Below are 72,089 nucleotides of genomic sequence, written 5' to 3'. Positions count from 1 at the left end.
CTTGGTATGTTTTTCGTGACAATAAATACGGAAAATTCTACCTAATTCTTTATTCACGCGCTCTGTTATGTTCGGTCCGGGATTTCGTATTGAAGTATGTACGATTCGTATGCCCATCCTATTTAAGTTGTTTTCCCATTTCTTCGATGTAAATTGGGATCCGTTGTCAGTTAACAAAGCATCTATTTGTATTGTTTTATTAAAATCCTCTACACAATTTAACACGGTCTTAGTACTTGCTATCCTCAATTTATATAATTTTACAAATCTACTGAATGAATCTTGGATCACGAAAATGAATCTAACCCCTCCTATTCCTCTCGGTAAAGGTCCGTATAAATCTGCCATAGCTAATTGTCCTACTTCTTTGGTAATTATGGATCTACTCGGCCCTACAGTTGGTCGAATTTCGCGCTTCGCCAGCTGACATAGGTGACACCCTCTCACTATGCGTTTTATATCTCGGTGCATGCCTGGCCAATAATACCTATCTCCCAAAGCTGTCCCTGTTTTAAAAACTCCTCCGTGTCCAATTTCTAAATGTATCATTTTTATTAGTTCTTCAGTCAACTCTTGTGGTACTGCTAACACCGTTTTGTTTAGTCCTGTTGTGTAATATAAAGTCTTGCCTATTTTTTTGTAATTTTTCAAATACCTATTAACATCTTTTGTCGGCGGCCCAAATTTTCCCTTGCGCAAATATCCGGAAATTTCTCCCAAAAATGTGTCTTGTTTTTGTAGTTCAGTTATATTTTCTAAGTGTTTTCGAATCTGTTGTCTACCTTTCACTGCAAAAGCTGCTATCTCTGGGCACGTGTTTTTCTCCTCCTGTACATTTTTTGCATCACAAGAATAACGAGATAAAATATCAGGCCCTATATTTTCCTTCCCTTTGACGTACTCTACAGTGAAGTTAAATTGATTTAAATACAAAATCCACCGTGTTAGTCGGCCACTGTACATCTTCCAGCTCTTTAAAAATGTCAATGCTTGATGATCCGTTCTAATTATTAAGTGTACTCCTCTTAAATATGTCTCAAATTTATGTAAGGCATATATTATCGCCCATAACTCTTGTTCTGACGTGGTCCATTTCAACTCCGGTCCTCTTAAAGCTTTGCTAATAAATCCAATAACGTGGTGATTCCCTTCCTCATCCAACTGATATAATTCTCCTCCTATGGCGAACCCCGAACTATCTGTCTGTAAATAATAAGTACTATTTGGGTCATGATGATGTAAAATAACTGTCTCTAAAAATAATGTTTTCACCCTCTCGAATGCGCGCTGTTCTGAGTCACCCCATCGCCAGGTTCTATTTTTCTGAAGTAAATCGCACAAAACCCGTGTTGTTTCCCCATATTTATTCGCGAATCTACGGTAATAATTACAAAGTCCAAGAAAGGCTCTAACTTGTTTTATTTTCTTGGGTACCGGAAAATTTTTTATGGCGTCAATCTTTTCCGGATCCATTTGAACTCCCAAAGGCGTTATAATATGTCCTAACATACGTACTTCTGTGAATAAAAATTGACATTTTTCGAGTTTACAGGTCATGTTTGCTTCCTTTAACCTCTCAAGCACTGCGTTTACATGTTCAAAATGATCTTCTTGACTACCACACGTATATATTATTAAATCATCTAAGTAATTAGCGCAGAATTCCCTCACCCCTGGTCCTAGAATTTTGTCCATTCCTCTTGAAAAACTCCCTACTGATGTTTTTAACCCCTGCGGTAATACCTTGTATACGTAAGATTTTCCATTGTATACAAACCCAGTATACTTGCGACTTTCTGGACTGATAGGTATTTGAAAGTAAGCTGAATTTAGATCTATTGTGGTTATGAATTTTACACCATGAAAACGCTGTATAATTTCTGAAGTTAATGGTGGTTTTTCTACTTCCGCCTGCATTCTGGTGTTTAAGGATCTAGCATCTAAGAGTATCCTAACCGTCCCATCTTTTTTCAAGGTAAATGTTAGAGGACTAGAAAACTGCGTGGCCTCTCTACTGATGATTCCTAATGACTCCAATTCTCTAATTTTTTCATCAATCTTATCTCTGTAAGCAAATGGTACTGGGTAGGATCGCTTAACGAAAGGCGTCTCGTCCGTCATTCTTATTTCGTGAGTGTACAAAGTAGTTAGACCCGGTTTGTCTATAAATACATTCTTATGTTTAATTAAAATCTTTTCTAACCCTTCTTTTCCTTTTGAATCTAAATTTAACTCGGACACAAAGGTCGTTATTCTACGCTCGAGGCACGCCGTATTATTTATTTCAGGGTTTACTTCAATACTAATTATTTTTCCACTTGTGAAATTTTGATTTCTAACCTCCTGTTTAGGTTTCCTATGAATTACGGTTGAATTTACTAACTCTATTTGCTTCCTCCCATTTCCTGTTTTTATTTTTAACTTTCTGTTTTCTCCACATCTAAATTCAGCTGTATATTCGTCTAACCAGTTGATACCCAATATAATTGGCCTAATTAACTTTGGTATTATTAAACACGGCGTATTTATTATAACATCTCCAAATCGCAATGGTACTAGAACCAACCTAGATATTCTCTGACTTTTGTGTCCTATCGCTACTTTAATCTGTATAGTCGTTACAGGCATAATAGGATAAATTGTTTGATCATTTAAATAATTTTCATAAAACTCTTGAGAAACGCACGTGATTTGACTTCCGGTATCTATTAAACAGTGAACTTCCGTGTTATCTATCTGTGCTTTGGCTTCCGGTAATAACGGTAAAGTGCTACCCTTTTCTACTTCCTCATAATCTCTGTCTTCGAAAATGTTGTTGAACCCACTAATTTCCCTGCTTGTTTTCTCTTCGTTCACTTTCAATTGATTCCATTCATCCGTTATTTGTTGTAAAGAATTGACACATGCTTCCACATTTATTTCCGCTTCCGTTCTCGTTTCTTCCGCTCCATCTTTTCGTCTTCTCACATTCCTTTCTGCTTTTATTGGGGCAATCATACCTTGTTCATTTTTTCCCAGTCCTTTCATTGGATTCCACCCCCATTTCATCATAATCTTCAATGCAGTGTTGTGTTTTGGTGCCGGCGTCCCTCTCCCTGTGTGAGTCGTATTCATGAGGGCTAATGAATCAACCCTCGGCCGTTTCCCGAATTGTTTGCGATGACTAGCTCCTTGCCGCTTGTAGTTATTGTAGAACCTCCCTTTGAAGATGTCGTAGTTTCGGCGCACTTGCTGCAGCTAGCGCCTCCTTCCACACTCTCTATTGCGTGAATTCTCTTCTTTATAGCGTGGTAACGGTCACGGTATTTGTCCTTCTTGGCGAACTCCTCCCCACTCCTTTTCTTTGTATTCCGTTCTTCCGGTGTGCAAACCATTGTATCTAGTTTTCGAAGAAACTCAGCAGCGACAATCTCATCTCCTGACTGCCCTGAAAACCATAGCGATTGAACTTCTTTAGGGTAATGTCTCATAATTTCGTCAACTACGCCTAACGGTGCCTCTGTGATTTTTAATGCTTTCGCTAAATCCCAATAATTCGCGAAATGAGTGAGCATGGATATATCTCTCTTGGCATCATATACCCCTTCTGCAAGACGACGGCGAACCTCATTCTTCTTTATGTCTCCCCAATAGGTAGCTAAAAAATCTCTTTCGAAATCCAACATTGTTTCCCATCGCTTGTTGTATAGTTTGGCCCACGTTTTTGCTTCCCCTTTCAAATTCTCCCGCACGACAATTAATGGATCTGTACGTTTCACTTTTCTCGTGTATTCTTTTATATCTTCTAAGAAACTTATGGGGTTTTGATTTCCACCGGAAAATGAAGGTCGTTCTTGCTGCGGTAGCATTTCCACTACTTGGAGAACGTTTTTCGGCGCACTATCCTCTCCTGTCACCGCCACTGTTGTTGGTCTTCCTAATTGTTTCTCAAGTTCCTGCATTTTATCAACAAGCGGTGCTAAAGCTGCTTGAATTATTGTAGTAATATCTCCGATGTTCACTGCTGACGTCCCAGCTGTAGCATTTTCCTCGATTGCCGTCACTAAAGCTTCTGTTTGCCTCCCCATTCCACGTTTTCCCACCATTTTCTTAGCTCTTCCGAGTGTTACCGGCTTATGTATCTATATTTTTTCCTTACTAAGCGACAACCTTAATATTCCTATTTTAACTTCCTTAATTATTTATATATATGTTGCCTTTCTTATTCTATTTTTTTTTTTTTTCCCAATTTTCTCGTTTTTCTTATTTTTTTTGTTTTTTTTTTTTGTTTTTCTAGATTTTTTTCTGTGTTTTGTCACCTGGCTGTTCCTGTAAAATTTCAAGTTCGTTTATGATTTTCACATCACTCTCTTGTATACCCTCGTCTTGTTTGATATCCGAATATGTTCTAGCCTCCCCCTCTGACTGACCCATATTTTCAGGTGCCTTCAAATTCTCGACTTGTAACGAACTTTTTCGCGATCGTTTGAATATTTCTCTCAGTTCATCAACTATAGGAACTGTCTCGGTGCTTACCTTCGCGTCATCGATTTTTCTTTTCTCCGCCATATTTATTTATTGTTGAGTTCAAATCTATATTCAATTTGCAAAATTTGCAAATTCTATTATGATTTTTTGAAATACCTAACATGATTTTTATAATACCTATTTCAGATGTTTCCTCTAAATAGGTATATATATATACATATATATATCCCATCATAAACATTCGTCAACGACATTAAAATCTCGAGCCAACTCTGAATTGTTTTTTTTTTCTTTGAAATTGAAACTCGAATTCTCAACTAACACTTTGTCTTTTCAAAACAACGTTTATTTGTTTGGCCTATACTTGAATTCTTTATCGAATCCATTGACTGGGTTCTCTGTGTCTTAAAATATGTTTTAATAGTCAACTACCTGACCCGAATGTCAACAAAATTATCATGAGTAAATCTTACGTTATTTCAACTTACCCGTTTATATGGTAAATTATATTATGTAAGATTAATCTTACCTCACAAAACAAAACATCAAATGTTTCACCCTCATTAATGTCTCTGCCGATTATCGAGATTTGTGATCCTGACAACAAGTATCTACATTGGCGGCACGTAGCGCGACCATTTGAATCTAACACGTGGTCCTAATGAGTAACTATGATGTAATACAATTACACTTTTCTATTTTGATATTATTGTTATTATAGATCTATCTATCACATGATATGGGTGTAATATTTCCGCTATTTATTATGTTATAACATGATCCTAATAGATTACACCCCAACATATCAAAATAATTGTTTTTCTTTTGTTTTATAATGATATTGATGTTAATCAAAAAAAAAATATATATATATTTTTTTTTGTTAATCAATTGATATTAATCAATTTTATATTTTTCGTAATTATTATTTTTGCAAAACCAATGATATCTAGTAAGGTACATTGGATATTGCAAAACATTAAATCAATTTAATTTGTCTAAACTTTTCTATTCTTCTAATAAATCTGTCGAATGTCTAACGATGAAATAATAATTTCTTTTCCTGACTTTCTGAATAATTTGTTAAGTACCACGGCCCGCCGCTGGTCTGTTGTTTTCGGATAAGGAATAAAACAATAATTGTTTACGTTAATACTTCACGATATCCGAACGCAATGTTTATGTTATCTCGTTTTTGGGTCATTGTTTATTTAATCTCGACGTTTGTTATTTAATTTTTGTTCTTCAGAGTGATACGTATTATTTAACGATGTTTCCGACCTTTTTTTAAAACCATCGATGTGTTTACGCCCGATGTTTATCTTATCAATTTTTCGATGTTCTTTGCTGTCACAATAAGTTCGATGTTTTTCGGGTTCGTCTGTTTATTTAACTTGCTTTATATCAACATTCCGATTTGTTCGATGAACCCAAAACATAAACAATGTTTTTGTTTACGGAACGCATTCCTCTCGAGTGAATGACATCATTAACCTACTTCTTTCATATTGTTTATATTATCGTATGAAAGGTATTTTTATTGACTCTAAAGTTCACGGTCATTTGAATTAACACATTTTTTATTTATAAGGACACTTTTTGTATTATAAGATTTATTCGTTTACACTTTCTTTTTGGATTTATTGTTTGTTTACGTTAATCTATTATTATTTTTAAATTTTACTGTATATTTATGTAATGTCGCACTTTTCTGATGAAAATTTTTTTTTTCTAATTCTTTAATTAATTTCGTCCTATTTATTATTATTATTTTCTCCGTTTTTGCAATAGGTTGACCAATAACTTTGTTTTTTTCTCTCAAAACTTATAAAACCTGAACCTCCTGGACACGGCTATTCAGTTGTAATGTTTTCGCCTTTTCGCCATTCTTTTATTTGTTTCAAACAATATAGAATTTTCTTCTCTCTGGGCTATGACCGATGTTTAATTTTTTTTTTTCTAAGGCTTTGCATATGTGTTCGCAGGGATGGAAAATTCCTCCCCTACAACACATAAGCCTCCATGAAAATTGGACCCTCTTCTTTGATATCTACAGAAAGCTACTTAAAGCTCTCTTGTACTATATATCTTTATAGACATATGTACTTAACTAATTAATACGTTATTTACGATCTTGAACGCAAATATACCCGTATTTATATTGTAATTAAATTCCATCAAACGTTGTGTAATTTTTTTGATTTATGATATAGGATTTTAATTACTTTCATTTTTGTGGTAACCCTCTTGGTTCTGATCGAGGTGTTGAGTTCAAAGTTGAATTAGTCTTTCTATTGCAAACCTAGACTTAAATGAATTTTCTGAATGAGCTAACTTTCCTATTGTAATTATTCTGATTCCCTGCACCCTAACAAAATCGTAGTTAAACGCTGATAAAAGATATTATACATGTTTATTTGGACAGGTAATTTAATATAACTCAAATGGTTAATTGTTAGTAAATTTGATTTTGGTGAACTTTTGTGTCTGTGTGGCACCACTCCTTTATGATTCTGCTGCTATAAGGTACATGTAAAGATTGATTTAGTAGGTTAATGTAATTAGTTAATTGCATATTTGACAAACTCGGAATAGCCCATTTGCTGGCATAATTTGGCTCCAATCCTCCATCAAGTAAACGAGATGATCGGGAGTGGACTAGAAATTTGCACAATCCTTTGACACGGCTCCTTGATTGATACCTAAGTTATCGTGTCCCAAGAAGCCTTCCACGTCATCATGTACTGCATTCAAGTTTCCCCCCGGGTCCCGATACCCCCAAATTCCGACCCCTCCTTGGACTACAATTTACTTAGGGCGAACCGGTTTCGTCCTATATACAATCATATACTCACGGTTGGTGTGGACTTACGGGTCGTGAATCCTCATTCCACGTTTAAGAGAAGATGCGATAGTGGTCTATTAGACCTAAAATGCAAGCTGTATGCAGGTCCGCATCCTCCAGTAAACAGTACATACGAATAAATATATGTATACATACAGTTTGGGAAAGGTTTATAACTCGCAATACGAGGCTATCTACCTCGCATCCCGAGCTCGGATCTCGCGCCAAGAACTCTGCGAAGCTCTAGGTCTGGTAACCGAATATATACGTACTAATAAGGTGATACTAATAAATACTAGTAGAATAAGGTCATATTTGATAGTTTGTTTTGGAGAGCTATCGAACTCCAAGCTTTTGTTTGTTTGGTTTTGACGTTTTTATTTAAGAGAATCGTCATCTCTATTTGGTTTGGTTAATGGTCTTGTTGTAGGAGCGACCACTGCCTCCTATTGATGAACTGTATTTGTTTTAAATTTTACCTCCAGGGTTCAACATTAATTTTTGTTCATCCTATCCCGTGATTTTCCAATTGTTTCAAGTGGTTGATTGCCACATTAGAGAGTACTCGACCCTCAAATATCTCAGGCAACTGATGGGGTTTTGTATGAGCACCCAATCAATAAAATTCAAATGTTTCGTATAATTATTCGATATAAATCTGGCTAACCCGTGATTTTTCAATTGTCGATTGTGAATGATAAGTATTTGTGAACACGCATCTTCCAGCTGTTTCGGGTAACCAATAAAAACTGTGCGATTATCTAATCAATGGTATTCAAATGTTTCATGTAATTTTTTGATATAAATCTGGCTAACCCGTGATTTCTCAATTGTCGTTTGTGATTGATAAGTATTTGAGAACACGCATCTTCCAGCTGTTTCGGGTAATTAATAAAATCCTTTGTGACTAACTAATTATGGCCAAGGTCGTTTCCAAACTATGCGGTTGACCCAATTCTCCAGTGATCCTTTGTTTTGTAAACAAATAATATAAACATCTCCTGACACACTAACCTAAATGTGAGATTTGTTTATTTTAAAATTCCTTAGAAGTCATTTGTGCCTCTTTACTGATTCAGTTATGATACCGTTTATTGTGCATAGTTAATTTAAATATTTTTAATTCCTTTATTGAAGTTAAACTATTTATTTCATTTTCCGAATTTAGTAAATTTACTAGGTTAAATGAAGAATAAATATAAATATATATTTAAGTACACATATCTCTATTGTCAAAATATGTTAAAAAAGAGTACATATATTAATAAATAAATATAAAATATATGATTCTACATGGTCTTGAATATTAATAAATACATATTTTCTTTTTCAATAATATAGATATGTCCTCGGGTAGGTATTAAAATCGCTACCATTTCGATGTTTCGATTAATAAATAAAATACATATATATAATTACATTACTCATATATATATTCTTTATATACAATATTTTACTTTACTTCTATATAGATAAATATATATACAAATATACAATATACATATATTAATGTGTAATTCTTTGTTTTGTTGTTTTAATTTAATATTCAATTGATATACTTCCACTTCACAGTCCTTCTGTGTCTCCTGGGACCTGAAAATTATTTATAAAAGGAAAACTCACCCACGTCAAGGTATTTCCGGTCGGGTAGTACACAACAACCTTGATGAAGAAATCCTACCTAATTAATTGTATTTTTCAACTAATTTCAAAATAAATCTTTTCGACTATTTATTCCTATTTAATATTTTATTCTCGCTTGAATCGTATAAATTAGCTGATATTTAATTTTTCTTCCGAACGAAATCCTAATTCAGAAAACCCGTTGATTTAATAACACTTTTCTAGTTTAGACTTTTGAATGATAGCTGTTTCAAATTCTTTTTCGAAATGATAGACTGATGATTAAAATTCCGGTTAAAACGACAAACACTTTTAACACTGTCGCTATACGCACGATGGATTTTAATTGAACAATTTATTAATTCTAAATTTCTTTTTATATAAATTGATAAGAAAATTTATTCCAAATTGTGCAAACTTTTAATTTACTCGACTATTAATAAATTAAATATTTTCTAACTGTTAATTTTAGAACAAAGATTTAAACGTTTATTATTATCGAATCCTTTTTTTTTTGTCTTTGTGTTTCTTTTAACCTAAGATGAAGTATTTATTACTATTATTATTATTTTTTAACCAAATTGACGTTAAATTATAATCTATTTTTAAATATCAATACGCGATCACGTTCACTTTAGATTAACGATAACAAACTCTTAAATTTGATTTGAATGTTTTCACTTTGAATGAAATAATTATTTTTAAATTTTTAATTAATTCACAATTCACTTTTTGCACTTCACTTAACACTTTTAAGCACTGAGTTTAAATTATATTTATTTTCACTGTTTAACCAAATTAAACTGATTTAACAAAACTTCACTGGTGGGGTTTTCAGAATTTAGAAACTGAATTTAAGACTTTTTACAAAACTTTCTAAGTCCAGGTACTTGTTCAGAATTTAACACTTAGATTATTTCACTAGAATTTTACCAATAGACGTAGTACTGCCATGTAACAACTTTTCAAACCCTCGGCGCGACTGACCTCCTGACTGATGAGTTCCATCTTTTATACCCCTCTCAGGTTCCAAAAGACGTATCTGAATTTCTCTTGATGCTTAATTCTATCTCCTATCAACTCGTAAATCCGAACATCCCTCTCATCAATATCGATTCTGCTTCCATAAGATGTTCTGCTTTCCGGCTCTGGGCGGTAGTTAGTTTTTATCTCACAAATCTAAGTCGATAGGGTCCGAATCGGGTAAATCTGCGTTAATCGCCCAAGCTCCCTTTGTCCTCTGTTCATACAAAATGTAGTTAAGATCTCATGATTTTGTGTTCCTTTTTTTTCTCAATTCGCGATAGGTCCATCCTCAATAACATATATATAAATCTCAATTTTATGCATCTCGTGCGAAATTGTTTAAATCCATGCTGAAATCTTTACTACGCATTTTTGAATTTCGATTCGTCTAAATTCTACTCAATTTTATTGTCCCTTATATGGGCTTTTCCATTTTCACCAGTACTTTCTCTCTTAATGCCGCAGATTTGAATTTTTCCTTATCTTCTTGGATTTTCTTTTATCCGCGACGTTTTCTTGCACAATTTCTTCTTTTTTTTCTTATGTTATTTCTCATAACTCTATAATTAATTATTTTCCAAGTCGTATTTATTTATTTCACGGATAAATTTGAATTGTATCACTTTTCTCCACTTGGATTATTCTTTATCTTCATTCTTTACCCTTTTTTTTATCTTTTCTCCACTTTTCCCGACGTGTGTGGTCTCCAGGAAAATTTCATACTTCATCTATTATTAATTAATATATAGTTTTCCACACTTCCATGGGAGATATACCTAATTAGACTCTGGGATATCTGTCATTTTTATTGCCTGATCCAATCTCCGCCCCATCCTCCATCCCTCACTTACAAGATTTCACATAAATTATATGTCTGGACACCTGTTTACGTTTAAAATTTTGGTACCAGACTCGTAAATTTAGTTTAATTTCAAACCTATTAATGTTAATCTCTTTTGACTAATCTAAATACTTCCATAAGGTCCACGTTAAAGTTAATCGCTTTTCTAATCGTTTATTACCTTAACGTAAATAAAAATCATGTTCGGATTTCGATTGTTTACCCTTCAAAATATACATGAGACCGCCAACCTTTTATCTTGTTTCGAACCCTTCGTAATATTGGGTAACTCTAATATATATCTAACCTAATAATCATGAAAATGTCTACTTTTCCTGAATCTAATCTATCGATATATGTTTAATTTTACTGTCTTCTTCTAATACTCAATTTTCATTTTCCTAGAACCTTCGTAGCAGTCCAAAATCTTTGTATTATCCTTCCATTCGGTCGCCGCACTTTTCTAAAATGTCTATTTTTTTTGCGAGATTTTCATTCAAAATTGATTTACCAATATGTCCGTTTCATCTTAAATTGATAACGATTAATTTCCATTGTTTCCAAAACTCTCACCTCTCTTTAGTACGATTTTATCGAACATGACACCCTCCTTCTATCATAAATAATTGTACTACAGTTGAAAATTCTGCCAGTGATTTTCCTTCGCTTTTCCCGTCCTTTTTTATACTATCACGTTTATAGTTTTTCCATTGCATTTTCGTGTGTGTGTTTTTCAACTTGTAAAATCTTCAAAGCACTCGATTTCAATGGTTCGCCATCACCTAAATGCCTCAGTTATTGTAAACATTTCCAGGAGTTTGTCACCTTGAAAGTCGACGTTGACCCTAAAGTGCGTTCACCTCTAATTTCTGTGGGAAAGAAGAAGCCATTAATTATCTTTTTTTATTGCCCGATCCAAAGTTTATTCCTTTGTCCGTCGTAGACACACCTCCCTCCGCTCACTGATTGGTTACTCAAAATTTTATAGCTCTTTGTTCAGATCTATTGGTTGACAAAATTCAATTTTTATTTATAGGCCTAGGAAAGGGGAAGTACCAGTCGTCCTAGACGATTTTACGACATCTCTGCTCTCGTCCCGGAACCTTGATTTAATTTCAACTATTACAGGAGTCTTCTGCAAGCAAGCTGGATCAATTCTTTCTCCGCCAGATGTCGTTAGCATGTCCGTTTTCATAAATAATTTGCATATTTTCTTGCAGCTATGGTTTATCTGTTTTTCTTTCACTGTGATTTAAAGCCTTTCATCACATGTTGCTAACCGAGTTATATTATTAAAACATTTTATATTTATGTAATATTATAAGTTTTTTGCTAGAAATATGAATTGCAATCATTGTAATTGAGTATGTGATAATATAATCCCGGTAAGAACAGAGACGAGCCAGGTTTGAATTCCACTTGCCACCTTTTTATATTTGTTTGTGTTTCATATATTTTGTAGAGTTGTTGATATTATCTTCAGTCAAATGTTTAAGTATAAATATCAACTCCCCTAAGTTTTTATCTCTATGTTAAGTCTTTGTCTCTATGTTCCTGCTGTATTTTTCTTCGCTTTTTAAACTGTTTCCCTAATAATTTCCATAAAAAAGGAATAATGGAGAAATATAATTGTACTTAAACTTATAACTTTAACTTATGTCCAAAATTAAACACTTCCTTTGCACAAAATTACTATACATACCAAGGAAGAACCTTTTTTAATCAACTCCCTGAGTTAATTAGAATCATAAACGACAAAAGCAAAGCTTTGAGGCTCAAAGCTTTGAGGTTCAACAATATTATGTACACTCCTCTTCCAACCACAAGCCAATGCTTCTCTGGAAGAGTAGTTTTAAATATTTTCATTGTATTTGTAAACCTTATTACTTATATGTACTTTTTCCTTTAATAAATAATAATAAAAATAAATAATAATTACACTTGTTTATTTTTTTTCCGTGGTTTTAGTGCTGCTTTAATGTAAGATTATTATTTTTTTGTATAAGTCTATTCACCATAAAAAGAGTGCTTTGTGCTGTTAATAATACCGTCGCATAAACCTTTACAAATAGAAGAAAGGGACCTGCTTATTCTAGACAGCGGAAACTTCCTTGGCTTACATATTGATAAACATCTGACATTTAAACAACACGTAGACAAATACCTTGGCTTACATATTGATAAACATCTGACATTTAAACAACACGTAGACAAATACCTTGGCTTACATATTGATAAACATCTGACATTTAAACAACACGTAGACAAATACCTTGGCTTACATATTGATAAACATCTGACATTTAAACAACACGTAGACAAATACCTTGGCTTACATATTGATAAACATCTGACATTTAAACAACACGTAGACAAATACCTTGGCTTACATATTGATAAACATCTGACATTTAAACAACACGTAGACAAATACCTTGGCTTACATATTGATAAACATCTGACATTTAAACAACACGTAGAAAAATTAAAAGCAAAAATCATCCCACTAATTAGTGTATTTGGTAGAATTGCCCATCTCCTACCAACGGAGGTAAAAAGGGGCTTATACTTTAGTTTAATCCAGTCCTATATAAATTATTTAATAGAAATATGGGGAAACACTTCCATTACATTCCTAAATGATTTACAAAAAATACAGAACAAAGTTATTAAAAAAACTTTTCTATTATTACCCGGACACTCCCACAAAAAAACAGTATCAGGAAATTAAACTTTTGAAAATAATAAAATTGTACGAATACAACATATGCCTCCTAATCTACAAAATCCAAAATGGACTTATACACACAAACACAACATTTAAACAAACGTCACAAGTACACGAACATTATACTAGGCAACATAACAAATTGTACACACATGCTGTAAGGACTGAAAGTGGCAAAATAGGCATTGGCCACGAGGGTGTACAAATATACAATCTCCTTCCAGATAATCTTAAAACGGAGAGTATAAATGTATTTAAAAAAAACTTTTAATGGTAAGTTATTAGAAAAATATTAGAAAACTACTTATTTAATGTTATATGTACTTATTTAAGTAAAGAAAGTGAAATTAAAAATTTATTTTAACTTAATAAATAAAAAAAGTAAAGTTATATGTTTTTTTTGTTATTTGTTTTTGGGGTGTTATGCCGTGTTGCGCTAACTCCTTTAGCCAATGTTTCGGACAGCATTGCAGTGTCCATCATCAGGGCAGATGTGTAGATGATGGACACTGTAATGCTGTCCGAAATGTTGTCTAAAGAAGGAGTTAGCGCAACACGGCATAACACCCCAAAAACAAATAACAAAAATACTTTTGGCCGTGAAAATCTTAAATCATATTTAAAGATATGGTTTATATTACTTTTCTGGATTATCTTCTGGGGAAAGGATAAATCATATACTGAAGTCACTCCAGTCTATGAACTTTTATAAAAATGAAGGGATATCAGATACGGAATACTAAGAAAGGGGAGACTGGTGGGTGATTTCAACATTTCCCTTAGTGTGCTAAAAAAATCCACGCGTTCCGGTGCTGTGTAGTCAATACACATCTCAAAATAAGCAATTTAATATCGGAAAAATATGAATACTCATAGCTAGTCGCTTATGTTTACTATATTTTATATCATAAGTGATAATAATTGTGATTTAATTGCTGAAAAATTGAAAAAACATCGGCAGATGCTAAAAACACGTGCAAGGAGTCCATATTATCATCACCTCTCTTTCACATGTTATTAAAAAATTACCTGCATCGAAAATACCGACGAAGAAAATTTGCTATGACCCTCTATTCAAACTGGTTTCCAAGGAAAACTGGTCCAATTTCTATAAACTCACCGACCCAAACATATCGTGCGAATTTCTTATCGACACCATACATAACCATTTGAAAAGTTCCACATCCAAAACTAACCACAAACAAAGTAGTCGCAAAATTAAACTTAAGCCTTGGATAACAAATGGCATCCTACACTGTATTCACAAGCGTAATAAACTTCACAAATTTTGTAAAAACAACCCCAATAATCACGAATCTCTCCTATTTTACAAACGATACAGAAATGCTTGTAAAAAAATAATCTTCAGAGCTAGAGACGAATATTATAGGAAACATATCAAGGAAGCTGCCAATGACAATAAACAAATCTGGAATATTGTCAAAGAGATTTGCTATACCAACAAAACTACCGCACTTATAAATAAAATAACCATTGCAGACCAAACACTAGATACAACAAATCATTCGCAAAAAATCGCAACTCATTTCATTAAATTCTTCTCCACAGTCAGAACGGAAAAAACGGAAAGACAGAATATAAAGTTGCTAATAATATATTGATTGATAATCTTTGTTATGATCCATTTAATCTCACTCCTACCACAGAACAAGAAATCACTGGAATTATTTCGTCGCTCAAAAACACACATTCAACTGGAATCGACAATATATCCACTAAATTGATCAAACACCTCAAACCAATCATCACTAAGCCCCTTGAACATATAATAAATCTATCTTTCAAACTGGCCTCTTCCCAAATTCTTTAAAACACTCAACAATTATTCCTATCTATAAATCAGGGGATAGATCATCAGTGAATAACTATGGACCAATATCGTTGCTGAGTCCGATATCAAAAATAATTTAAAACGGTAAAACGAAGGCTATACAAATATCTTGAAGACAATGACATTCTGTCAGGAAATCAATTTGGCTTCCGCAAAGGTCGTAGTGCCGCAGATGCAATTGCAAATTTTACAAAAGTAGTTTCTGATAACCTTGATAAAGGCCGCAAGCCCCTTGCTATTTTCTTGGATCTAGCCTTTGATACTGTCTCTCACCGCATACTTTTGAAGAAACTCCTTCAGGCAGGAATAAAAGGTACTCCCCTTAAATGGTTTGAGAACTATTTAACAAATAGGTCGCAATCGTCTCTTTTAAATTCTGCTAAAGAATATAGAAGTACAAGTTTACCAATCACGTACGGTGTGCCTCAAGGCAGTGTATTAGGCCCACTTCTCTTTCTAATATATATGAACACTAATATACATGTAACTTGGCAATTGATGGAACTATAATTTCTTTTGCTGATGATATGGTAATCATCTTTGAAGCTGAAAATTGGAACTCAAGTATGGAAAAAGCAAATAAGGGCCTAAATAAAGTAAAACATTGGTTAGACGACATCCTTCTGACTCTTGATATTTACAAAACAAAATACTTTCTCTTTTTTCCATACGCAAAGTCAATCCTCCTCACTGTCCTTATCTTATGATTCACGCACGCCCACAGAACCATATTACCCCTACGCCTCCCCTCAATAATTGCTCATGTACCAACCTAAAAAAATCCGACCAAATTAAACATCTAGGGGTTGTTATAGATGATCAACCACGTTGGGAGGATCATGTCAATTTCACAACAAAAAAACTCCGCAAATTGTGCTATATATTTTTCTCTCTCAGATCAATCCTCAACCTTCAAACAATGAGATGCATATATTTGGCACTTTTCCAATCAATAGCTATATGCGGTATCGTGGGATGGGAAGGCTGTTCATCTTCAATTATTTATCCCACGATCTTAATTCAAAAGCTGCTCTAAGGATTATATTAAAATGTCACCCATCAGACCCACTTTTAAAAAAATTCGCAATCCTAGACATTAGACAATTATACGTTAAGACAATTCTCATACACATAGGGAAAAATGATTTAACACTCAAAACTCGACAAAATATTTGCACCCGCTATTCATCACAACAAAAATGTAAAATTCTTCCAACAAAGACAGCCTTCGCCCAGCGACAGTTCTCTTATATAGCGCCTAAAATGTTCAACTTACTGAGTATTGATATTAAGACATCGAAAACTGATGATCTTTATGCCTTTAGTGTACAGAACTTGTTATTTGCTCAGGGAAGGAAATATTATAAAGAATGCCTTACATCTTAAAAGTGTTCTTATTTTTTCAAAAATTTTATCTCTAAATTAACTTTCAACAAAAACTTTATATTACGCTGATGCGATTATTCTTATTTTTATTTCTATTATCCCTAACATTATCTATTATTTTTATTTGTATCCTACCTTATTTTTATTTTTATCTTTATTTTTACAAGATTTACCTACTTTAACTCCTTTCCTGTATATGATCATCTACCTAATATTATATATTCAGAATTGGTTATTTATGAAGGGAAGGCACTATTTTAAAGAATTCCTGACATCATTAAATTAAGTTGATTTGCATTAATATTCTTTTTTTCATTTAAATTCTGTTTATAATTTCTTTTTTAAATAATTAACTAATTTATCTTTATTTTCATCTCTTTCTTATTTTCAGTTAAGGTATTACCTATTTTACAAATACATTACATTACACAAAATATGTATTAACAAATGAACATGTATTACATTAAAATTATACACAAATTTCGACTACCATAATACGGACATGTGTCTAGTATGGTAGTCGAAAAGCATGTAAAAAAACTGTATTGAAATATATTTTATGATTAAAGAAAAAAAAATGCATAGCTACGTCACGCAAATTATTGAAACCGGACAGAAGTTATGTGGAACCGGATTTAATGTAAACGACGAATAGACAAAAATAATACGTAGGTAATTGAGCAGTTACCAGCTGTCAAAGTATCTTCCGATATTTTTTTGAAATCTTTGAGAATTTGAAGTGAAATAGTAACAGAAAACTGTTCTAGTGAATTAATCCTAAATTGATACACAAGTTAGTGAATCCTAAATAAAAATAAACCCAATAGAACAAACTTTATCTGACAAATTCTAACTATCTTTGAATAGAATTTGTCAACACTATATTTTTCAGTATCCAATAAGTGCAAATGTAAAGTGAACAAAACAGTGGCTTTCCATAGCAATTAAATAATAATAATCAGCTGATTAGTTCAACATAAAGCAAAAGAATATCAGTTAAAAACTTTTATCAACTTAACCTAGAAATTGGCAATAACAATTTGGACAATTAATAGTGGATACAAAAAGTGATACTCAAAACAATCAATTTGACATTAAATCATCTGCGGTTTTACTCATCATACATAAAAATTAATAATTAAGTATAAAAATAAATCTCAAATGCAATAAATAATACTAAAGTTGATATTGATTATTTATTTATCTTATCACATCTATCGACCAACAGACGAAGCTTAATCTGCTGCCAAAAACACCATAAATAGTTGCTGCCAATAGATGTCACTCTAGCCCAAAATTGAAATTTTATAATATCCAAAATAAATAAAAATCATTTAAAAATGGCTCCCAAAAGTGATACAATGGAACAAAAATTAGAATGTTTCAAAGAACAATTGTTACTAACAATGAGTGACAGAATTGACCTTCAACTAAAAAATTTTCTAAAAAAAGATGTCAATAAAATATTCTTAGACATTAAAAAAGAAATTCAGGATATAGTTAAGAGCGTAGAATTCTGCTCTAACAAAATTGATGATTTCGAAAATGAATTAAAAAAAACCAATGAACATCAAAAAAAAAATGAATCGAAAATTGAAGAACTACAAAAAGAAATAAAAAATCTTAAACAGTCAGTAAACCATATCCAACAGAGCTCACTAGAAACATCCATTGAAATTCAAGGAATCACACTGAAAAAAAATGACGACATCAGAAAACCAGTAGAAATGCTGATGTCGACACTAGACTGTAGTGACCTCCTAAAAAATAACTCATTGGTGAATTACTATAACAACCCGGTGAAACAAATTATTACTATTCAATTTGATACAAAGGAAACGAAGGATAAGGTCATCAAACAAAAAAAAAATAAAGGAATCTTCACTCCCAAGGACATCAGGTACTCAGAATCAACTGAAAAAATATTCATAAATGATAAACTTACCCCAAAGAATAAACAACTTCTTTGGTTAACAAAATCTACCAAATCTTTGGGATATAAATACGTTTGGACGAAGGATGGAAATGTATTACTGAGAAAGAACGAAGAATCCCCTATAATAAGAATAAATGATGTTAACGACATTCCAACCCAATAATCATGTACCTACTAGAGTAAGAAATTTATATAATTAAATTTGAAAATGGATTACTATGACGATTTTTCGGTCCCAGACACTAAGGTTTATGAAAATATGACAGAACTAAATAACTACATAATTGAGGGAAATACAGATTTCAATTTAATAAATTTAAATATAAGAAGCATACGCAAACATTTTGATGATTTCTGTATTTTCCTCAATTCTCTAGATTTTCGTCCAAATGTAATCATACTTACCGAAACGCAAATGCGTGACTCAATACCCTACCACATCTCCGATTATGAGACTTACTCACTACCCTGTAAACATACTTCTCACGATGGTCTCTCAATATTTTACAGTTCAAATAAAATAACTAACGTAATAATTAATATCCCCAAATTTAAGTATTCTAATGCCATACATTTATCCTTCACACATAACAGTAAAACATACTCTATACTTGCTATATATCGCTCCCCTTCCTTAGACTCTAAATCCTTTATTACAGAACTTAAATATTTTATAAATGAAAATAATTGCAATCAATCCGATTTCTCATTTATTGTAGGTGATATAAACATCAACATTGATAATTCGATCCTAAACCCTATTGCAAACGAATATCTAAATGTAATATATAGCGAGGGTTATCTGTCTTACATAAATAAACCCACTAGATATGGCCATCACGCTGATTCTTGCCTCGATCATATATTACTCAAAACTAATAAAAATTTTATACCCAGATCAGCTGTCCTAAAATTCGATATCACAGACCACTACCCAACCTTTTTCGGTCACAGTAAATTAAATTTTCATCATACAACTAAAGAACAACAAGTGGAAAAAAATAAAATTAACTACCAAACACTAAACAATTCTCTAAAAAAAGAAACTTGGAACCAAGTTTTATCCAATGATGACCCAAATCAATCACTGAATACATTCTATTCAATATTAAATAATAATATCAAAAATAGTCTAGAATTAACACGAACACCTAAAAGAAAACATAAAAAAATTAAACCATGGATCACGCGTGGACTGATAATTGCAAGTCAACACAGGAACAAACTGTACAAAATTTACAAAAACCATGAGAATTACTGTATGGTAAAAGCTGTACCATCTAATGGAAATTTACGTCAGCAATACATAATCTATAGAAATTTTTTTAATATTCTTATGAAGAAATGTAAACAAGAATACTATGCAAACCAATTGCAAAAAGCTGATAATGATTCTAAAAAAACATGGCAAGTCATAAATGAAATAACGAATAGAACACACAAAATAAAAAGATTTCCCGAAAAAATTGTAACAGACGATAAAATAGTCATAACGGATGTAGGAAAAATCGCAAATAAATTCAATGATTTCTTTACAAACGTTGCCGCAGATTTAATAAATAATAATCCCTCATTTCAAAACAGTATACATAAATCAACCCAAATAGACATACCCACCCCCGAATATACTCCTAATTTATCTCAATTTAAACGGATAACTGAATCTGAAATTATAAAACACATTGACAATCTTAAAACAAATACAGCCAATGGTCCAGATGAATTAAGCTGTATCACAATCAAGTCTATTAAACAACACATTTCTATGCCCTTACAACACATTTTTAATTCCTGCCTTGAAAAAAACATTTTCCCAAATGCATTTAAACTCTCAATTATTGTACCCATACATAAATCTGGATCGATCTCTAAACTTGACAACTACAGACCAATATCGCTGATATCCCAACTTGCAAAGATATTAGAAAAAATCATAAAGATACAAGTACTAGAGTTTCTAGAATCTAATGCACTCTTGTCACCACACCAATATGGTTTCAGATCAGGTCTTAGTACTGATGATGCTTTATTTAATCTAACAAAAAAATTATACACCAATCTAGATTCGAATATGAAAAGTTTAACAATATTCTTAGACCTAAAAAAGGCTTTTGATACCGTCAATCATAATAAACTGCTTGGAAAACTTAATAATATGGGAATCAAAAACAATTGTCTGTCACTTTTAACAAATTATTTACTTGATCGCAGACAATCCACAAAAATTGGCGTAAATATTAGTAAACCAGCATCTATGAGACATGGGGTTCCACAAGGAACAGTTATAGGTCCGCTTTTGTTTCTAATTTATATTAATGACCTATGTAATATTAGTATTCCGGGAAAACTTTTCTCGTATGCTGATGATACTGCAATCACAGTTCATGGTAAATCCTGGGACGAGGTCTCTAAAAATGCAAATAAGTGCACAATGATTGTCAAAGAATGGCTCAATCAAAACCTTCTAACTCTGAACTGTGAAAAAACTATATATATTCCTTTTTATAATACCAAAAAAGCGGCACCCTTAACTCATCTAAGTATAAGGTTTCACAAAAATACTTGCAATCCTGTCTTATGCACTAACTGTACAGAAATGAAATCGGGGAATACAGTTAAATATTTAGGAATTATAATAGACAGCCAACTCAAATGGACAAATCATGTAGAAAAGCTTGTAAATAAACTTAGATATTTAACTTATATTTTTAAACGTTTAAATAACATAGTAGATATCAAAAGAATCAAATTGGTGTATCATGCATTGGTGCAATCATCAGTATCTTATGGAATAATTGCATGGGGGGGGATTTATAACACCCATATTAAGCCACTAGAAATAACACAAAAACTAATACTAAAAATAATGTTGCATAAAGATATGACCTACCCCTCCTTGCAATTATTCGAAGAGGCTAAATTGTTAGAGATAAGAAAAATTTACTGTACACAATGTTTAAAATATATATTTGCTCGAAATTTTCTTTTTATAAAAAATGAAAATCGGTCTAGTAATAGGGTAAATAATGTATTTAAAGTTCCACTGTGCAAAACAAGGCTTGCGCAAAGACATGCTTATTTTATTACACCAAAAATTTATAATGCACTCTATACCAATACAGAAATCAAATGTGAAAATATATCATCCTACAGGAAACATAAAAATGTAATAAAGTCTTGGATAAATACCATAGATATTAATATTTACCTGCTGTAACATCTGATCTTAATCTCTATTAACTTTTAACAAATCCTTATTAACTTTTATTTTTCATATTTAATCCCGTAAATACAGTAAATAATGATTTTACTATAAATATTTTCATTCTTTTCTTTTCAATTTTCTACAAAGATAAAATATGTATATTTAGAGTAATTTTAACTGAACTGCCTTAAAGAAACACAAGTATACCCACGAACTGGCGATGCCTATGTGGGATTTTTTTGCTATCATACATTTATGCATATTATTATTTTTATGTATATGCTGTTTATGAACTCGTGTGTGTGTACGTGTATTGTGTGTGTATGTTATGTATGGTGTGTAATACACTATATATGTATACATATGTGCATGTGTACATATACTTTTCTGTAATTCGCATTGTTTCTTTCTTTTTTTAATATGTATGTAAAAAACATAATTTGTATTTTAAAACCATGTATGTAACAAAAAAAAAAAATAAAAAAAATAAAAAAAAAAAAAAAAAAAAAAAAAAAAAAAATCTGCTGTTTATTACTTGCAGGTTTACCAGAAAGATTTTATCCAATGATATTGGCCTTCGAGCATAGTGGAATAACAATCAGTGCAGATGTAATAAAAACTAAATTAATCGACATGACAGGAAATGACGCCGAATCAGTTGGTGCATTCTCCGATAGAGCGCGCCAGCGTCGCAATGTTGTTGCCGGAAGTACACCGAATGTCAAAACTATAATGAAATCTATCAGATGTTATCGTTGTAAACAAGAAGAACATTTTAAAAATCAGTGTCCTGTTAGTGAATCAGAGCATAACATGAAGAAGTCTAATGCATTTTCTGTTGTTTTTTTTGATCGGAAACTTTAATAAAATTGACTGCTTTATAGATTCAGGTGCTTGTGTTCACATGACACCAAATGAAAACATTGTTTGTAATGCATCGAATAAAACGAGTATTAAGGAGATAATAGCAACTAATAAGATGGCTATATAGGAGAAGTTAATATTGTGGCGATTATCCCGAAATGTAAGTACGAAGTTATATTAAAAGATGTTTTGTGCGTACCTAAACTTACTACAAACTTGATCTCCTCTGTCAGTCAGTTAATTAAAAATTGCATTAAAGTAGACTTCAAAGGAAAATGCTGCTATATTTATAATAAACAGAAATAATTAGTTGCTATAGGAGATATGACAGATAGTGTTTATAAACTAAGAATGGAATACAAGTTAAAAGTTCCTGAAAGTATAATGTCTAATTTAGCGGTATCAGGCAATACTTGGCACCGCAGATTGGGTAATGTTAATAGTAATTACTTGAATAAAATGACCAGTGCTGTAGAAGGAACGAATCTTCGAGAAAAAGTTGATCTTGGCAAGACATAATGTACAGTTTGCTGTGAGGGAAAGCAGTGTCGTCTTCCATTCACAAATGCTGGTACAAGAAGCAAATAATTACTTCATTTAATCTATACTGATATAATGTGGAGCTTGGATCGCTTGCAGGTTCAAGATTCTTCATACTATTCATTGATGACTACAGTCGTATGATATTAGTATATTTCATCAAACACAAAAATGAAGTTAGATGTTTTGCAGAATTTAAAGCAAAAGTAGAGAAACAAACAAATAAGATGATAAAAATATTAAGAAGTGATAATGGTGGTGAATACTGCAGCAAAGAGTTTGATCATTATCTCAAGAAGGAAGGTATCACACACCAAAGAAGTAACCCATACACCCCAGAGCAGAATGTATTGTCAGAACGTAATAATCGAACAATTGTCGAAAAGGCTAGATGTTCATTGTTTGATGCGAATTTAGGTAAACAATTCTGGGCAGAGGCAAAAAATACAGCGGTTTATTTACAAAATCGTGCGGTACTTCATAGTTTAAATGAAAAAAACTCCACATGAGATCTGGACTGGATGTAAACTAGACATAAGTCGTTTAAGAATATTTGGTAGCAATGTTATGGCTCATGTTGCTAAAGAGAAGCGCCAAAAATGGGATAAAAAGTCTTAGAAGCAGATACTTGTGGGCTATCCAGATGACATAAAAGGTTACCGAATATACAACCCCAGAACTAAATATATCACAAAAAGTAGAGACGTCATTATCATGGAAGATGAATATAGCCCAGAGGTTATGACTCTTGTCCAGTGGGGGACACTATTTGCAAAGATAAATCAAATTCAGAAGATACAACCTTAGATGAGGATACACTCGAAGATGTATCAGATGATACTTACAATCCTGATACCTGCACTTCTGAATCTTACACTAGTGATTATGAAGATGCTGACAATTCACCAGAGCGGCGTGTTGGATCCAGCAGAATCAGTAGGAAGCCAGAACGGTATGGGATACTAAATATGTGTATTCCTGAGGGTGTGTTTAACCTTTCCCTTACTGTGCTAAAAAAATCCATGCGTTCCGGTGCTGTGTAGTCAATACGCATCACAAAATAAGCAATTTAATATCGGAAAAATATGAATATTCATAGCTAATCGCTTAAGTTTATTATATTTTATATCAAAAGTGATAATAATTGCAATTTAATTGCTGAAAACATGAAAAAACCATCGGCAGATGCTAAAATAACGTGTAGGGGTCCACATCTAACGACGGTCGCGACCGACTGGCTGGCGGCTAGCACACACACAGCTATACGGTCGTAGGTATCGATGGTCTAAATCAAAATACAACTGTGGACGTGTGGATTTCTCATTTTCCCGCATAGCGAACAAAAGCGGGACAACAATAGCTTGTCATTTCCTCTCACACTCTTTGCGTAGCAGTGTCATACGTTTGATTATATGGTTGGTGTATTTGTTTCCGATTTTTAACAAAAATATCGGATTTGAAATTGAATTTGAAAACTATGTAAAATTAAATTTTTTAATTAAGAGCATGAATGTATAACGGAGGAATAACTAAAATCTGAACCCAGAATTTATTATATTTTTAGAGTTATTAAAGTTTTAAGAAGCAATGTGTAGTAAATACACACCACAGATAAGGAAAGGTTTAGGATGCTAATAGACTATCTTTAGAAGAAGCATTACCTATAGGGAAATGAAAAAAAAATAGTGGTTAAGTGCAGTAAAAGAAGAACTTCAATGTTTTAAAGAAAATAATACTTGGGAGTAAGTGGATATGCCAAAGAATGGTAAAACTGTAGTGTAGTAATAATGTTCAATATCGTGCACGTTTAGTAGCCAAGGGCTACATGCAGAAGAAAAATGTGGACTATTCAGACATTTTCTCGCCGATTGTTAGACATTCAACTTTGAGATTTTTGTTCGCATTATCTGTCAAACTTGAATTAGATGTGACATATCTCTTAAGCCATTAATCATGTCATATTTTGAATAAAATAGTAACATCTTATCGCGGGGTTAGGCAATCTTACTTATTTTTTTTTAATTCACTTTTACAGCGTGAATACAATAAGACTTCCATGAATGCCTTATACATGCAAAGGTAAAATGGATCAAAACGGATCCATATGTCTCGTTTTTTGGCAATCTGGGAATTGTTAATTATTCGTAATTGTATGAACGAGATAAGGGAAGTGACAGTTATTTTGTGTTAAATAAAACACGGTCTTTGTTCAAGAAGACAGGATGAACTAACGTTTATTGAATATGTTATCGTACACACAGATGGCGTTAGTAGTATTTTGATAACTAAAATAACACCCCCACTTATCAAAATAACGTACACAATACCTATATTATAAAAGGAATATAAACATGTTAATTTTTTACATCCTGCAAACCCAGCAACTGCATAAAATGATAATGCTTGGTTTTAGCCAAACCCTTTGTAAATATATCTGCTGGCTTTTCAGCTGTTTCCAAATATTTCAGTTCTACAATTTTATCATTCACATATTCTATACAAAAGTGGTAACGTATGTCAATGTGCTTAGTTCTTTTATAGCTATTATTTGAAGAAAGCTTAAGTGAACCCTGATTTTATTAAGTAATGATATGGTGTATGACTCCTTAGTTATTTCTTTTAACAAATTACTTAAATAAATAGCTTCTCTACAAGCTTCGGCTACATCAATGTACTTAGCTTCAGTGCTCGAAAGAGCAACTGTTTTTTGCTTCTTTGCTTCCCAAGAAATAACACATCCAGCTAAACTATAACATAAACCCGTATAAGACCTGCGATCATTGATATTGCTTCCCCAATCTGCATCAACAAATCCTTCTAATTTTGGATTACCACATCTAGTATATTTAAATCCAAAATGTTTAGTTTTCTTAAGATATTTTAAAATTCGTTTAGCATATAACCAAGTTTCCTGGTTATAGCAATTGCTAAATTGACTCAGAAAACTTACTGCAAAAGCTATATCAGGTCTTGTTAACACCGCCAAATACATATTGATGTTACTACTGCATTCTTGAACGGGGACCCTGAGGAAACAATTTACATGGAATTACCAGAATGTTAATTAGATTCTCATAAAGTACTTAAATTAAATCGAGCAATCTTCAAGGGCCTGGTACAAGAAGGTCGATTATATATATATATATATAAGATTAATAGTGGCTAGTTTCAAGCGAGGCTATTTTGCGAATGAGTACGCATATGTTTTTGTAAGGAAAACTTTTGTGCAGTTGAATAATTACACACGGAACAAGAAAAAGGTTTTTTTCCACTGTGGGTCAGCATGTGCATCGTCAATGATCCCTTTCGAGAGCATGAATAATTACACACGGAACAAGCAAAAGGTTTTACTCCACTGTGCGTTATTATATGCCTCGTTAAGACTCCCCTTCGAGAGCAAGAATAACTGCAGTCAGAACATGAAAATGGTTTTTCTCCACTGTGAGTCTTCATGTGTTCCACCAAAGAGCTCTTTTTGGAACATTTATAGAAACAGTCAGAACATGAAAAAGTTTTTTCTCCACTGTGAGTCATCATGTGTAACACCAAAGAATTCTTTAGAGAACATGAATAGTAACAGTCGGAACATGAAAAAGGTTTTTCTCCACTGTGAGTCATCTTGTGTCTCGACAAATTACTCTTTGCAGAACATGAATAGCTACAGGCGGAACAAGAAAAAGGTTTGTTTCCACTGTGTCAGCATGTGTCTATTTAATGTATCTTTTCGAGAACATGTGTAGTTGCAGTCGGAACACGAAAAAGGTTTCTCTCCACTGTGAGTCAACATGTGTGTCTTCAAACTATTCTTGAGAGAACTTGAATAATTGCAGTCAGTACATGAAAAAGGTTTATCTCCACTGTGAGTCATCATATGTCTCGTAAAATGTCCACTATGAGAACATGAAAAATTGCAATCGGAGCATGAAAAAGGTTTTTTTCCACTGTACGTCAGCATGTGTCTATTTAAAGTTCCTTTTTGAGAACATGAATAACTACAGTCGGGTAAAAGGATTTTCTCCTGAATGGGTGCGCAAATGAAGCTCTAATATTGACTTTCGAGAACAGCAATAGAAACAATAGGTACAGGAGTATCTTTTTTTCACAGGAGGTGTTTTCGGATCTGTCAATAAGTCTGAAAAAAAATAATTTAAACTTAATAATTATTCAGTTAATTCATAGAACGTAAAAACTTAATACAATATAGGGCACGAAATCTTAATTCCAGACAAAATCGGTATTACCTGTTGTCTGGGTAATTTTTTCAAAGCGCTCGATGCATTCCCTTTTAACATCCTGGAGTTCTATGTCAATTTCCATAATAGGAATATACCCTTCATCTTTTTCTCGGGGTCCTTGTTCTGCCTTTATGGTAACAGGTTCCGTAATAATACTTCCTGAAAAAAACAAAAACCATTCCTTTATTGAACAGTGCCATCCCCGAGAGGGTACTATAAGAAAACGAAATGACTTCACTAGAAACTTTAAATTACAGATATAACGATTAGAGATAGCACTGAATAACCACTGAGAGACAGGAATTCGAATAGGGACATGATGAATTAGAGATAGTACTGATTAACCGCGGAGAGTCGGGAATTCGGATAGGGCGAGGGACATGGTAAATTAGAAACAGTCGCATAAATTAGAAATAGGAGCATCTGGGCCGAAGGCTTGGAATAAACTCCCTCCGGAACTAAGATCTCTAATATTGTGACAATAATTAAATATTATAATTTGAGGTTTTACTCTTTAAGTTATTCCAGAAAAATAAAATATTCATTCTAGACTTGCAGTTCGGTAGTTCTTATTCGAAGTATGATACAGTTAAATATGACCGAAGGAGATAGTGTCCCATTAGCTCACTTAGTAGAGCGGTGCCCCGGCAAGGCAAGGGTCCTGTGTTCGAATCCTAGATGTGACCTATCTTTTTCTGATTTTTCCGTTTCAAATATTCGTTTAGGAATCGCTTACATTCCAAATAAATAATTTCAAGTCGATTACATTTTTATTTCAGAAGTTTATTAGCAAAACCTAAAATGCTAGATTGCAAGTGGCATATACAAGTTTATAAATAAATCCTTATTAAATAAAAGGTTGAAATTTTCGACTCAAGGATCAAACGCAAGTTAGCACAATTATGTACTTAATTAAGCAACTATCGTTGCCGCCCGGTCCATGCTGACATTACAGACTTAATTAAATACCTCTTGTTACCGCCCGGTCCATGCTGACTAACTATCATGTAAAATAAGTTTAATTAAAGTTTCAAAAAGTATTATTGATTGACGGGACGAGATGAAAAAAATGCGCAAGTGAAGGGGTCATCACCAATACAATTGAAGGCAGGCTAGACGTTAAAGTAAATACTAAAATAACGACAAAAGGTGGCGCCGTGAACAAGCCGAATCATTGCCAAAACTCTGAAATCCACTTACTGGCTGTCGGAGTAGTCCCAGAATATTGCAAGCATTCCTTCTTTACATCCTGGAGGTCGATATCTATACCCGTATACGGCATCTCACCTCCACCCTCTTCCTGGGACTCTGGTTCCAACTTGATGGAAGCACTCTCTGGGTTAAGAAAATCCATGTCTCAGTTCATAATACCTATAATAACTTCAACAATTAGTCCAATTTGCGAGTGGCTACAAAAGAGCTTACATAGTTAGCATCAGTTTTCACTTATTTTAAACTTGCTGGTGTGTACCCGGCGTTCCTGGGGGTTATCCTTAAGAGATAGAAACAAACCATTCAGAACTCTTTTGTAGGTCTTTTTATGATATACAATTCTGTGATATATATTATTTTGATGTATCTCATAAGAATGAGACAGCATTAGCAATGTAAGCGCCCGAAAATATATTTTTTACGGCTTGATTACAAAACATCGATTTTTCTCTGCTTTCTATAAAAATATTGCGCATGTATTATGAATATAAACCTTCCGGGAGAAATTCTCTACATTAAAGTGGAAAGCCTATCAAAATCCATGACGTAGTTTAGAAGAACTAAGCGCACAAACAGACAGACACGGAAAGCGACTTTTCAAAGATACATATAATATGTACATTAAAAAACGAGTTCCTTTTTAGGGAAAGTGTAAAAATTGTATCTTCATTTTAATATTGCGTAATTCAAAGCGTTCAAATTTGTCTCACATTTTCCAACATTTCACGCTTCTTTTTACACTGCAGTAGTAAAGATATTTGATTTATTTTGATTCATGAATCTGACACAACGCGCCGTTAATTTTTTTTTTTTTTTTTTTTTTTTTTATTTATGCTTTAATATATTTGTTAAACAATGGTATAGTATATTGTCCTCCACGCTAGGAGTTCACCTGTGTTGTGGAGGACTTTTTCAATTGTAAAGTTATATAATTCTAAAACAATACAGTGGAGTTGGTTACACAGAGAAACATTAAAAATTAAAATATAAAATCGATTTTTCCATAGTTATAACAGTAGTTTTTCCATAGTTATTCCAAAAAAGTGAAATATAAAAAATTAAATATTAACAGGATTGTAGCCAGTTCCATATGTGTTTTTTGTATTCTGTAAGATTAGATGTTTTATATTGTGTTGGAAGTGAATTGAATAGTTTTATAGCCTGGAATCTGTAGTGTTTTTGTCCAAAGGATGTGTTGGTTTTTGGTATTAGTAGTTGGTGTGCATGTCTTGTTCTGGTATTGCGAGAAGTTTGTGAAGTTTTAAATGTGTTTAGGTTCTTGTAAAGGAAAGTAAGTATTTGTTTTGAATATAGTTTTTGAATCTTCACACTGGGAATTGTTTAAATATGGTTGAAGTGGGTGTTAGTATTGGTACTTTAAGTATTACTTTTATTAAGGTTTTCTGAGCTTTAAATAGTGTGTCTATGTATTTTTTACTGGCATAGCCCCAGGCAATAATGCCAGTAAAAATTAAATTTAAAGCGTTAGAGCTGCTGGGCTTTTTTTAATTCCGTTGAGATGACATGGGATTTTTAGGATCAAGGGAAAATGCGTTTTATTGACTACCGCGTTGAGTTGAGTTGAAAGTTTTAATAATAATAATAATAATTGTTGTTTATTCCTGAATGTGGGGAGGTGAGTGCAAACCCACACATTCCATTAATTATAACTACAATGTTATATACAGAGATGTTATATTTTGTAAGCATAAAATGGTGATTAAGAAATTAGGTGAGCGGAGTGAGAAGTAATTTGACATATTCTGGTAATAAACTGGCACCTAAAAGAAGTTAAGATCTTATTTAGTCAGTTAAACCTACTTACGCAAGTTGAAGCGCGGCGGGCAGCTCCAATGTGTTGAAGAAACGTTAGCAGAAAATTAAAAGTACTTAAATTTGGAAAAAAATTACGAATACGAATAAAAAGATTATTTTTATTAAAATAACCAAAACTATATAAAAATAAAACAAGAATTATACAGTTTTTACTTTATATAACTTAAATAACTAACCATTAAGCGGTGTCCCGCAATTTAAATAACCTACACTACATACAAATACAAAACTTGCATAGTTTTTGCTTTATATAACATAACTAACTACCACCACGCCGTATACCGCACAGGTAGGCAGAGATGATTGATTGCATAAATATACCACTCTCTAGATCGATATCTTCCGGCTTTTTGTATCCAACAGAATTATACAGTACTTAACCACAGATATACAAGCAGTACCTACCGTGCGGAGCAGAGCAGTAGACAAGGTAGAGGAAACTCAAGGCCATTTAAAAAAAGGTGCGACCATAGACAACATAATTGCTCTCAGCCTACTCTATTCATTCACTAGCCCAAAAAAACTATTATAAAAATAAAAATGTCCTTGAAGCAGAAAAATGTCGAAATGTTTTCCAAGGGCAAGGTTCATCTGACTAAGAAAATAAACTTTTACAGTGCATTTCCTTAAGATGAAACTTGTTAATCTGAGAAGTAGAAACCCAAAATGACAAGAAATTTGCAAAAACACTGAAGAAAATTTCCAAAACATCGACAGTACGACGAAAAATTCCGACATTTTTCAGCCTCATGAACTCATGGTTACATATGTTTAAAAATCTTTAATTTCACCAAAACAATAAGATAATACAGGATAACACAATAACATGATAATCAATAACATGAATAAGTTTATCGATATAATAAATAACATTTATACGTTGTGGAGGAAGACATAATGTCAAGTATGAAGCATTGTTCAAAAAACCGAACGAATAACCTAAAACTGTTAATTCACTTTAAACTTGAACTTACGTAGGTAGGTTGAATATAATATGTTTGTAACTCGCTAACACTATACTGGCTTATATTGTATTTTTATCACGAACAACTTTAACACGCAATATTTTCGACGGAAATGATAGTATTTCGGCAGAAAATGACAACCCGCGTGTATAAATAAACAACTGTCATTTTGTTTGAATGATTTGAAACTGTCAAACGTCAAAATTCCGTCATCTCTTTCTGTTACACGATTCATTATGGTAGAGAGCGAGAGATCAAACCAATCCTTCTGTTCTCACCAATGAGATCTGAGCTTTTAGCCATATTATTCGTTTTCTATAAGAATTTTGAGGTGGGCGTGGCGGTTTCAAATGAGTTTCGAGGCCAAAGCTTAGTTAAATGCCCCTGATTGATTGAATTTAAACATTCCTTCAGAAAAGCCGTCGAACAACAGAATAGCGGTTTGGAAGCTACTTAAACGTCAGATTGATGTAACCATAGACAAAAGACAAACTTATGTGGTTTTCTTAAGTGACCATATGACGGTACTTAATTACAACAATAATATATATATAACAAAATTATATCAAATAGAATAGAAAAAAGGATGTAAAAGAAGGAAAGAGATAAGAATGAGAAAAGGATTTCAATATAATAATAATTGAGAGATTATATTGTATTTTTAAGTATAAACGATTTTAATATGCAATTGATATGGTGTTTTTATTGAGCTTTTGAATTTTTTATAATTCGTTTCCAATCTTAAGTTAAGAGGTAATTGGTTTAACCATTTGACACCAAAATATTTTTAAAATTGTTGGGCTGTGGTGGTGTTACAGCGCGGGATGGTTATAGAGCCAAGAATACTTTGTCTATTGCTGTTCGGAAAAGTTATTAAGTTGTCATTGTCGAAACAATCTTTATGTATTTGAAAAAGAGTTATTTTTTAATAAATAATATGAATTGAAGGGACTTTAAATTCTTGAAATAATCTGATTGTGGGGTAATCATACGGTTTTTTCAAAATTATTTTTATAAATATTCTTTGGATGATTTCTAAAGGTAAGAGAGAAGTTTTGAATGCTCTACCCCAACCAACAATTCCATATTGTAATACAGATTGAATTAGTGAAAAATAGATGGTTCTTAATAATTTAAAATTTAGTATGTTTCGTATTCTAAGAAAAATGTACAATAATTTTTTTAACCTTTCTACTATTGAATTGATTTGTAATTTCCACTTTATGTTACTATCTATAATTACGCAGATATTTTACATTAGTTTTAACAGTAAGTACAGAGCAGTCAGGTTAACATAAATTTGAAATTCTATTACAATTTCTATGAGTGTATACTTATCTTTAAATTATCAGGGAATGCATTTTTATTAATGGTGAAAGGTATTATAAAAGTTTTTTCAGTATTAAGTGTTAAGAAATTTTTATCGAACCATTTTTTAGTATGTTTATGTCTTACTTTGCTGTTCTTTGGGTTTCATTCCAAGTTAATCCCTCAGTTAAAATTGCTGTGTCGTTGGCGTATGAAATAAGTTTAGACATAATTGTGAGTTTAAAAATATCGTTGACATAAATGATGAAAAGAATTGGACCTAGAACAGTTCCCTGCGGGATGCCAAAATTTGTGGTCTGCGAATCACTCAGAGAGCCATTTAACTTTGCATTGCTTATCCAGCGACAGGGGGCCGTTTATCGGTTGTGTAAACTTAAATTAACAATAATAATTTTAAATTTCCAAGGTATTTAAAATGGTCTTTACTTTTCTTCGTGGAAACAAGATACACTTTCCATTTTAGTTTCTGTTTTGCAATAAACTTTAATGTTTAAAAATCGTAATATTTTCATTTCAAACATGAAAAAAGATGAAAAAAACCTCGACACAAACATAATTGATTCAAAACAAAAAGAGAAATAAAAAAATATTAAAACACAGACCTATTGCTTATAATAAATTGCAAGATAACTTCATTTTATATCTCGTTCATACAACTACAAATGATTAAATATTAATAATTCCCAGAGGATGGCCAAAACACCAGACATTTTGGATCCATTTTGTCATCAATATTCTTTCGATTTTCGACTTCGATTTTTCAGAACTTTGTATTTAACCTTTGCATGCATAAAGAATTTATGGAAGTTTTATTATATTTAGGCGATAAATTTATTTATTTATTTATTGTTTAAAACATTTACAGAGTGTTAACAATCATTAAATTTTATATTATTTCGGTGGGAATGTGCACAGATATTAACACCCCAATTAAAAATGTTCACAGCATGCGTAAACAAGGTTTAGTCGATATTAGGCGGAGATGCTCGTAGTGAAAGAAAAAAATACAAATATAATAATAATTAAAAAGAAATATAAAACATGAATAAAATATTAAGTATGAAATATAAAATATAGTAAATGTACAGAGAAAGGATAAGGAAGAAAAGTAAAGAAAATAATAAAGCAATTATATCTCTCCATAACATATCATGGTAGAAGATGGTTGATTTGTTTTTTAAAATATGCGAGACTGTTTGCGAATAAATCTATAAGGTCGCATTCAACTGTATTGTACAGACGACACATTCTAGATAGTGGATTGAAATATCCAATATTGTTATTAAATATATCAGTATGGAATATATTTTGGCTCCTTAAATTATGTCTATTAGGGACCTTAATATGAATATTGCTCAGACAATTAGTGGTAAGAAGTTTATCATGAATAATTTTGAAGTGAAACTTCTTTACGCGCGTCATGCAATTTCGAGGACCGGAGTAAAACCGACTCATGACCGAAACGAAAATGCGGGTACCCCCACCACCGATTAAAGTTCATTTGATCTAGTCAAAGTTTTGAAGTAACATATAAATGCTTCTTAGCTCATCCCGACAACTGGCGTTGGTGGTGTAATGGTCAGCATAGTTGCCTTCCAAGCAGTTGATCCGAGTTCGATTCTCGGCCATCGCACATTATTTTTTTGTTTTTAACGCCTTTTTCATTCAATATCTTATTTTTTAGTAGGTCAGAACATTTTTTAAAAGAAAATAATATTGCAAAATAATAAAAACACTTATCTCACTGTGATAAAACATTACTCCGCTAGAGCGCGCTTTGCGTTATTGTGTTGGATTAAAATTATTATCTAATCCGTATATTATGATAATTGTATTACATTTATTTAATTAATTTATTTATTTTGATAATATGTAATAATTTACAGAAAAAAAAATTAAAACTATCTCCCTCTGATAAAATATCCGTTCGCTAGAGCGCACTACGCGATCTTGTGTGGGATTCTATTTCTGTACATTGTACATTATTTTTAAAAATATATTATATTTTGGGTGTGATGTAGGTAACATTATAAAACATAACAAGCTCTCATATTTTCAGAACCTACATAATATAATCAATTTATGCGGCTTTGCTTACAGTTGGTGCTCAGCGTGGTTGGCTTTCAATCAGTTAAGCGAGGTTCGATTCTCGGCTGTGGCATTTTTGAAGTGAAACCTTGTTGAGGTGGGGGAGCCGCTCACGAACGTTCTCTCTCTTCTCTTCTTTCCTCTCTCTCAGACACCAGCGAACTGCGCCACGCCAAGCATCAGCTGAAACTAGAAGTTTCACTTCTGTCTTGCGTAGGCTTGACACACCCACTTTTTTTATATAAACATTTTAAGACCGCAAATTTTCTTATTTTTTCTAATGTCGTAAATTTGAAGTTTAGTAGACGTTCTTCATAAGATTTGAGTGAGGCATTTAATCCAAGTTTATATGATAACAGTCTTAGGAATTTTTGTTGCACAGATTCAATACTTTTAGAATATTTTATATAATGTGGGTTCCAGATAACACTCCCATATTCCAATTTGCTTCTGACCAACGAGTTGTATAATGTTTTAATGGATTGGGGGTATTTAAATGGTTTCGATATTATATGAATGAATCCAATCATTTTCATTGATTTACTTATAATATCATTTATGTGTACATCAAACATAAACTTTGAATCAAGAGTGATTCCTAGATCTCTTATAGTGGTGACTGCATTTAATCGTACATTATTAATGGAATAAGCAAAATCCTTTCGTTTTCTGTTACGAGTAAATGTAATAATGTAACATTTTTCAATATTTTAAAAACATATCGTTTTGAATGCACCAGCTATTTAGTGTATAAAGGTCTTCTTGAAGCTTAACATGATCACAATCAGTGGAAATTTTGCGGTAAATCTTGAGATCATCGGCAAATAGAACAAAATCACAGCGTAACATGGGGCCAACGTCGTTAATAAAGATTAAGAAAAGCAGTGGGCCAAGATTGGACCCCTGGGGTACGCCTGATGTTACAATTATGGGAGGTGATTCGTACCCATTAATAAGTACTAATTGTGTTCTATTTTCTAAGTAAGACTTAAGCCATCTAAAAAGATCACCGTGAATACCTATTCGATCAAGCTTCTGTAGTAGAATAGAATGGTTAACTTTATCAAATGCCTTTTAAAAATCTGTGTAAATGGCATCTACTTGAGTTCTTTCATTGAAAGCATTACAAACATAATTACAAAAGTCAAGAAGATTTGAATTTGTAGATCTTTTGGGAACAAACCCATGTTGATTGATGCATAATTGGGGTTTAAAGTGTGAAAATACAGAAATATATATTATAGATTCAAAGACTTTCGCAAAACAAAATAAAATGCTGATTGGTCGGTAATTTTTCACAAAAAAATTTATAACCAGATTTATGTATTGGAACAATATGTGCATTTTTCCACAAGTCTGGGAAAGTTCCTGAAGATAATGATTTATTATATATTAAAAGAAGTGGGTTAATCAACGCGCTGGAACAACATCTTACAAACAAGGGAGGTATTTTATCAGGTCCTGGACCTTTGGATGTATCGATTTTTTCTAAACAAGATTTAATGGTTTCCTTGCTAACATTGATTTTTCTAAGATTAAATTGGTTGTTTTGTGAAACTTTTGGCATGGCAGTATATAACAAGAGATTAGATTTAGTATAAACGGATGCGAAATAATTAGAGAAAAGATTGGCAATGTGTTGTCCATTATCTGCAGATATAGAATCCAGGTGCATTAATTTAGGAATGCAATTGGTAGTACGCAACGATTTTGAGTATGCCCAGAAAGCTTTTAGATTTACTTTTATGCCTTGTTCAACAGAATTTATATATGATAAATAGCATTCTTTTTGCATTTCTTTCGATCTTTTTCTTAGAATACAAAACTCAGCATAGTCTAGTGGGTTTTTATATTTATTGGCCCGCAGTCTTACTTTATTTTTCTCTTTGAGGAGCTCAATAAGAGACTGACTAAACCATTTGGGGTAGTGATGTCTTATTTGTTTTTTTTTTCGGAATATGTTTATCAAGAATATCTCACAAAGTATCGTAGAATAATTGTACCTTATTGTTGATATTCGAGTTACTGAAAAGTGAGATCCAATTAACATTTGACAGATCTAGACGACAAGCTTCATAAGTTTGGGATCAAAGACTACCCCAAGGTCCTTGATGTATTTTACTTTTGACAATATATCATTTTTGATGCAATAATCGAATTTGATAGGGTTTCTCGAACGTATTAAAAATAATTTATTTTCATCAGCCCATGATGAAATTGAATCTAAATCAGTTTGCAATTTGATACAATCTTGACCATCAGAAATTTTCTTAAGTAATTCAAGGTCGTCAGCACAAAGCAGGCAAGTGAAATGTTTGATGCATTCTTGAATGTCATCAATTAAGATTATAAATAGTATAGGCCCTAGGTTTGACTCCTGTCACTCCTGTTCCACTCCAGAGAAAGCAGAGAATTCTCTAGACCTGTATCCGTCGATGCAAACATATTGTTTCCTATTCCTTATACGTGACAAAAAATTTGTCACGTATGAGGGGTTTGTCGAAACCAATTCTATGTATTTTTCGTAGCAGTACGTCATGATATACTCGGTCGAACGCTTTGGCGAAATCCGTGTAGATCACATCAGTTTGATGTTGAACATCTAATCCTCTTGCTACTCTCTGTGAGAGTTCTAGAAGATTAGAGACGGTGGACTTATTTGATAGAAATCAGTGTTGGTTTCCCCAAAGAAACGGTTTAATTTGTTTGTTTAGCTTTTCGCAAATTATTGTTTCAAATATTTTTGGGAGTATTGACAGAACTGATACTGGTCTATAGTTCTGGACTTCCGTTTTTGTTCCAGATTTATGTATCGGGCTAACCTTGGTAAGTTTCCAGGATTGAGGAAAAGTGGAAGTTGAAATATGGAGGTTGAAGATAAAGCATATCGGGTTAAACAAATGTTCTTCCAACATGATAATGATATGAGGTGGGATTCCATCTGGCTCCGTGGCCTTGTTGGGCTTTTGTTCCCGAATACACGCTTTGACTTCCTCTGGCTTAATTTGTTCCAGAGATATTGAACCTGTGTTTCTAGGCACCTCAGTCCGGAGACTTTCTACATCTAGGTGAGGGCTCATATGGTTGTATACCGACTGGAAATAGTCCGCGAATCTCTCTGAAACTTGTCGGGGACATTGGATTATTTTATCGACATTCATAAGTCCAATAGGAGTGCCCCTACCTGCTTTTTGTGATCTAATATATTGCCAGAAGTTTTTGGGGTCTTCTTCGATCCCATTTTCATTATCGGATAAATATTTGTTCTTTTTTACAGTCATCTCTTTTTTGAGATCGGATCTCCTTGCAGAAAATAATAAATAGTTTGATTTATTATTAGTAGCTTTGTACTTCCTGCGAAGAGATCCTTACATTAGATTTTTTCTATAATATTTTTATCGAACCAAACTGGGTAGCTAACATTTGCTTTCGATAATTTTTTTAAAGGTACACATAATTCAAATATACTAAATAATACAGAGTAAAAATATTCCACAGCTTCGTTGACAGATTTCATGTTGTATAAATATCTCCAGTTGAAGTGTGAGAATATTTTTAGACACAGATTAATATTAACGTGTTTAAAATTAAATCAGTTAAAGTTCGAATATAAGTGTCGTCCCGTTTGATGATGGTTTGCACCCATTCCACGCCTACTGTATTGTGTTCTCGCCAGGGTGGCCGAGATAGCCAGTGTAGGATGGTGGTGATCTTCTCTAACCAATGCTTCATCGCTGTACGTCACCTCACATATATTTAAATTACTTAGCACTAAATCAAGCATGTTATTGTACTTTTTTACAACGGTACTATGTTGCGTTAGTCTATTAGAGTTTATAAAACATATGTGATCAGGTATGACATCTTTAGGTTTGTTATGCAAATTGAAATCTCCCATAGTAATAACATTTTTGTTGGATAATACGTTAGCCTTATTATTGAGATGTTCATAAAACTTCGTGCGGATATCTCTGTCGTCTGTGCAGTAGAAATATGCAACACATATGCCGTCTTTAATCTAATGTTGTCTTTCCCGAAATGAGTTTTGTAAACATACTGGGAATAATACATTATAACTTTGTTATCATTTAGCAATGTAATCTTTTAATAAAAAATAAAAAAAATAAAAAATATATTAAATTTGAATATGTGCTTTTTACGACAATATCGGAATTTTGACAAAATTTAAATTTTGTATGATTAAAACAATAAAATATACAAGGCGCGTATCAAGTGCTGTTTACCCGCTACCACAGGGCAGTCCCGGCGAGAATCAGCATGGCTAGCAGTCACAACTTAATGTCGTCTCTGCCAAACGTGTCGCCCTGATTTCAAACTCAAATTCTGCATAATACCGCTGTTTCTCTCGACACTATTAAATAAATGGTTTGTAACAGTTTCAACCTTACCGCGTGTGGTCTTCATGTAATTGTTTGATCATATAAGCCGATGGATATTTTCAACAATTATTCCTTACCTTCTCGTCATTGTAACTTTGTCACCAGGAGACGAAAGGTTCACCAGTACAGTTTCTACACCGCCTCTGTAAGGTTGTGCTCCGAGTGCAGTGCGATTCGCCGTGGAGTTTTTTTACATGCTGGCAAAGAGGAGCATTGAGGACACCAAGACCAAGGAAGGACTATCATTATTCTGGGGAAATACTATTATAGATCCCTTTTCTTCCTCTTTCCCTATAAAATATATCCGGTTATTTCCAAGAGCTATCGAAACAGTAATAATTGATAATTAAGGTAGAAAAAATAAAAGACAGAGTAAATAAAATCTAAATGATCATCAAGTTTTGTAAGCAAAATATAATTTTATTATTTAAGGTTTGAAGTTAACGTTTCTCAAAGAATGCATGATTGTAAAAAGTACTGTATAATTATTTGATGTTTATCTGGGGTGGTCAAAAACTCGATGACAATTTCTGATAGTTAAGTTACAAAATGTGACCGCATTATTATGTTATTATTATAAGATAGTCCAAAAATTAATGTGACTGCATTATTATGTTATTATTATAAGATAGTCCAAAAATAAATGTGACCGCATTATTATGTTATAATTATAAGATAGTCCAAAAATAAATGTGACCGCATTATTATGATATAATTATAAGATAGTCCAAAAATAAATGAGTTTTTTAGGGCGCCAGTTTGCTTAACCTTTCCGGTGCTGTGTAGTCAATACACATCTCAAAATGAGCGATTTAATATCGGAAATATATGAATATTCATAGCTAATCGCTTATGTTTATTATATTTCATATCAAACGTGATAATAATTGTAATTTAATTGCTGAAAACATAAAAAAAACCACCGGCAGATGCTAAAAAAACGTGCGAGGGGTCCACATCTAACGACGGTTTGCGTGCGACTGGCTAGCGGCTAGCGGCTGGCACAAACACAGCTGTGCGGTCGTAGGTATCGATGGTCTAAATCAAAATACAACTGCAGACGTGTGGATGTCTCATGTTCCCGCATAGCGAATTAAAGCGGGACATCAATAGCGTGTCATTTCCTCGTACACTCTTCGCGTTTAGTATCACACGGTTGATTGTATTGGTGTATTTGTTTCCGATTTTCAACAAAAATCTCGGATTTTTAATTGAATTTGAAAATTATGTAAAATATTATTTTTTAATGTAGGGCATAAGTCTATAACGAAGGAATACGTAAAATCTGAACCCAGAATTTATTATATTTATAGAGTTAATAAAGTTATTAGAAGCGATGTGTAGTAAATACACACCACAGATAAGGTAAGGTTTCACGTAAAAAACAAGTTATTATTTTAATAGTTTATATTTAAATAATTACTAAATATTTAAAAGCAATATTAAAAAGAATGAAAAGTAAATAATATGATAAGTTTTATTCACGTGTTGAAAGTCGTTGCGTCGACGTGATAAGCTAAGGTCACCTCGTGTATCACGTGTCTCGTTGAACTGAATGATTGGAACTGATAAGCGAGCCGAACGCAGCTGTCAGAGTAGTTGAGTTAAATGTGCGCAAAACGTTTATCTCAACTGTCTGTCAGCATGCCTTTCTTCAAATATCCCCTTTGAGAAAATGCTTTTTTTGCAGTCGGAACATGAGATGAGCTTTTCTACACTTGAGTCAGCATGTGTCCTTTTAACTGCCCTTTCAGAGTGAATTAATAGGTACAGTCCTAACGAGCAAAAGAAAGTTGTAGTCACAATACTTTTTGTGACCAATGTCATTCTCTTTCTCTTTTGAACGATGTAATAAGATGATTGCGCTACATTTTGGAACTCCACGTCACATAGTGACGCCCTCCTTGGTAAAGGAATAACAATCTCTTCTGTGAGTAAGCACGTGTCTCTTAAGAGCGTTGTTTTCGCGGACGAAATTTCGACTCCCGCAAAAATAATTATTGTCCTGTGTCCCTCTCTAACGGAGCGTGCAGCGGGGAACGGAGAGGGAGTACCTGGCTTTTAGTACGGCTGACGTTGCAAGCGATCAAAAAAAGTTAGATAATATGAGATTAAATAAAAAAGAAATTAAGTTCAATGCTTGAATATTTGCACGAAGTCGGTGAAATGTCCCTTTCGTTTAGTTCATTCCATTAGGAGCACAGACATACAAGGGCTTCCGACCTATTCTTTAATAGTATTGGTATATGCGCATGTACACGTTAGGCACTGACAATATCACGCATAAAAGGCCAGTAAACGAGAAATGCTTTTTTTCTTTTGTGTGTGAATATATTTGCATCTAAACGGGGAATCACCCTTTTGTTTAGTTCATTTAAATTAGCAGATACGTGTATTATTGTAGGAGATACGGAAATTGTACACGTGCATCGTACATGTGGCCACAGACGAAATTATAATAATAGTAATAATAGGTGTATAAGTTTATAAATTAGATAAGTACATAGAATTAACAGCAGTAAATAATATATGAACAGTAAGTAATATAATTGTAGAGAATAGAAATATACACTTACTTAAAATTTGTGTAAGTGCACCGGTAAAGGCCTTACCTTTGACATAATCTTTTATTTTTTAATTTTTACATTACCTTTGAAATTTTTGTGAATCACATTTTTTTTATTTTATCTGGAAGAAAGTTATAAAGTCGTGTCGCTGTGTATATAATTCCGAACACGCACTGACTTTATCACTGGGATTTTGGTCGAGATTATTTTTAAGTGTTGTGTAAGAAGAATATTATGTGAACAACAAAATTAAGTAATACAACTATAAATAAAAATAACCATAAAAATAGCAGCACAATAACAGCAAGAATAATAGCAACAAGCATATTTTATTAAAAAATGTTCAATGAATCGGTATAATTATTTCCGTCCATTCTAGGCAGTGAGGAATACATTTATGGTAGTTAGTCCCAGATTTTTTATACTGAAAAAAATCCTATTTTATAATCTACACCAGGGGTCTCCAAACTTTTCAGCCGGCGGGCCACATTGACTACTCCAGTGAGTTCAGAGGGCCAAAACCATTTTAATTTCTAGACACTCATATTTTCTGTCCTAGGGATGGGGGGGGGGTAGACAATGGATTTTTCAGGGATGAAAAAATAGCTTTAGATAACGTAGCTTTGAAGATAATTTTTGATACTCGTTTCTCAGACCTTGATATCTTTGCGAATCAAATAAAGATTTTTTAAAAAAAATCCTCTCGATATATTCGCGCGATACTTGTGGACGCAATGTATTGGTGCCAAGTACCTCGCCAACGAGCATATTTATTTATTCGCACGAAAAAATTCGCGGAGTTTTCGCCTCTTCTGAGCAAGGTCTTAGCCATTAGCTGTCGCGGGTCCTTGATGACACTGGTCATAAGATGTCGCGGGCCGGATGGAAGACACTGGCGGGCCGGATACGGCCCGCGGGCCGTAGTTTGGAGACCCCTGATCTACACAATACATGTGCACAAGGTGAAAAATAAAAAAAAGTCGGACAGGTAGTAGTTGTATAGTAAGAACAGACTCCAATATAAATAATCAAATAAATAATTACATAAATAAAATTTAATTAAAAATTTAATTTCATAAAATTTGTCAGTCAACCACAAAATTTTCCAATTTCAATTTTCTAACTAAAGGCATTACTTATATGTTATATAATGTCGGGTGATACGTCTGACATTTTCTGCGACGATATTTCGGGTTCAATCACATCGGTACTAAAAGAAAAAAAATCAGGCATCAAACCGTGAAAACAAAAGACCGCATATTATACTGTCAAGGTATGATCAATATGTGTAGTGATTATACTTACAAATTCGACAAAATAGTACAATCAATTATAGGCAAAAATGGAGGACGGTTTTTATTCTTAAATTTAATCACTTTTAATTAAAGATCGTCGGTGTAATATTGAATTGTACCAATGTGTAAAAACACTGTCATCAAAACTAAAAGCTGAACGGCAATAAAATGAAACTCTCACTACTAACCAAAAGATGGTATCTTGATGTTATTGTGTACATTCTCGAGAGTTTGTTCTTGTGAAAATAAAATTATTTGCTTACCGTTTGCTCAAAATCCCACAATTCACATCGATGTTTTAGCATCGAAAAAATCCTTGTTGGCAAATTTAGCCTGACAATCTTTAACATCATTTACGGAACTGAAAACAACAAAAAAACATTACATTTTTACCGTAAAAAATAAATACTTATAATAAATATTGCATTTAATTTTCACCTGTTCCGAGTTCTTTCTGTCTTTTTGACATTGCACTTCCTCTTTTTCCGGTGCATACTGGGTGGCTTACCACGTATCCACTTTCGACCTAAAACACAAATAACATTTTATAAAAATCAATAACGTAAGTACCCTAATTCATAACCTAATTATCATTGTTAAAAATGCTCAAATAATGATTACTTACCCATGTTGAATGAAATAAATTATTTGGGGATGCTTCGGTTAAAAACTGTGGAGTTTAAAAATAATATTATTCGTAAACAAAGTAACAAATTCGTCAATTATATGTCCGCGCGGGCTGACTGCGAATGTCACATATACATACACTAGCAATAATAATAACAAATGAAGGACGATTGACGTAGGAATGTATGCATGTATTTGTTAGGCAGGCGATCTCTCCGGGGCCCCTGCCCCCCGGCCCGTGCTTCACCTACTCTAGCCAGCCCGACTCAAGAAAGTGCGAATGAGACAATAACAAAAAAGCTAGTTAAATATACGTTGAATTTGTGGCCACCAAATTCGGCTTTTGAAGCAAATAAAACTTTTTTCAGTGAAGATTCAAATTTTATTGTATAGTTCATTATATGCCTGAGACGGGATATGTGAGATTTTTTCAAAAAATATCTTCCATTTGGTCACAAAAAATTGCCAAAGATGCCTCGTAAAATCATGTAAAATCGTCATCTTCTGGGGCCTATATTCTATAATTTAAGGCAAAAATCGAAAATCTGATCCATATGCGTACTTTATATTTACCATGTCTTTTAACTAAAAAAAAAAAAAACATTTTACTCTAGTATTTTAGCCGTAAATCCAAATTAAAATTTTGTATGAAACAGGCACCGCAGCCGTTCCTCTTAAGCTGTTTACTCCAACAGGTTGTAACAAGTGAAAGGTTTTTATCCACTATGATTCTGCATGTGGTTCATCAAATCTCCCTATTGAGAAAATAATTTTTGCAGTTGGAGTATGAAAATGGCTCTTCTCCGCGGTGAGTAAGCGTGAGTTTAGTCAAATATTGCTCTTGAGAAAATGCATTTTTGATAATTTTCAGAACATGTTTGAACGCTTTCCTCCATTGTGAGTCAGCATTTGTTTCCTCAAATCTGTTTCATGACGCTGAATTGATTTAACGCTTTTTTCCGCTCCAACCAATAAAGAGGCTACGATTCAAATTTTACTGGTTTCAATCTGAGCAGTGTTGCTTTGAGTTAAATCACGCCCCCCGCGCCTGCGCCGTAACGAAAACGTAATTTTAACGACAGTTGACAAAAACAACGTACATTGAACAGAACCGATGTGTTAATTCGAATTTTAGCCGGAGTTATAATTAGGTCAATGTTACTTTATGCTAGGAGTTATAATTAGTTCAATATCATCCGATTGACTGTGAATTCCTCCACCATACGAGCGCTCACCAAAAGAACCATCTCATCGAACATCACAACTAACTCTTCCGTAAGTCACATATGCGAATACCTATCCTTTTGGTTCATCGAACTTAGCGTTAATTCACATCGGCACATACCTGCCTAGATTATCACAATTATAATCTAACCCATGTGTTGATAGTCAACGCGATTATCGCTGGATTATCTTATGACTGTACCGATATATACAGTCGGAACAAGCAAAAGGTTTTTTTCCGCTGTGTCTCTTCAAAAGCCAGCTTCGAGAACATGAATGGGTACAGTTGGAACAAGAAAAAGATTTTATAAATAGCCTCCGAAGGTTAAAAGATTCCCCACCCCTGTAAGGTAACTAACTTTGGCGAGGTGTTATACTTACCTTTATAACGGCCAATTAATGTGTATAGTGTAGGTTGTGATAAAGTAAGAAGATGTAGTTGATAATTTAAGTTTATTGAAAACACGTTACACTATAACACGATATCAGAAGGATTTAGTAGGAACCAAGAAATGTCGACTGCCAAGGTAGATCGGAGAAACAGGAATGTTGGTCGGTAATGAATTGGCAGCGAGCTCTGTTTTTGGGTTGCCATCCGTGAAACAGTGTTTCCGTATTAAAATATTATTTTAGGCTGGCTGACAGTTCTTGTCCCCACATACCTTCCCCCCAGTGTTAACGATACAGATAAAAATTAGGGGTTATAAAAAATATTACACAAATTGCATGACGTCAGTTACAAAATATACACAAATTCAATATGTGACGTCATCGCAAAATAACATAAGCCTATGCGTTCAGAAAGATATGTCTTAAATGGTAAGGTTACTTTGTGACTAATACATTTATATGTTTGTGAACGCATTGGCATGAACAAATTCCTACATAACTAATAATACATTATTTGAAAGTTAAATCCTTTTTAAAATATGTTGAAATAATTACATGTTCGGAGCATGTACTGCCTCTACGAACTGTATGTTTTTATTGGAGCATTTACTGCGTCGACAAATTTTATATTTTGTGTTTATTTTCAAAACCAAAAGTTGCAAACAGAGTGCATTTAATACTTTAATGTTTGAAAACAATAAATGGTATTACAACATTTAACAAAAGTGGTTATTATTTAACTTATCTAAACCTTTTTATATGGTATTGCATCTACGAATAGTGTTGTCGGAGCATGTTATTAAATTCAGCATAAGTTAATTATAAAATAAAAGTGGGAATCTATTTCCAGTTGTATATGTTTTTAATAATGCTTCTACAAACAGTGTTCGGAGCATGAGTTGTCAATTATTGAGTTATTTTGAAGTTGATTATTCTAAATATTATTTATTACATATTTAAATAACTACAAATTTGTCTTATAATATAGGAACATGATATCAATGTATAAAGTATGAACAGAAGTGTTTCTTCAATCTTTGAACAAAGTGAAACGACTATTAATGTCTCTATATTATAAAATTATTTATATCCGTGTTATGGAAAAAAAGAAAAAAAGAAAAAAATACATATTTAAATGTTTTTGTAAATGAGAAAAGTGTAAAAAAAGGAAAAAATACATATTTAAATATTTTTGTAAAAGTACATATAGCAATAGCATGGCTGTGAGTACATAAATCTAAATCTTTATTTTGGAGGTTACAAGATAACTAAAAATATAACAAAAAACAACTGTCATATGTTCGTAGAATGTGTTTGTATAGATAATATTATCAAATGGCTATGTTTTCTTACGAACAAATGACAATGGTTCAATTCTGTAAAAAAAATTAATAATAATACATATAGGTCTCAACGACATGTTACATCAGATGCATAATTGGGAATATTTGATGTAGCATGGTTAAAAGTATTTATATTTATAACATAGTCATCACATATAGTGGTAAGTTATTTCTAAACAAGATTTATACAAAAGTTGTCGCATATAGCGAAATGGATAATTATCCTAGAAAATATATGTATATGAGTTTGCACTATAATATGGTAAGTGAAAAGTTAGCTAGGTAACTTTGTGCGATTACATGGTATTACTTCATGGTTTTAAAGGATGAAAGTATTCACCGTAATAAGGTTTTTTATAAAATGATAAAAAACGGAGTAATTTGCAAAGTAATAATAATATAAAGGTCAGGTTTTCATCAAGAACTTGAACGCTTAAATATTATGTATGTAACATTAATTAAGAGAATATAATTGTAGATATGTGAAATTCGATCTTTAAATGGATAGCAAGAGTAGATTCTTAATCATTGTTTCTATCATGAGTTACAGAAAATTTATTTGTTAAAAAAGTTGTGTCTTTTGTGCATTAGTATGTACCGTATCTTATTGGAAAGTGGACTTGACGACCTGATCTTGTAGTTGTCTTTGATTCAGGTGGGTCTGGAACAGATGTATGATTATCGCGAGGGAGTCTTAGAGTTCTTCCATTAGTTAGTTCGGCTGACGAACATTTCAATTCCTCACGAACAGTAGATCTCAGGCTGGTAATATAAGTGGGAGGGTTTCCATCCAGTTTTGCTCACCAATTGCCATGAAAGATGCTTTTAAACTGGTTATTGCTTGTGGGTGATAAGCGGTAGTCGTGCTGAGAGATGATGTGACAGATTTAGAATTCTCCGGGTGCGCGCGATGGTTTGCTTTGCGGTTTGTTGGTCAAGCGCGGGTCAGTGTGTCGACGCCGGGCGCTGGTGACCGGACTCGATGATGATCAGGCACTGGGGAAGAACGTGGTTCTTCAAGTACGCCAGTGCTGACGTAAAGGCCGAAGGTACTGTGGACCTTGCAGGCGATTGAGCGGGAGTTGTTTGGACCAGTGAGGATGTTGCGTGTCCTCGTGGTGGTCGCGATGTATGGATGAAGCGCTGGTCAGATTGCTGGAACCAGGGCGTTCAGATCCGATGTAGGCTGGCCAGGGATGATTCCCGGGACCTGGGCGCTACAATGATGTCCCGATGGAGTCCATGAGCAGAGCCGGGAATATTGTCCTTCGCGCGATGAAGATGCGCGGGTTATTGCTTGTGTTTCTCTCTAATTGTAGACGGCTGATTGATGACTGGTTTGATTTGTTTCATTTGAAGGGGCAGCTTTAGTATTTGTTTTTGTAGGTAAAATACATGATGTACATCTGCTTCCGAATGTGCTGCGCGTTGGTCTTCCATATTGTTCAACTTATCTTGTGAAATTGTTACAGGTTCTTGAAACGATGAAGGTATGTTTGTTTCTTCCGATGAGGTCATTTCCAATAATATGTTACGTAATATGTTATGCAAGACATAAAAAATCCAAAAAAAAACTAGAGAATACTGTGTAAGAATCTATTCCATCTACCGGATATCTTAGCAAGTTATTAGCGGGTTTGCGTTTGTATTGTATTTTAGTGAAGACGCAAACCGCGTCATGTAAGCTATTGTGATATACCAGTATGGCAATATGGCGCTATTATTATATAGTGCAATAATAATTTAAATTTGTTATTACAAAATAGTATGATGTTAAATTACCTCAAAGTAAGGTTTGGCAATTATTGGACAATAACCTTAATATTACTACAATAATGTACATTTAAAACATGATTATGTAGGGATGCTGAGCAATTCATTGTTTTGCGATATGGCAATAAGAAATCGTGATATAGGTTACTTGATTGAGATATGTGGGTAGGTTGGCTTGTTCAACTGCAGGTTGTCCACGTGGATTGTTGCGTCATCTTCCTTGTCTGGGGAGTAGATGCTGCCGTTGTGGGTTGTAGTGGGTAGGTTGTAATCATCGAAAGATTATGATGCCATGGTTAGCCACGTTGTTGACAGCCTGATTTCAGGATCTTTCTCACTGAAATTAATTTTAACACGCACTTAATTTTCATAAAAATAGTAAAAAATTTCAAGCTAGGGATTGATCGACAAATTGGGTATTGATGGAAAATATACCACGTGTATATTTCCTTAAATTACCGGGACATTTACTCGAATTTATATTAAAAAATTGATTTGTAAGAGATATATTAATTGGATTGTACTTACTGATCTTGCCCGGGATTGCTGTTTCTCTTTTCTGATCCTTGGCAGTGACGGAATGTTGCAAAATGATTTTAAAATACTAAAGTCGGTAGTCGGTATATTATTCTGAGTCGAAGGGTCACCAATTTGGCGAGGTGTTATAGTCGGGGTCATCAATTTGGCGATGGAGTTAGACTTACCTTTATAGCAGCCAATAAATGTGTATAGTGTAGGTTGTGATAAAGTAAGAAGATGTAGTTGATAATTTAAGTTTATTGAAAACACGTTACACTATAACACGATATCAGAAGGATTTAGTAGGAACCAAGAAATGTCGACTGCCAAGGTAGATCGGAGAAACAGGAATGTTGGTCGGTAATGAATTGGCAGCGAGCTCTGTTTTTGGGTTGCCATCCGTGAAACAGTGTTTCCGTATTAAAATATTATTTTAGGCTGGCTGACAGTTCTTGTCCCCACATAACTTTTGGAAGTGTTAAGTAGTACATTTTTCTTCCATAATACGCTATTACAGTAGATAACCTGCCGAATTGATAAATGCTGCATTTTGACTCGTAAAGTCGTAGAAAGATTAGATGACCAATATAACCATCTCATAAATTTCCAAAAAGCTTGTGCTACATATTGGCGCTCAACGTGAAATTTTGAATACCTCCGTAGTAAAAGTATTGCAATATCCACTGTGAAACAGCATGTGTTTCTGCAACTGTGCTTTCTGAGAACATGAATATGTACAGTGGTAACAAGAAAAAGGTTTGTTTCCATTGTGACTCATCATATGACTATTCAAATTTTCCTTTCGAGAACATGAAAAGGTACATTCATTACAAGCAAATGGTTTTTCTCCACTGTGAGATAGCATGTGTCTCTTCAAATCTCCCTTTCGTAAACATGAATACAGACAGTTGTAACAAGCAAAAGGTTTTTCTCCACTGTGAGTCATCATATGACTCTTCAAATGTCCCTTTTGAGAACATGAAAACGTACAGTCATTACAAGCAAATGGTTTTTCTCCACTGTGAGACAGCATGTGTCTATTCAAATCTGCCTTTCGTAAACATGCATACGGACAGTCGCAACAAGCAAAAGGTTTTTCTCCACGGTGAGTCATCATGTGGATCTTCAAATTTTCCTTTCGAGAACATGAAAACGTACATTTATTACAAGCAAAAGGTTTTTCTCCACTGTGAGACAGCATGTGTCTATTAAAATCTGCCTTTCGTAAACATGCATACGGACAGTTGCAACAAGCAAAAAGTTTTTCGCCACTGTGAGTCAGAATGTGGCTCTTCAAAGAACGCTTTTCAGCAAACGTTTTTTCGCAGTCTGAACATGAAAGAGGTTTTTCTGTGCTATGATTCAAAATTACGTGCCTCTTCAGATATTCCTTTTGAGAACATGAAAACGTACAGTCATAACAAGCAAAGGGTTTTTCTCCACTGTGAGTCAGCATGTGTCTCTTCAAATTTGCCTTTCGAACACATGAATACGGACAGTCGTAACAAGAAAAAGGTTTTTCGCCACTGTGAGTCATTATGTGATTCGTCCTTGATTCCCTTCGAGTATACGATTTTTTACAGTCGGAACATGAAAAAGGTTTTTCTCCAGTATGTTTGAGCAAGTGTTGGTCTAATGTAGTCTTATTAGAGCAGGAGAAAAAACAATAGGTACAAGTAAACCTCGTTTTCCCAGGATCCGTCTTCTGGTTCGATGGGTCTGAAAAGAATGAGAATAAAGCTGAATACATTGTAAGTAAAATAATTCAAAACAGAAATTGTGAATCGACAAAGTAAAGAGATTTTACCTGCTATTCGGTTCATTCTTTCAGAGTGATCTAAACATTCTGTTTTGACATCTGGCAGGTCTATGTCTATTTCCGTATAAGGAATTTCCCCTCCGTCTCCTTCTCTAGGTCCTGGTTCCACCATAATGGGAACAGTCTCCAAATTATTCTATCTGCAATAAATATTCAGTTGCAGTAAATTTTAGTAATAAGAAGGACTCCAGATGAACATTGTATTGGATGACGACCATTTCTAAACATTTCTGTCAACGATATTTTCATGTGTTTTCATATTTTGGGTGTTATTATTGAATCAAATCTAAAATAGAAATCGAAAATAAACAAACTATATCTAAATGAAGATATTTTACGGACTACTAATTGCAATCGAGTATCGTGTTCATTGTGCAACGAACTCCCGGAGTTGCTCGGGGACTAATAAATGGTTACATTATAAGTTTTAGCCAACGTTAGCAATGCAAGTGAATTTGACTTATGCTGCTATTTGATATATCGTCTAAGCGTACAGAACATAAAAAACGATAAAATATATATGTAGCACGTCAGATCTATGAAGTTCTGAGTAAATGATTGTAGTTTAGACGTCACATTAAGTATCTACGTGCTCTGTTAAGCACGAACAGAAATTTCCCAAGACATTATTTTAAGTGCCAAGCTTAATCGCTACCAACAAAATATTCTAAGGTAAAAGGATAGATAGGTACTTCATTCCCATAAAATTTACAAGATAAAAAAGTGAGACATTTTTTTTTCGAATTTTTTTTTTCTTAATTTGACAACTTGACCGCACGGAACTAAGAATCGATAGACATTAGATGTAATTGTAACCACTGGCTTGAGCCAACTTTCTAAGTGGGCGGCTCCATAGTGCGACGACGGCGGGATAGCACCCCGATTATCGAGGGTTGAGTTTTCTGCAAAAAAAATTCCTAATAAGTTGAAGGATTCCTTATTCTTATTAAAGTAACGCTTTCTTACTCTAACCACCGATATTATGGTATATTTGATCCGTCAATCTACTGTTTAACATTTTATTTGGCATTATTTCATGGAATATCTACGAAATACAAATATAAAGTTAGGTAGACGTCACGATGACAGTTCAAACATCCATCGGATAGCCAGGGCTGAAGTTAACAAATGGATTTACTAACTTATTGTACTTATTGGGTTAGTTGAGTTAGAACCACGAAAGGGTGTAAAAAGTTTGCGGAAATCCAAATTATAGCTCATCGGTCACTTAGTTTGCTTTGGAACAACATGAAGTGATTAAACTATACGAACTGCGTGATTTACTAGCGTGGTGAAGCAGTTAGAGCCATATTATGTAGATTAAAAAGAAACGGGACGACATGTTTCAAAGAGACGAAAGCACGCTTCATTCAAAGATAGATTATAAATAAACAATATGGAGACGTGACTAAGAAAGAGTGAAAAATATTGATTTATAGAAGGTAATTACTGACCGCAATGTTACACGGCAAGTTTTTATTTCAGGAACACGTGTGAACACCTAAGATATTAATATTGATTAAATTTCCAACAAAACCAGGTTCTACAACTAAATTCTTTATTGACAGCTAGGCCATAGATTTTCGTAAAAACAGATGGATAGTTTACGACTTTCTTCTTACGGTAGGTACTGGATCTACAAATAACATTATATATTCAATGTTTCAAAGCTGCCAATCGATTTCACTATTGATTCATTTCACCGGTTATTAATAATAAAAAATAACTTCCATTTATGAGTGTTTTCTCGTCTGACGTAAGGCCTTTGATCGCGTTTCTCTTATGGAAAAACTAATACAATTGCATTCAATGGGCAAAAGCTTGTTATTACTCTACTCAAGGGAGTTTAATATTAATATTATGCACGTTAAAGAAAAGGAGGATCGAGAAAAAAAAAGTTAGTTAGTTTCAAATACTATTAAAAATTTATTTAAAAATGTATAAAATTAAGGGTTAGTCTTAATCTAGGCTTAATACTAGTCTTCAATGGGAAATTCTTTAAATTAATTGTCCTTTTACTTTATCCTAAATTATTTTTCATTCAATGTCTTAACATACAAAGATTGTTTAGGCACTTCCCTTTACGATGATGCTGGATGCTTCACGTTTGCACATATCACTGATAACACAAGCGGCAGCTTGGGCTGGTTCCGAAAGGCGGAATTAGTTCAGCCTGGGCAAAGGCTCCAAAGGGCGGAGTCGGCAGGCAGCAACTTCTGAGAGGGCAGCTTCCTGGGCGGAAGAGCCTTGGAGACCAATCCAAGGGGGGAGGACAAGAGGTTCCTTGGCGGGCGAGGAACCTCCTGCTCCTGAGGCGAGAGGGTGACTGTTGGTTGCGGAATCAGTTCTTCAGCCGCGCGATCCGGCGACCGTAGCACGCCTGTGGTGGGGTGCTGGAATCAAAGTGGTTCCGCTTTACACCACTCCGATAAGTTGTTCGGGTCCATGGCGCTGGCATCGCCCTTCTCACCGCTAGATTTATTATTATTTTGAATATTTTAAAATTACATTTTTACAATACGACCTTCAAACAATTGCAATATAGCCTCACCTTGGGCGAAGATTTTTATTGCCCTTGGGTTGCTGGCTTAACGTTTTCCCATTTCAGATTTACAACTTTATGAGGGTCTAGAGCTAAATCTGCGGACTAATGGGTGTAGTTCTAGGTTGGCTTTCTATTTTTTTATGGCGGTTGCTGGCCATTCTATACACTAAATATTTAAGGTCTAATAATCTGAACTACCACCTCCATCTGCGTGTAAAATTACGGAGACATATGCGGGCGCACGTGTTCAATTTGGTCGTTCAGTGAATTCTAGTCACGTAAATACTTAGGGACATATCAAGCTTTTCAAGGCCTTTCAAGACCCGTTAATAATATAAATAAGCGGTAAGAATAAGCCGTAAAGCCCCGGGCCGTAGAAGTTGGAAGATAGGAAACCTGTGTATCCGTTTATAATAGATGGCAATAATCTGTTATTTTTTCCATACCTAACCGAAAAGATAAAGGTTCATCCCGAACGAAATGACGAAAACGGTAATTATACCAATTATTAAATTAACAAAACTTGATTCATCCGTTTTCAATAACTACCGACCGATTTCACTCTCGACCGCCCTGGCAAGAATATTTGAAAAAGTTTTATCGACGGTCGTAACAGACCATCTAAAGACAGAGGATAACCAGTATTTAAAGGATTTACCAGGATTGAAAATCTGCACTGTCAACATATTATGTGGCAGTATATTCCTTAATAGAAACCATCAGCTATTCTTAACAAAGGAAAACGCCAATCTATACCTGCTTTCTAAATCTAAGCAAAGCGATTGATCGTGTTTGTCACGATAAACTCTGGAAAAAACTCAGGAAAAGAGCAGTTTAGGAAGATATAAAAGCGATTCTTTTAATTTAGCAAACGCAGCAAGAAAATGTGGTGAAATGGTCTGGCGAGTTTTCCGACCCATTTTATTTGAAAAGTGGCGTAATACAAGGAAGAAGCATGTCTCCAGCACTGTTTAATATATATACTGATGAACTAATTCAAAGACTTAATAACAGTACGATAAGTTTCCATGTTCGAGGAGTATGTGTAAACAATATTCATTACGCAGATGATATGGTTCTTTCAGTACCGTCACTTAGCGCACTGATAAAACTACTCCAAATATGTGAAGATTTTGCAAAAATCTTAACCTTGTATATAAAACGTCCAAATCAATAGTTATGGTTTTCAAATGCAAAAACGAAAACATGCTAACACCTTTAGTATGGCTAGATGGAAGGAAAATGGATGTTAGTCGTAGCGTCAAATACCTGGGACATATTTTCACAGACGACCTGAAAGACATCGAGGATATGGAAAGGCAAAGAAGAGTGAAATCCGTTAGAGCAGGTATGCTGTCAAAGCGCTTTTATTTTTGCAGTACACACGTGAAAAATATACTTTTCAATGCATATTGCACTTCGCTGTACACGTCAGAACTGTGGGTGGATTACATTTCATCCCAATGGCATAAACTAAAAGTTGCTTACAATAATGTATATCGCCAACTATTCCGCCTACCGAGATACTGCAGCGCCACGGAAATGTTCCTGGAGGGACGAGTACACTCTTTCAGAGCGCTTCTCCGCCATCACATGGGAAACTTATGGCGCAGACTACGCCAATCAAGTAACAAATTCATCACTACCATGGTTTCCTGGATGGAGTTCCATCTTATGGCCCTCTGGAGACGGGAGATGTGCAAATATGCCCCATAAACGGCTGTTCACACTCATTTTTTGTTTGACCTCCTTAACTTTAGTGATGTGACAGCAAATATTTCGAGAGTCGTCGAGTTCTCGTAGGAGTTCCTTTATAAGTATAAATTATATAGGGTGGGAGACCTTTTACCTCCTTGCCTTAATGCATTTTTAAGAAAAATGATCTTGAAGAAGCTCCTGCCCATTGAATCAAATTTTGCTGTTATCCATAAAAAATACGTAGCGCATGACGAGTGCTGCTAGGACACTTCAAAATAAGCCATAAGAAGCTTTAGCATTTGGAATAGTGCTGCTGGGACATTCCACAATAATTGGTTACCTTTCTTAGATAGAGAAAACTCACACATAAGGATTTTTTAGTTTTGTTGTTCTATTAAGAACCACTAAAATGAATAGTAAATTAAATCAATTGGCGTCTTTCAAACATAAATGAATTTGAAAATATTATATTATTCGTTGCTCCAGTACCTACCGTAGGGCGAATGTCATAGACTAACCATCTGTTTTTTACAAACATCTATGGCCTAGCTGTCAAAAAAGAATCCACATAATGAAGCTCGATTTGTCGAAAATTTAATCCAGGTGAATATCATTGTTCACACTTCTTCCTGAAATAAAAACTTGGCGTGGAACATTACGGTCAGTAAGTATTTGCATGAATAAATATTTTTCATATTATTGTAGAAAGCAAAATTATTATCTGACATTGGAATTGTGACCGAAAGATGGACCATTGAATGGAATGCGGAGTGCTTAGGTGTAAATGGATGATTCGATGTACTGTGGATTACAATATCAGTAAAGGAGGGTTTACGAAATATGTTAAATTCAATTTTGTTATTGACGATCTATAAGGTAAGGTCTAAAAAATGTAAGGTTGAATTATTGCCTATCTCTAATGTGAATTTAATCTGATTATGATAAGAGTTAATAAGATTGAGGAAGGAATTCAGTTGACGCTCTGTCCCTGTCCATATACAAACAATATTTTGTTTTCTACCTCAAAAAAATTATTTTATGTAAGCTCACACTCTGTACTTCTTGTTTAGTAATAAAAAGTACTCTGAAGATGCTTGAGTAAAGCGAAACCGGTCGGTTCTAAAAATTATTAAAAACTCGTGGTTTTAAAACAAAAAGTTATTTTATTTTATTAAACAAATTTCTAGCTTTTTCGATACTTGTCATCCTTTTTCCTTTAATTCTGCATAATATACACTATTTAAACCAGTTAAATCAATAATAATAATCTTTATTAAGGTAAGTATTCACATTACAACTAAAAATACATATTATGGTGTACATTGATTTGTGTACATTCATTTTGATTTTTGGCTATAAAATTAACAGAAAAATACAAACATAATATGATGAAGGTAAAAAGAAAATAAAAGTGCAGTTAGTTGAGGTTTCTCAAATACCGCCTCACTAGGCTAGCCTGTGTTGAGGCAGAAGTTTTCGTGTTAGTTCCTAATACCTTTGAACATACCTATACTTGTATTAAGATGTATTCGCTCAATAATGTGTTGACTTCAATAACTGCGAATTTGGGTGAATGCACCGGTGAAGGCCCTATTCTTATTTTTGATTCAAGTTTTTACATTATCTTTGAAATTATTTTGTGAACCACATTGTTTTATGCTGTCTGGAAGAGTCTTGTCGCAAAGTATTTAATGTTTCGTTCACCAAACGTAGTATGTGTTATCGGTATTTGTAGTAAGTATTTGTTGTTGCTTCGAGTACATCGTGTATTTAAACTTTTTTCCTAGTAATTATGTATATTTGAGTATAGATGAGTTAGGATAGTTTTTGCATATAGCTGCCGAACATCAAACACATTCATAATATTAAAAATTAGATTCGAGTCTGTAATTATAGGTAGCCTAAGAATTATTTTTAAAATTGTTTTCTGAGCCTTTTTGATTGGGTCTAGTGCAGATGAAGTGCCGCCTCCCAATGCTATGATACCATACTCAATAATAGATTGGGTCTAGTGCAGATGAAGTGCCGTCTCCCCACGCTATGATACCATACTCAATAATAGATTGGCAGACTGCAAAATAAATAATTTTCAGGTGTTGTAAGCCGAGAAAGTTTCGTATGATTCTGAAGAAGTGCATGGTTTTTTCTAATTTTGTTTGCAATTTTTTGAGTATGAAGATTCCATTTGAGATATGGATCAATGATATGTATAGATATGATCAATTATTCCTGTCATAGTTAAGTTGTTCATAGTTATTGGTTAGTTTTAAAGCTGATAAATTACGCACTACCCTAGTAAATTATGCAGTTAATATTGCTTAATGTTTTCAATTTCAATGTTGACTACAGCAAACATTAATAACTAACTCTTCAGTGGTGTCCATCGTGACTTCGCTTCAGACGAGAAAATACCCTTAAAGAAAGCCAGAATCTTAACGAAATAAGTGATGAAGTCTTGTAAAACCAATATTCGGCACGCGGCCAGGGTAATGGAGGTAAATACAGTCGTCTTTGCACTAGGAGGCCTAGAAAATCGATTCTTCTGTGGGGTTTATTTCAATTATCCCTCGGGAAGTATCGTCTAGAAAAGTAAAATTTGGTGCCTGCCGCTAATTTAACAGTTGAAAGTGTTATAATTTTTTCAAACCGTATTAAACTCTCGACAATCGGGGACAGGTGGATGTTGCTTATTTCGACCTGGAAAAAGCTTTCGACAAGGTTGACATCGACATTCTTCTAAATAAGATAGCTTCATTTGGTTTTTCCAAAAGACTTCTCTGTTTTTTTGCTTCATATTTTCGAAATCGTAGACAGTTTGTTTTTTATAAGGGTTCCAGTTCTTTTGATTTCATATTTTTTTCTGGAGTTCCTCAGGGGTCTATCCTTGGACCACTTCTGTTTCTGATTTTTACTAACGATATTGGTTCATTCATCACACATTTGCTGTATTTACTATTTGCAGATGACTTGAAACTATATCGCTCAATAAAAAACCATCTTGACTGTATTCTCCTCCAACGTGACATTGACTGCGTCACAAAATGGGCCAACATAAATGGCTTGAACTTCAGTACACCCAAGTGCAATATTGTCTCGTACTAGATCAAAGAAACCGCATGTATTTGAATATACAATCAATGAAATTATTCTCCAACACCTAAACCAAATCAAAGATCTAGGAGTTATTTACGACAGCAAACTAACTTCTCACCAACACATCGATGATTTAATAAGCAGAGCATACAGGCTTCTCGGCTTCGTAATTAGAAACACATATCCGTTTTGTAACACAAAAACACTGACGTTATTATATAATACACTAGTCCTAAGTTTACTTGAATCAAACTCGATCATCTGGGCTCCACATGAATTAACATACACTTTTCGCATAGAAAGAGTCCATAAAAAAATTTAAGGTTTTTATTCTCGCGGATCTATGGTCGTTACCCTTGGCTTTACCCATCGATTTATATATTAGGCATGACCAATTACCACTCCCTAGAGACACGTAGAGGTATTGCTTTGCTTAAATATTTTTTTCAACTAATAAACGGTCACTTATCTAATAATGAGATACTGGCCCAATTAAATTTTTTTGTACCAGAGTCTCACTCTCGAGGACGTCATCACAATCTTCTATATAGTAGAGCAAGCCGCACTAATTTATTTATGAACTCACCTGTATGGAGAGCTACGTGCTTTTTGAATGCGGTAGATAAAAAAATAGATTTATTTTTTGTGTCTTAAAGCGCATTTGCGAGGTTTTTGGCATTGCATATACACTGCATAAATGGTAAAATTATAACGTCTAAGGCTATATTACCTGTAATTGTTATAAATAAATGTACAAATTACATAAATAAATTAAAAATAAATGCATGCACATAATCATAATAACATAAGTATACAAAGTTTAAATAAAATTATTGGAAAATGTTTATGGTTTTTTATTTTTTTTTATACTAACTCCATACAGTAGGCCCTGAAGAAAATAATTTCCCTCAGGGCCTATGTCATCTTTGGGGATGCTGTGTGGAGGGTCTTTTTGTGGAGAGGAAGGAGTGAACATGGGTCTAATAATAATAGAATAAGGACAGCATACCTACCTGGTAATACCGATAGAACAAGGACAGCATACCTACCTGCATAAATACTTATTTAGGCGAGATATTCCCGTTGCAACTTAATATTCGAATATAATATTTAATTCTTAAAAAAAACATAGACGATTCTCAAACTCGTCAAGAATGTTCTCATAAAGGTTGGTCACAAACTATTAAATCAATACCCTCGAGCAATATTGCAAACACACACACACCCACATCACTCATATCTGTCTATAAGTATTTATTTATTTAGAATTTACGGCACAAGTTCCATTTACATACAAAAGTTTTTTTATTTAATTTTTTACACATACATATTACAGTATTATATTTTGATGAGAAAAATTAAAGAATTAAATTTAATCAAAACATAACAAATAAAATAACAATAAAGAAAGAAGCAATAATATAAACCTGTTTTGTAGTGACCTCATTAAAATAAGTGGCGTAAAAATGTGTTATTAGTTCAGCTTTATACTTTAGAAGGGGGATATTAAAAGTATATGCGATTTTAGCATACACGTTCCATACATTGCATACACAAGTGTGTGCAATCTATTTATAACTGAGTTGTATCCTGAGACTTTGGTATAATTGTCACAATAATACATCATAGATGACCTTGATCTAATGGTAGGTACTTGAAATTGAATCAACATTAATATGTCAGGGGTATCCAACTCATAATTTATAATTTTGTATAAAAATTAAGATCATTGGTGAACCATTTAGAAAAAGTTGATGTATAACATAAAGTAACAGGTACATGACTTTTACAAGCTTGTTTTAAGATACAGTAATTTTTTTCGATATTGTCATTTAATTCGCCATCATTCAGAAATGACCAATCAACATTCAGTAGGAAGTAACAAATTTCTGTGTATTTGCTTTATGAAAGATATGAGACATTAATTTGATTTTAGGATTTTCACATATGGTGTTGTTAATGGTTATATCTTAAGATGGATGGTAATAGTCCAAAGAAAGAAGAATTTCTGAGGATTTAGATACAGTAACAGATTTGATATTAGAAAAAACTACATCCAGGGTTCGGTCGTTGCTATTTTTGTTATCATTTAATTGATTTAAGTTTAAAAAGTTGGACATTTCGAGTATTTCTCATTCGATGTCAGATATGCTGGAGTTATTATTTCTATATAAATCTGAGGATAATAGATCCCAATTGATGTTTGGTAGATTAAAGTCACCTGCAATGATTATTTTTGTTTCGGGATATTTAGATATTAGTATTTGAATTTCATCCATATGGTTTCTGAAAATAATTGGATCAGATGAAGGAGGAATATAAACACAACCTATTATTTTTAATTGTTTTTGTTTGTGTTAACCACACTAAAAATATGTTCCACGTGTTTGTTAGTTGAAGTTTGCTTCCTGTTGACTAATGCCTTAGAGATTGCTAACAAAACACCACCACTTCATGATTTAGAACTGGTATTCTTGTTTCTATCCAATCTGTATATAAATTGAGTTGGTAGCGCCAGTTCTGCTGTGTTGATATAAGAGTCAAGCCAAGTTTCAGTTAGAAAAAGTACATCGTGTGAAAGAGTTAGTGCAGTTGTTGAAAATTGATGAAGGTTTGTACGCACCCCACGCACGTTTTGATAAAAGCTTCTTATTGTTTGTTGTGACCTTAGTTTTTCGGCGTTCTTGTTACTATTTTTGGTGAGGAGTTTATATATTTAATTGTTAAATTCACTTCACCATTTTTCAGTCTTACAATTCCTTCCTTAGGTCTGAAAATGCTTTCACTGTAATAAGGTATGATCACAATTGATTTTTATTTGATAGGAACATCACGTCTGTTTTGTAATATTCGTTTCACTTGTGACAGTTCTGCAAGTTTTATTAAAAATAGTATTAAAAAGTCCCACGGTACATACACTTGAAAACTTAATAATGAATTGCTAGAATTTCTTACTTACTTAATTAACTTTAGCATATCACAGGTAAAATTTCATGAAAAACTGAATATTGTTATACCGATACGCAAAACTGGTTTTAAAGCAGACATTATCAACTCTAGACCCATAAAAATTCTCATCTCGTTTTCAAAAGTAGTAGTAAAAAATAAACTCCACGAAATTAGTTTCTGTTAACTCGATGTTCTGTTTCAGGTCCATTTTGTGAGATTCGACCAATTTCCATCACATAACAGGGCGCTATCACAACAGTGCCATGGATCTTCCCAACCCAGAGAGTGTTTCCATAAAGGCGGAGTCAGGGTCCCAGGAAGGCGCAGGTGAAATAGAAATGCTGTGTACTAATATAGTTATCGACCTCCCGAATATAAGAATGTTTTTTTTTTGTATGTTTTTTATTTAGTTATAAAGAAATCCGTTTTATATCTTGTATAAACCATTAAGAATTACTTGTTGGTACAATTTACTTCTATGGCGTTTAGGCACACTTAACACTTCATGTAAAACTTATTGTTTATAGCATTAAGGCATAATCCAAGAAAAGCTGCAAGGCTTTTAGCTTCTTTAACATCCGTCGGAAGTGCATTGAATATATTGAACCTTTAAAATAGAGAAAGTTTTGGGTTCTCAACAAATTTGTTTGCGGAAGTCGAAAATCTCCACAATGTCTCTTTTTTTCGAAATTAATATTTACTATATAACTATATTTTTGAACTTTGCTATAATTATTTCAACTCAAAATAACGGTCTCACATTTATCAAGGGATTCTAGCAACTGCTCGTATTTTGGTAAGCAATTTATTAATCTACAACCTTCAAATTGTTTTTCGTTTATGATTTTGGGAAATGGCGTTGTTAAAGCAGTGTGCAGTTTGCCAAAAGTACTGTTCGAATGGTCCCGATGGTCTTGGATGCGGGCAGATGCATATAAACGACACGACCTCTTGTCATTCATTAGTTAATGTTTTAGTTCGATTAAGTAGATATTCCATTGACTATAGCACCGTGAGCTCGTTTGTAAATCTGTTCGAAAATCAAAGGTTTTTTCGTCGGTGAATACATCGATACCAGAAACGGGCATCAGGACTCATTTTTATTAAAAATATTTACCCTTTGTTAATTTTCCATAAACCTTATATATTTTAATATAACAGGTAGCACTGACTTGGAGACTGTTCCCATGAAGGAAGAACCAGGACAGGATGAAGGGGGAACTTCTTACACGGAAATAGACATAGATCTGCCGGATGTTAAAAAGGAATGCTTAGAGCACTCTGAAATAATTGCCCGAATAGCAGGTAATTCGACTTTCAAACGAATCTTTGTAAATTCAAAATTTGTGTCCTTCATTTAATGTCTTGTGTTATGATTTAATTTTTTTAACATTTTAAGCTTTTTCCGGAATCTTTTTTAGACTTAGTACCAAACCTGAAGAGGCATCCCGGGATAGAAAAATTCTCTTGTAGCTATTGTAACTACTCTTGCTCAAGTAAGTCAGTGGCAGAAAGGCACTTGCGAACCCATACTGGAGAAAAACCATTTTCATGTTCCGACTGCAAGAAATCATTTTCTCAAAAGGAAAATTTGACTAAACACATGTTGATTCATAGTGGAGAAAAACCCTTTGCTTGTGTTCAATGTACATATTCATGTTCTCGAAAGCAAGTTTTGATAAGGCACATGCTGACTCACAGTGGAGAAAAACCTTTTGCTTGCGTTGAATGTACATATTCATGTTCTCAAAAGGAAAGTTTGAAGACGCACATGCTGACTCACAGTGGAGAAAAACCTTTTGCTTGCGTTTACTGTACATATTCAAGTTCTAGAAAGCAATGTTTGAAGACGCACATGCTGACTCACAGTGGAGCAAAACCTTTTGCTTGCGTTGAATGTACATATTCATGTTCTCGAAAGCAAGGTTTGAAGAGGCACATGCTGACTCACATCGGAGAAAAACCTTTTGCTTGCGTTTACTGTACATATTCAAGTTTTACAAAGCAATGTTTGAAGACGCACATGCTGACTCACAGTGGAGAAAAACCTTTTGCTTGCGTTGAATGCACATATTCATGTTCTCGAAAGCATGGTTTGAAGAGGCACATGCTAATTCACAGTGGAGAAAAACCTTTTGCTTGCGTTGAATGTACATATAAATGTTCTCTAAAGGAAAGATTGAAGACGCACATGCTGACTCACAGTGGAGAAAAACCTTTTGCTTGCGTTGAATGTACATATTTATGTTCTCAAAAGGAAAGTTTGAAGACGCACATGCTGACTCACAGTGGAGAAAAACCTTTTGCTTGCGTTTACTGTACATATTCATCTTTTGTTAAGCAAGGTTTGAAAAGGCACATGCTAACTCACAGTGGAGAAAAACCTTTTGCTTGCGTTTACTGTACATATTCAAGTTCCGGAAAGCAATGTTTGAAGACGCACATGCTGACTCACAGTGGAGAAAAACCTTTTGCTTGCGTTTACTGTACATATTCAAGTTCTAGAAAGCAATGTTTGAAGACGCACATGCTGACTCACAGTGGAGAAAAACCTTTTGCTTGCGTTGAATGTACATATTCATGTTCTCTAAAGCAAGGTTTGAAGAGGCACATGCTGACTCACATTGGAGAAAAACCTTTTGCTTGCGTTTACTGTACATATTCATGTTCTCGAAAGCAAGGTTTGAAGAGGCACATGCTAATTCACAGTGGAGAAAAACCTTTTGCTTGCGTTGAATGTACATATTCATGTTCTCTAAAGGAAAGATTGAAGACGCACATGCTGACTCACAGTGGAGAAAAACCTTTTGCTTGCGTTGAATGTACATATTCATGTTCTCAAAAGGAAAGTTTGAAGACGCACATGCTGACTCACCGTGGAGAAAAACCTTTTGCTTGCGTTTACTGTACATATTCATCTTTTGTTAAGCAAGGTTTGAAAAGGCACATGCTAACTCACAGTGGAGAAAAACCTTTTGCTTGCGTTTACTGTACATATTCAAGTTCCGGAAAGCAATGTTTGAAGATGCACATGCTGACTCACAGTGGAGAAAAACCTTTTGCTTGCGTTTACTGTACATATTCAAGTTCTAGAAAGCAATGTTTGAAGACGCACATGCTGACTCACAGTGGAGAAAAACCTTTTGCTTGCGTTGAATGTACATATTCATGTTCTCGAAAGCAAGGTTTGAAGAGGCACATGCTAATTCACAGTGGAGAAAAACCTTTTGCTTGCGTTGAATGTACATATTCATGTTCTCAAAAGAAAGTTTGAAGATGCACATGCTGACTCACAGTGGAGAAAAAACTTTTGCTTGTGTTCACTATACATATTCATGTTCTGGAAAGCGAGGTTTGAATAGGCACATGCTAACTCACAGTAGAGAAAAACCTTTTGCTTGCGCTGAATGTACACATTCATGTTCTCAAAAGGAAGGTTTGAAGACGCACATGCTGACTCACAGTGGAGGAAAACCTTTTGCTTTCGTTTACTGTACATATTCATGTTCTGGAAACCAACGTTTGAAGAACCACATGCTTACTCACAGTGGAGAAAAACCATTTGCTTGCATTGACTGTACATATTCATGTTCTCGAAAGCACAGCTTGAAAAGGCACATGCTCACTCACAGTGGAGAAAAACCTTTTTGTTGTATCGACTGTACATATTCATGTTCTGAGAAAGGACAGTTGAAGGAACATATGATGACTTACAGTGGAGAAAAGCCTTTTTTATTTTCCGACTGCAAAAAAATATTTTCTCGAAAGGACCATCTGATGAAACACATGCTGACTCATGTTGGATAGAAGCCGTTTTCATGTCCTGCCTGCAAGAAATTATTTTTTCGTAAGGAAAATTTGTCGAAACATATGCTTAATCATAGTGGATAGAAGCCGTTTTCATGTCCCGACTGCAAATCAATATTTTCCTGTAAGGACTATTTCACTAGACACATGCTGACGCATAGTGTAGGGAAGCCGTTTTTTTATGTCCTGACTGTACATATTCATGCAGTAAAAAGGGACATATGAAAGGACACATGTTTAATCAAAGTAGATAGAGAAAAGCTTTTTTCTTGTTCCAACTGCAATAAATCATTTTCACGAAAGAGAAATTTCACGTTTCACATTCTGCCTCATAGCAAAGAAAAGCTGTTTTTATGCGCCGATTGCGAAAAATTATTTTCTCTTTAGCATTATTTGACGAATCACATGCTGACTCATAGAGAAAGGAAGCTTTTTTCATGTCCTGACTGTAATTTTTTTTATTTATTTATTATAGGAAAATTATAATGGAAAAAAAACTAAGCTGGAAAGATCAAATGAACTTACCATTAACAAAATAAGGAAATTAATTTATATTTTTCTGAAACTGCGTAATTTTCTATTATTGGAACATTTGACTTCAGTCTACTACGCATTAGTACAATCGAATCTACGAAAATACGGTGTAACCAGTTGGGGATCCGCATACAAAACTAATCTCCTACCTTTTGAAATTGTACAACGTCTGATTGTTAAAATAATATTGAAGAAACCGAGAGATTATCCAACTCAACCTATATTTGAAGAATTTAAAGTACTTAAATTTAATGATCTTATCCGAAAAAACATAATAATTCAAATAATAAAAGAAAAACAAAATCACAGTTTTTCAACTGAAAGACGTACACGTCAAAAACATATATTTCCAATACAAAAATGTAACACCTCATTCACACAACATCATTACACATTCCTAGGCAAAAAATACTTTAATAACCTACCTGATAATATCAGAAAAATCGAAAACGACAAAACCCTACTCAAAGCGATCAAAGAACATTTCAATGTAAAAAAAATCAAAATAACAAAATTCGTCAAATAAATAATGTAACTTTATAAATCGTTAAATTGTACATGGTTGATATACATTTATATTTTTAATGTTCTAAACTCCTTAAATTATTAATAAGAATACTTACATAAATAATGTTCATCTCGATACTCAGCATCTCTTTTAAACACAAGCGTCTGCTTCCATAAAAGAGTAACATCAAAAATTAAAAAAAAAAATTGTGAAAACTAATTTTTATATATCATCATTGTTAGCAAATATTATTATACATTGTAAACTGTTTAATTATTAAATAATAAAAAAAAAATAATTATTTAACACTACAAATTATAAAAATTTGCAGACTTATAAATGTATTTTTTCATTATTGTTCTAGTACTCCATAAGTTGAGCTCCAGGAGCTCGTGTTTATGGGAGGAGTATTTACCTTTAGAGGAAAAATAATGATTTTTGAAACATCAATCAAAAATTTATGAAATAAATACAAAAATAATATTAACATAGTTTCACAAATAAGAAAAGTGTTTTTTAAAGACAAATAAAAGAATGTATCTTTATACAGATTAAGTAAGTGTTAGGAAATTAAGGGTTGAATATATCAGGTACACAAATAAGAAAAATAGTGTTTTAAAGAAAATTAAAATTATATATCTATTTGGCTAATTTATATAGTGCCGTTTTTGTGAGAAAAAAAAACAACTCAAGGTTACAGATTAAGTAAACGCAATCAAAATTAAGGGTACAATATATCTTGAATTAGTTTTGTATGGGAGATACTATCAAATGCTTTACGTAAATCAATGAAAATGCCCAGGCATTTGTGTTTTTATCTAATGCACGGTATATAGTTGAAGTTCTGCAATGGCATCATGAGTGCCTAGTTTCACTCTAAATCCAAATTGGCTTCGACTTATTATTTTCAATATAGAACAAGAGTTGCTTTTATACGATCTTTTCGTAAATTTTCGCAATGTTTGAGACAAGAGATATAGGTCGATAATTCGATATCTCTTCAGGGCTGCCAGATTTAAAAACGTGTGTTACAATAGATTTATTATAAACGGAGGGGAATATTCCTCTGTTCAAACTAATGTGTGTAATTGGAAAGCTTAATAATTCATTGTATTTTTTCTATATTTCTATTGTGACTCCATCAAACCCTGGTGCAGATCCCCCTTTTAATTCACTTATAATATTTTTTATGTCATCTGTTATTACCGGCTGAAAAACTGACAGGTTATTTTGTTTAAGACAGTCCTTAGCGAAATTATCTATTTTATAAATTACATCATTCCTTGTAGCTAAATTTTGACCGACGTTAGCGAAATATTGATTGAAGGCATTAGCACATTTTGTTGGTCCATCAATAAAAATTTTCCGATATTAATTTTTTTAATTTGATTTTTTTGATTTTCTACTATTGTATATTTTTCTGGTTTTGGAACTTGATTGGAAACACTTTGGTCTTATTTTTAACTGTTTTATTACGAATCACAAAACATGCTTTTTAAATATCTACGTTAACAATAACTATTTATTGATAACGGGCCTCGACCCTGGTACAGATAAACACTGTTTATTGTAAGAAATTTCTGAAGGGAAGAACATTTTCAAACTGAGAACAGGCCCTTTATAGATTAAAAACACTAACATTGACAGTTGTTGATATACACAAGGATAAAAAAGGGAACTACTTATCGACAAAGTAGAGCTCTAAAATGTTAGCACAGATTCACACCATTTCTAATGATTAACTATTCAAACAATACACAGATGGTGACTGTATCCAGATTATTAAATTAATAAAGAACTTCATTACAAAATTGAACATGCAGCCGGGCCGGCAATGAGGAAATCAATTAAAAAATTGATTTGTGAAATTCCTAAAGATAGTAACTAAAAATAATAACAAAATAATACTGAATCCACAGACCAAGCACAAGAAAATAATAAATCACAAAAAAATTAAAATCACTAAACAACACAATTGTTCATTTTCACTGGCCTCTGCTTGATCCATCCAAGTTGATGTTTTTAAATGCTTCTCAGGAAGTTGCAGTAAAACTCATAAAAAATCCTGGACATCTGGATGTTGATTATATAGTTAAATGAATCATCATTGTATTACTCATCAGCGTATCAGTTGTTCCTGAAGTCATCTAATGAGTGAGAGATTTTTTTTACACTTCGGGAGAATCCGGAATTTCCAAGCGGTCCGGGAGGTTGGGCCGGACAGTTTCAGGTTCTGGATCCGAGTCCATGGGCATCAAGCATATTTTGGTGATGGGCCTCACGAAAGTTCCTTGAGAGGTTTTTAGAGTGACCACTCTAACTACACCATCAGCGCCAGGGTGAGTAGCCAGGATCCGAGCCATTTTCCACATAGTAGGAGCCAAATCGTCTTCCTTCAGTATAACCAGGTCGTCTTTTTTCAGCGCCCGTTGACTGCTGGTCTGCCATTTAGTCCTTTTTTGTAACTCCATCAGGTAATCCCGTTTCCATCTAGACCAAAATGATTGAATTAGAGAATTGATCTTTTGATATTGGGTCAGCCTGTTGGCTGGTATCGTTTGGACGTCGCTCTCAGGTATGACGGAAGATGCAGTGCCTATAAGTAAATGGTTAGGTGTGAGTGGTTGGTAGTCATGGACGTCGTCGGACAATGACGTTAGGGGACGGGAGTTCAGACAAGCCTCAATTTGACAAATTAGAGTGTACAAAAGTTCAAAAGTTAATGTAGAATTGTTAGTGATTCTATACAAATGAAACTTTGCGGACTTTACCGCAGCCTCCCACAACCCGCCGTGATTTGGGGCTCGAGGGGGTATAAATTTCCACTCGATACTTCTATTTGCTAAGTAATTATGAATCTTGTCATTGTTTTCCTTTAAACTGGCGTAAAGCTCCTTGAGCTTGCTGCAAGCACCTTTAAATGTTGATGCACTGTCGGACAATATCTTTTTAGGCTGCCCTCTACGGGAAATAAATCTTTTTAAACAATTTAAAAAAGCATCGCTAGTCAAATCTGAAACTAACTCTAAATGAACCGCCTTTGTGGAAAGGCAAACAAAGATACATAAATACGATTTCACGACAGAAGCCTTTCTTAGTGTCCCGCTTTTAATAGCTATCGGTCCTGCATAGTCGATTCCTGTGGTTGCAAATGGTCGGCTCGGAGTGATCCTCTCGATTGGGAGATCACCCATAATTTGATGACTGGATCGAGGACGGCATCTAAAACACACAATACATTTATGTAGTATCCTTTTGACAGTATTTTTCCCAAATATTGGCCAAAATTTTAACCGTATTTCTGCTAATAGGGCTTGAGGTCCTGCGTTTAAATTTACATAATGGAAGTGGCGTATAATTAATTCCGTGAGCTCATGTTTTGCAGGTAATATAATGGGGTGTTTTTGCTGGTACGATAGGTGCGTAGCTAAATTTAGTCTACCTCCCACATGTATCAGACCTTCACATAAGAAGGGGTGAAGCGCCTTTAAATTACTATTTTTATTTACTGTGCCGTGATTTTTCAATTCTTTCAACTCCTTTTGAAAGACTTGTTCTTGAGCTGCACGTAATAGGCATTTTAAAGCTGATTCCAGTTCAGCCACACTCAAATTGCCCGAACTTATTCCTTTGAGCTTTTGGCAATTATTTACAAACCGTAATACATATGCGGTAACTCTCTTCAATTTCGTAAATGAAGAAAATTTTTTAAATACATCCCATTCCTGAGTTTCAGTGGATAATAGAACATTTTTGCTCTTGAGTTCAGGAGGGTTTATGCAAGAAAGATTTGATTTAGGCCAAGCGTTGACTTCCTTGGTCAACCAACTTGGTCCATCCCACCATATTGAAGAATCTATTAATTTATCTGCGGTAGTTCCTCTTGACAGTATATCCGCTGCGTTGTCGGATGATGATACGTGTCTCCATCGGTCCGAATCACTGAGTTCTTGAATTTCAGCTACACGGTTTGCTACGAAGGTGTTCCAACGAGTAGGTTGACCTTTCAACCAACACAGCGCTATAGTAGAGTCACACCAGTAATATGTATCAATCTCTACTAAATTTAGCGCCTGTTTTACATTTTTTATTAATTTTGCTAGTAGTACAGCACTACACAGCTCTAGCTTAGGCAATGATATGCACTTCAATGGAGCCACTCGTGATTTGGAAGTTATTAAATGCGAATGTCGCTTACCATTATGGTCCATTGACACAATGTAAGCGCAGGCTCCATAAGCCTTTTCAGATGCATCGCAGAAACCATGCAGTTGTAGATCCCGAGACTGCTTGCAAATAATTTTCCTAGGGATTTTCAATACATTTAATTGAATTAATTCTTGCAAGTAGGTCCTCCAGGGTGCTAGTATTTCATTAGGCAATGGGTCATCCCATGTTGCTTTAGACTGCCATAGTTTTTGCATTATCAATTTCGCTACAACTATAATGGGTCCTAGAAGGCCTAGCGGATCGAAGGTTGAGGAGATGCATGACAATATCTGACGTTTGCTCTCGATTTGACTTGATGGGCTTGTTATTACATAAGAAAAATAGTCACCCTCATTATTCCAGGTTAAGCCTAATATTTTCTCATTCTTTGGATTGTCAGTAATGATTTTTCCAGGATTGCTTGACTCGGCAATTTCCGCTTGACTCGACTCGGCTGACAACTCCAAAGCGTTGGATCTCCATTTTCGTAAGGTCATACCTGCAGAAAACAATATACTGACTAACTGCTCCTTCAGTCTCCTACAGTATTCCACATCATCTCCTCCGGTTAGCAAGTCGTCCATATAGAAGTCATTTTCTATGACATGACGAGCTCTAGGAAAATTAATATGGTTATCCATACCGAGTTGTTGTAGACACCTTGTGGCTAAAAAGGAGGGAGGTCCTAACCCGTACGTCACTGTCCTCAGTCGGTAATGCTTGAGATCCTCCTGCGGCGACTCGCGCCAAAGTATCTTCTGCAGATTGCGGTCAGCTTCACATACGTTGATTTGGCGGTACATCTTCTCGATGTCAGCTGTTATGACGACTTGATGTTTCCTGAAATGTAACAGTTGGGTGTATAAATCCTTTTGTATAACCGGTCCTATCATCAAGGCGTCATTGAGTGAAATCCCAGTAGATGTTTTAGCTGATCCGTCGAAAACTACCCTAACCTTAGTGGTGGTGCTTGATTCTTTTATTACCGCGTGATGTGGTAAGAAATAAGAGTTACAATCCTCTTTTAATTGGTCACATACTTCCATATGGCCTAGTTTCTCATATTCACGCATGAATTGTATATATTGTGAACACAATTCGGTATTTGACAAAAATTTCTTTTCCATATTTTTAAATCTTTTTTCCGCAGTGGCCAGTGAGCTCCCCAGCTGATCAATGCATGCTCGGCGCGGTAATTGTACCATGTATCTACCGCCCGCATCTCTAGTATGAGTGTTAGCGAAGCTGGCTTCGCAAGCCTTTTCCTCATGATTTTGAATCTTAATAGGATTAATTTCCTCTAGTCTCCAAAATTTTTCTATTTGATTACTTATCTTGTTTATAGATAAACTACAAAAATCTGATACAGGCCTTTGCTTAGGGTTCATGCTGATTGGCCCTGAAACAATCCATCCTAGTTGTGTGCGTTGAAGCGTAGGCCCAGATTCAAGTTTTAGTCTGTCGTGTGTCAGGATTTCCCAGAAGCTCTCTGCGCCCAAAAGTATGTCGATAGGGGCAGCTATATGAAACTTCGGGTCCGCTAGCTCCAATCCCGACGGCAGCTTGAATTCCTTTTTAGCCAGGGTCACTTGTGGAAGGTTTGTTGTAATTTCCTGCAATATTAGACAAGATATTTTACGTTTATATTCAGTATTAAGAGAATTCATGTTCACTGAAACTCTTTCCTTAATGTGTGTGATGTTGTTATGAATTCCAGATATGGGTTTGTTTATCACTTCACATTTTAATTTTAATTTATTTGCGAAATCTTTTGTCATGAAGTTAGATTGCGCCCCTGAATCAATCAGGAC

The 72,089-nt window shown here is 33.9% G+C and overlaps 2 long non-coding RNA genes across 3 annotated transcripts; both read right to left on the bottom strand.

The window, feature by feature from the left end:
- Nucleotides 1-43,004: 43,004 nt before the first annotated feature.
- LOC149413919 (uncharacterized) lies at nucleotides 43,005-44,039 on the bottom strand. 2 transcript variants are annotated; one of them, XR_016304037.1, is made up of 4 exons: nucleotides 43,866-44,039; nucleotides 43,679-43,766; nucleotides 43,504-43,601; nucleotides 43,005-43,155 (listed from the first exon to the last, which is right to left on the bottom strand). It is a non-coding gene; the product is annotated as an uncharacterized LOC149413919 (long non-coding RNA). The 2 variants fall into 2 exon arrangements; XR_016304036.1 differs by having other exon boundaries at nucleotides 43,005-43,601.
- Nucleotides 44,040-50,361: 6,322 nt separating this feature from the next.
- LOC149413918 (uncharacterized) lies at nucleotides 50,362-52,512 on the bottom strand. The gene is made up of 4 exons (XR_016303970.1): nucleotides 52,390-52,512; nucleotides 51,752-51,837; nucleotides 50,924-51,075; nucleotides 50,362-50,835 (listed from the first exon to the last, which is right to left on the bottom strand). It is a non-coding gene; the product is annotated as an uncharacterized LOC149413918 (long non-coding RNA).
- Nucleotides 52,513-72,089: the final 19,577 nt, after the last annotated feature.

The sequence above is a fragment of the Hesperophylax consimilis genome, chromosome 20, assembly GCF_061612785.1.
Source record: "Hesperophylax consimilis isolate HC1 chromosome 20, BYU_Hcon_1.0, whole genome shotgun sequence".
Classification (NCBI taxonomy): domain Eukaryota; kingdom Metazoa; phylum Arthropoda; class Insecta; order Trichoptera; family Limnephilidae; genus Hesperophylax; species Hesperophylax consimilis.
This window is presented reverse-complemented; position numbering and strand designations above follow the sequence as displayed.